The sequence below is a fragment of the Megalobrama amblycephala genome, linkage group LG23 (assembly GCF_018812025.1).
Source record: "Megalobrama amblycephala isolate DHTTF-2021 linkage group LG23, ASM1881202v1, whole genome shotgun sequence".
Lineage (NCBI taxonomy): Eukaryota > Metazoa > Chordata > Actinopteri > Cypriniformes > Xenocyprididae > Megalobrama > Megalobrama amblycephala.
Window position 1 is genome coordinate 21,310,755 of NC_063066.1, and position 62,346 is coordinate 21,373,100.

The following is a 62,346-nucleotide window of genomic DNA, read 5'->3' on the forward strand; positions in this document are numbered from 1 at the left end:
TTTTATTACAATAGTGTCCTCGTTATAATGTTACGTAAATGACAGTCCAGCAGTTATTAATGTTGTGCATTGCTGTTTGGCTGCCAGTGGTGTGGTCCCTTCTGAATGAAGCCAATAATTCTGCCGATCTAACTACTTTGGGATCAAATAAATTTGTAGTTCTGACGACTGTTGAAACGGCTAACAGCACCACATATCCAAGATATATTATAAACTTGTTGTGAACCTTCTGAAAGCGTTTCGTTGGCCTTCCTCTGGTAGTTGTAGCTGCTGTCACCATAGACTTAAACAGGGCGCGCAGCTGTGACCGGTCCCAAATATGGCGGCGATAGAATACAGTGACGTCACATGAAACCCATGTATAGAACATAGTTTTAACGATCAGGAAGTAAGTACTTATTTAAAAGAACATACCTACTATACCTTCTTCCAATTTCAGACAAAGCCATAATTTTTACGATTCCATTTAGTGATTCAAACTGCGCAGATATTAAAGTCACCCTGTAGTCAATAATTGTATCCCTTAAAACTCATCTTTGATCACCAAAATTACATATCTAAACATTTGTTCCTGTGAAAAAAAAATCTTAATGCCTTAAAATAGCTTGAATGTAACTTTACACCCTTGCCTAATTTAATATACACGGATCTATGAATATGATAATTAGCCCCGCCTCCACGCACGAGCTTAGACGAGATCCTCTAGGTCAACTTACTGAGGGAAACGCTGCACAATGGTATCATTTTTTTTTTTCAACGTCGGACACATAACGGTAATTTATATGATTAGCGTTTTGCTTGACTATGTTAGCAAACAGCTAATAATGTGTTGCTAATGTTACACAAACCATGTTCACATTCACGAGCCTTCAACAGTCGGTATCCTTAGAAACGCTTTGAACAACTCAGAACGTCAGTGGAGAAAGGCATATAGTTCATCATAACATCGTATATATATTATAGACCCGCAATATTGCTAAATCTACACAATTTTTCATGTCAACAGAAAAATATTCTGGGATAACCTTCTTTTTGAGACTCCCTTGCCCTACGCTAAAGCCCGCCGGCAATTTGACTCGATTGGTTACAAGGTAGTTTTTGACGTCAGAAACACCAGCGATTTCAAACTGCACTTTTGAGATTGTCTTTGGTTTACTGCAGTTTTAAAGAGAAAATACTCAGCAATGGTGTTGACATATGAATTTGCTCATGGCTTGTCTTAAAGCATGCTAAAAACACCACATAGACAAATAAACAACATTAAAAACTTGATTTTCACTACAGGGGGACTTTAAAATTAAAGCTTCAGAGCTTTACACACTATAGAAATAAATTATTCATATTTAATGTTTTTTAATTTTTATTTATCTCATTAAATAAAAATGGGAGTTGCCTTTTCGGCCATCTCCTAAAAGTTTTAGCTGAAGTATGCTTTAAAAATGTATACAGTAGTTTTTCTTTTCATTGAAAACAGCCCAAAAATTGATGACTCATCTTGCTCTCAGGGGTGTAACCAAAGTTTTGTACAATGTTCTCTAAATTGAGAATGTCTAATATCAAGTAAATAGCAAGTTGTAAATCATGATATCTGGGGCACGTTCAAGCTCAAACTGGTGCACAACGTTTTGCTACGGTTTCCGGGTTGATCGACATGTTTCCTGGAAATGGTGTGCAACAGGTTTGAGATACATTTTCTCTTGTTCGGTGGGTGTGTCAAAAATGTCAGCCCAATCAGCATCAACATGTATATAAACCACATGGTATTAAAGAGACAGCTCGCACAATGGGTCCAAGTAAAGTCATTTACTAATGTGTTCTCTTTTATTCTGAACGGCAAGGGCAGTAACATTGAGCATATTTTGCAGTATTAAACACGTATTTATACCGACTTAATCAGGCTCCGAAAATTCTTCAAAAAGAACACAAAGAATGGCCTTCTCAGCTGCCATAGTTGCAACTCTTGCGTCATCAAAACAGGGTGTTCAACGCACCACCGTTTCCATTTAAAAAAAAACGTTTTTTGGGGCTGAACGCAGCCCTGTTTTCTAACAGGTTTCCTGAACAATCCCTTGGGATTGGTCAGACAAACAGAAAGCTCCGCCCAAAACTCACACCATTGATCGAGCAATTATTGCCGTGTGAGGCTGCTCAAACAAACAGAACAATAGCGCCACAGAGTGTTTACACTTATCAGGGGAATCAGCCTACCAATTACTTACAGTTGACTATATGTTAATGTATTTCTTTGGCTTGGATCAAAACAAGAAGGCTGAAAATACAAAATCTTATCCTATTATACACAGAAATGCCTAAACTTGCCAACCCAATGCCAGAGCGTTGCTATGCAGTTGCTAAAGTGTTCTGAGTGGGTTTGTTTTAGAAGATTTCCTCTGTGAGCAACATGACTTATCATATCAGTAGCCCAGTCATGTTACACCGCGACGTTCAATAACTAGGGTTTGAGATTTGAGCAAAAGTGTTGTTTGCTTTAGTAATACTGCACTGAAATAGATTAACTACAGCAGCACAAGAGGTTTTAGCAGCATGTCCTGATTTTGCAGAGTTAGAAGCGTTTCTGGGTCAACATATTTAGTTGATTCTGGAACAACATTCCTTTCCAAAAATGTAGTCCTAACCATATCCCTACTCCTAAACCTACCCACAAGTTATCCCTAAAATCAGAGGGTGGTTATCAGATGCACCTAACCCTGTTTGTAAGCTAAACTTGACAAACTGTAAACTTGTCCCTCAAATCTTATTGGTTGATTGGAAAGTTGATCCAGGAACATTGGTGAAATCAGGTTCTGCATTTTAGCACAGTAAGATTGGTTTTCATAATAATACACTCATAGACGTGAATGACATCTGGGAATTTTCTGGTTAAAAAAAGCAGTCGGTCCCTGTGGGAACTCACATTAGTCCAACATAAGACACATTTGTCACTGATTTGACCATTAAGAAAAGACACCAGCAGAAATACAGCTGAAAGCCAAAAGGATTTTACCAGGCTCCATAAATCAAGACTGGCATTTACAGGAAAAACCCAATATAAAAGCATCTATTCATCAAATTTGTTAATGTTAACCGCGTCAGGCGAATGTAGTCATCACTTCATCAGAGACCAGACTGAACGGTGATTAGTTTGCATTGACGCAGATGGGATTGGACACCATAAACGAAGTGATCGGTTTCTGCCTAATGAGTGTTATGTACACTCTGTGTACACTGACCCTAACGTGAACCTCTCCTGGACAAAAGCCCTTGATAAATCTGCCAGTGGGCAAGCAAGAGGGATGAGGGGAGCTGATGAGACCAAGAATGTACAAGAAACATAGAAGTATGTATGCATGGAGCATTTTCGCATATGCTCACACCGTCTCAATGAGCAAAGAAGTTACAGGCCAATGCAACTAAAACTTGGTGTATTAGCCAATATTTCACTAGTACACTAAAACAAAACACTTCACTACGATTTCAGACTCTGTAGGTTTTTATTTATTGACTTGTTTGTTCAGTTTAAATAATTGTTGATGCGAAAAAGCCAATATCAATTTTTGTAGTCCAAAAACTTTATCGATTTAGGAGCATTTTGGGTAAAGAGTTCCATAAGGTAAATGAGCTCATGCTTGTCTAAGGACAATAAAACAAATTTAGTATCCAAAAATGTCATTTCTGCTTAGTATTTCAAGTGTGGCTGTCCATTCCTTCAACAGCTCACTTTTTCCTGTCATTTCACCTCCGACAACTTGTCAGTGGGACGCATGACGCCATTCTGTGGGATTAAGTGGCGATGCATTGAAGCCATGTCAAATAAACTGCAAGAAAAACGTGTAGAAAAAAAAAACATTTACATGGGGTCAGAGTGCTGCATAAACAGTCATTCTCTGCTGACTGACTCCCATAAACAGTGGAATCTAGTTTTACGTCTTGTCTGAGGGAAACCATTTTAGACATAATACATGGTCACCTTCTCGTCTGGGGTTGTAGTGTAGACATATGCAGTAGCGGCCCTTGCTGCTAAGTTTCACCCGGAAACGGGCCTACTAACAGAAGGGGCCTCAGCTTGCGCTCGAAAAAGAGCCCCGCCACCCTCAATCACGCCACGCACACACCTGGGTCTGAAATTAACGGGGACTTGGGGCAAAAATGCCACCAAAATGAATAAAAATCCCACAAAAATCTTAGACATGGTGCAAAAAAATCTCTGTACAAGTTCTTGTTTTTAATATTTATAAGCAATACCCCACAAGCAAGAGTGCTGTTTTCCTGAATATCAGCAGCATGTTTGCAAATGTAATACTGGTTTTATACAACAGTTCAATACACAAGTAGTTAATATTATAGGTGACTTAGACAATATTGCCAATATTGTCTGTTTTTGCCAATGAAAATAGTTCCAAACAGTAAAGCCATTGACAACAGTTTCAGTTTCGTTACTGAATGTATCCATATTTTTGAATGAATCGGTCTATGAATGACCCACACGACTCTCATAAAGACAGTGGCTGCATCCGAAATCTCACACTCTCTTGAGTAGGTACTTATTTTGAATAAAAATAAGTTACTTTATGACCACAAAAAAAAGTATGTTCTATATAGTATGAATGTACTGCATTCACTATGCTGTCATGTCACTTCACTGGCTGCATCAGAAAATTTAAAAAAGCTGCCATCAGAGGACGCATTCCTGGAAAGAAGGCATCAAGTCATGTCTGAACCCACTGTTAGCTTCACTTCCCGTCTATTGAGATACCTTCATCTGATCGATTTTTGAAGGCAGCTTTGGCCCTGACCCAAATGGCACCTTAAACCCTCACGGTCTTCCTCTGAGTCCGCACTTTCACAACGTAATTCTGCTTTGACTGCCGGGCTCAGCAGAAGTGCACATCGAGGACACATAGCAGCCGCAAAGGGGGCGCTCACGAGCACCCTTCTTTAAGCTTAAATGACGAATGGGACACCCTACGGTCTTGTGGACTTAACGGACACGCGCACACAGCGACCATTGTAAGTCCACAAGACCGAAAGTGCACATGAAGTGTGCCATTTGGGACAGAGCCATAGATGCATTCTTCGCTGCCTTTATTATCCCACAATCCTGTGCTTTCCATTCGGTGACAGTTCAGCTAGAAAAAGAAAGATGGTGTCTGAAACTTGCGTTTTTTGGTCAGTTTGTCTGTAAATGTAAATTTTTGACCAATGATTTCTACTTCTGATGTCATATCTAGTGAGAAATTACTAATTTAGTAATTAAATATCAGCTTAGCTTCCACTAAAGCTTGATCTATTTTGCTGTAGACCATTAAACTGTTATGCTGCTTCAGACGTCTGTCTGAAATCAGTTTTATGAGGTGCCTTCACATGCAACGTTGCCTGCAGAAGACAGAGAGGCAACAAGTCCGATGCCTAAGTTTTCGGGTAAAGCCTCCGCGATTCACAAATCCTCTCCTGTGGCCTCATGGGATAGTAAAATGTCCATCGTAGGCACACTTCAGAATCTCACTGGAAGAATTAGGTCATCCGGGTACTTTTTCCCTACTCGTTTATGAGTACTGTGAAATCGCCCATACTGTATAGTAGAGAAGTATGCTATTTTTGGATGCAGCCATTCACTTGCTTTGTCCTTGAATGAATCAGCCATTTTGAACAAATCATTTGACTAAATGATTCAATGAGTCATTCATTAAGACAATGATTTGCCGCCACCTGCTGGTGGCTTTAGTATAATTTCATTTTAGCTTAAGGACTGAGAGAGTGACAAATGGAATGGCGTTTTTGTTTCCGGTCATGATTGTAACAGAATGCGTTTATAAATAGACTATTAAGAGTGAAATATGATATAACATTTTTAAATATAACAGAGAAAGTAATTGATTCGACTTATTGCTACTGCCACCTGCTGGTATGGAAAGGCATTTCATCTTATGCAGGCGCAGAACGGACGTGCTACTTGGCCGTTGGCTGTCGAGCGTCGGTTTGGTGTGTCAGGCCAACTTTGGACATGGACGTGCGACGTGCGACGTGAGCCAACCCCGCAGTCTTCTTTCGTCGCCACTAGTTCGTCGGCGTCGACTTAGTGTGTTTCTGCCTTTACACTCAAACACACCTAAAGTGTATTACGGAATAGGACTTTCTACTTAAAGGATTACTTTACTCCAGAATTAAATTTTCCTGTTAATTTACTCACCCCTTTGTTATCCAAGACTGTCTTAAGGCTGAAATTAAGGTTTTTGAGGAAAACATTCCAGGATTTTTCTCCATATAGTGGACTTCAACAGTTACCAAGGGGTTGAAGTTCAAAACTGCAGTTTCAATGCAGCTTCAAAGAACTCTACAGGATCCCAGATGAGGAATAAAGGTCTTGTCTAGCGATTGGTCATTTTCTAAAAAAAAAAAAAATAATAATAATAATGTTTATACTTTTTAACCACAAATGCTCATCTTGCACTGCTCTGCGCCACGCATGACGTAATCACGTTGGAAAGGTCATGCGTGACGCAGACGGAAGTACTGATCCAGTGTCTACAAAGCAAACGTGCAAAGACTAAGTCTGACATCCTTTACAAAAAAAGGTAAAACAACGATGTTGAACGATTTTGAAGTTGGATGAGAAAATTTAGACCGCGGTACTTCTGCCTACGTCACACGTGTAACCTTTCCAATGTGATTACGTAATGCGTGGCGCATCTCAGAGCTAGTGCAAGATAAGCATTTGTGGTTAAAAAGTAAATACTTTTATGTTTTTCTTTCGTTTCGCTAAACAAGACCCTTATTCCTCGGCTGGGATCGTGTAGAGCCCTTTGAAGCTGCACTGAAACTGCAATTTGGACCTTCAACCCGTTGGTAGCCGTTGAAGTCCACTATATGGAGAAAAATCCTGGAATGTTTTCCTCAAAAACCTTAATTTTTTTTCAACTGAAGAATAAAAGACAAACATTGTGGATGACATGGGAGTGAGTAAATTATCATGAAATTTTAATTCTGAAGTGAACTAAACCTTTAACTTCAGCTTAAATTAGAAAGTTAATGAGGAAAAATGGGTCATTTTCAAAGCATTTGACAAAAAATGCACTTCATTGTGGGAAATGGTTTATTGGAGGACGTTATGGAAAAATTAGAAGCAAGCAACACTTTGAAACTATATGGAGTTTGTGTTTATGCATATAAAAGATTGGAGTATTTTAAAATTGAATGGTTGTTTTGGGTCAGTGGACATCAAAAACAAAAAAAAACTTGCAAAATTAAATAAACAGTCTTTAAAGTTTCAACATCACCATGTTGCACAATCCTTATGAGACTTCAGACAAAATGGTGAATCACTGCAATAAAATTTTTCTTTCTATCATTTTTGTTTCCAACACTTTTCTGACATCAGCTGAAGGAAACAACCTTATTATCCAAACATCATAAAACATCCATAAACGTAAAACTCCAGTTCACTCAACTAATGGAAGCCTTTTTTTTTCTACACTGTTTTTCCAAGATAGCCCATTTAGACCAGAGTTTTTTTTTATTTACAAGACATAAAGAATGTTTATTGCCAAACCTTTATGGTTAACCTATACTCCTAAACTTCAGCTTTCAACATAAACAAAGTGAAATGACACAAACAACAGGCGCCAAACACCACATTTAACATTCTACATAACTCAATTATGCACACAAGGGTTTTCCTGCCCTCAGCAGAAGACAACAGGACTTAAGATGTGGCAGAAGGAGTTTCTCTGAGACATTTGGTAACAATTTAAGCTAACAGAGGTAGGGGGTATATGCCCTGAACACCTCATTAACCTGATTGGCAACACATCAGCACCCGGAGACATTAGCTGATAAACAACCATCAGCACACATTCAGAGGGAGCACCCTGCTAAAAATACACTGCAAAATACTTTCCTCCCTTTAATCACCTCAAACCATGCTTTTCTTTTCCCTACAGCCAAAGATGTTGTATGAATACAAAACCGCTAACACCTGAAGAGCAGCAAGTCTGGAAAACTTGTGTTATGAGCTCACACGAACATTTAAACTAAACTTGGCAACATTGTTAGAGTTGAATTTGAGTAAAGGCCCTTTACTCACATCATATTCCCGGTCTTATTGTGCAAAATTTATTTACCAATGCATATTACTCCACGGAAATACACTTGTAGCCTTTATTAAAAAAAATAGCATTGAAATAACTTGCTTCTAAAAGAACTTTCCTATTCCACTGACGTAACTTAGTATGTACAGGTTTGGACACCGTTTCAGCAAACTCGCATTCAAATCTGGGTTTATTCTGGTATGTAACACCCACTTTCCACCATGCAATCAATTCCTGGTGAATAAATTTATGTTTGTAATGTGTGATTAAACAATTTCTTGCTTGAAGCTTTTCACTTGAAACACCAGCGTTCAAAAGTTAAATTTCTTGATTTTGAAAGACATTGCACACCAATGCTGCATTAATTTGATTAAAAATACAGTAAAACGGTACACTGTAAAAAATGACCATGATTTTAATGGTAAAAGACTAAAATTGCTATGGTGAAAAAGTTACAGAAAGTTTCTGTACTATATACAGTGAATAACTGTAATCGATCTAATGGTACATTTAATGTAATTTTACGGTAAAACTGTTTTTTTTTTTTTTGGAAGTGAAAAATAAGTCATTGTATAATTGACAGTGAAAAAACGTAAATTGACATTCCCACAATTCCCTGCATGACACTTCACATTTGATGTATTTTTGTTGAAATAACTTAGTTTTTTTTCTAATCAGTTATGAACATTAGGGTTTTATGTTACATCTAATGTTGTTAAATTAATGTTTATTGCATTTTTAAAATTTCATGTGTTACCATGATGGCGTTTTGTGTTTGTGTGAATGACCGTGTGCACCTTCTAGTATTGTACTTCTCAGCTTGTGATGAGCTTTGATTAGTCATGTGACTCATCACCACTATGTTTGGTGGTTGTCAGTGTATTACAGAAGGTACAAAAGAGATATTACGCTTGAAATATGCTTTTTTACCGTAAATTTAACTTCTTTTTAAAAAAAAACGTAATTATTACAATGTAAAACTTAAAATTATACGGTTTTGAACCGTAAAATAGACAGTAAACTAAGTACCGTAAAACCTAAAAAGTTGCTACCATATTTTTTACGGTAAAGTTCTGGCAACCACAGCTGCCGTTTTTTACCGTAAATTTTACAAGGATTTTTTTTTTTTAAGCGTAATATTGTGAAATATTACGAATTAAAATAACTTTTCTATTATATAGTTTATTGCAGTTTAGCTGAATTTTCAGCATCATTACTCTAGTCTTCAGTGTCACATGATCCTTCAGAAATCATTCTAATATGCTGATTTGCTGCTCAACATTATCAATGTTGAACAGTTTTGAAACTGCTTGATATTTTTGTAAAAAACAAATTCAAGATTCTTTGAAAGTTCAAAAGCATTTATTTGGAACAGAAATATTTTGTAACATTTTAAATGTCTTTACTCTCACTTTTGATCAATGTGATGAGTTCTAGCTGAATAAAAATATTAATTTCTGTAGTGCATGTTAAGAAAAACCAGCTGCGAATGATGTTACACTGACTTCAGAGTTCAGCTTTTCAATTCATGTCAGAAAAGAGCGAGCGACCAAAGGGTTTAATCTTTAGGATTTTATTAAAATACCTTGTGGAATTTACCATCAGGTTACCATCACAAACATGATTGTTTTCTAATAAAAAAAGTAAACAAAAACAAAAGTAAAGCTTAAGAGCCTAGTTACAGGATTTTTTTTTTTTTTGTGTTGTTTTTACTTTTTTTGCAGTCTGGTGATGAGGGGGAGGGGGAAATCAATTCACAACAAAAAGAAGGTAAGAGAAAGGAATAAAAAGTTCACATGTTGTAAAAATACATTTCCCAACTTCAACGTTACACGCAGTTCTATTAAAACATTCATTCTTCTGTTGTTAGGTGTCAGTGCGACAAATACGCAAAAAGAAAGGAGGAGGAAAGAGCGATAGAAAGGAAAAGTATCACTTAGAAAGACACTCACTGTTGAAAGATGGACTGTGTAAGAGAGCTCTGGAGATCTACAACACGATCTTCATTCGGATAGAGGGAGAGTGTAACTGGCGGCTGTAGGATATGTGTGTATAAGAACCCTGAGAGAGAAACTGACTGCTCCAAGTCCATATCATCCGTCCTCTCCAGCCTCCCTTCACGGACTAGATTTAACCACATCGGCGGCTCCTGAAAGGGTCTTTCATAGTGCCCGAGCATTTCGCACCTTAAAGTCAAAGCCATTTGTGTTCTCTAGAAATATGCACCAAGCACACAGAGCAACATATGGCTAAATAAAACAGCTTCCTCTCTCTTGCATGTGTGTTTGTAGGGGGAAGAGGAGAGGTTGGGGGTTTGTGGAGGAAAAACATATATTCACCAAGCCCACCACAATCTACAACATTAAGGCAGCGCGGGGACCACATGACGAGAAACGGGATTCCTGGATGCTGAGGGTGAAAGTATCGAACGAGACTCATCTTGAAATGTTTCAATACAACATGTTGAACACTGAATGACACAAACTAGATCTCATTTCTTGGTTTTAACACATAGCGCACATCTCATATCAAAGATGATGCCGACGGCAAAAGAAACACCACGATAATGCTAGAAGAAACTCGAAAAATTCAAAAACGCTGTAGTACAGAGAAATTTTACAGAGCAGCTATAAAGTGTTGACGAGAATAAAGGGGATCACTTCAGTCTAGGAAAAGCTGCACGTCAATCAAAATTCAACATCAAAACGTGGCCAATGGGGAAGCGAGGGGGAGGGGCCCGATAGGTACGACCATCCTATTATCATGCATTAATCCATGAGGATTGGCAATTGAGGACGACGGCCATCTGGGGACACTTACGATGACATCAGCTATCTAGAACAAACTGTTTTGTAGGCAGCAAATCATCCCCAATCGCACTACTGCCATTTCCAAATATAGTTTCAGACCCCTCTTCTCCGTATATTAGCATACATGTCGACAAAGACGTGAAACTGTGCTCCTTTATACAGAAAATTACAAAAATCACAGATCAAGAACTTTCTAAAGCTAAAGCCTGAGATTCAAACTACATCTAAATGAAACAATAGTATCCTATGCTTGAAGGAGGAAGAAAACAAAAAAAACAAAAAAGCTTTATTTTGTCATTTGCAAAGAACTGAAGTACTGGATAAGCAGTCACACACTGTCACATACATGCAGACGCATACACACCCCCTCAGAAATAGGAACCTATGATCTAAAAAAGCTGTACAAAGCGAGAAAGATTTGAGCATACATTCAATATCTGTTACTGAGGTACTAGAAAGGCCTTTCTCTTCAGACAGAACGCTATCCCGAGACACTCTTCTACCTTCTTTGGAAAGCAACCAGTGACCTAGCTTTTACATTCTTTCCACCTTATCTTCTGTGCTCTAAATGGTGAAACGCAGAGAAAACAAAGGCTGATATCATAGAAGACGCCCATGCAGATGTCAAACGCAGGGTACGACCCGCTTTAAACTGTGGCACAGAGCCGCCACATCACCCATCCTGAGAATCTGGAAGTGTGTAGATGAGTGACAGATGGAGCAGCCCACAACAGGTCTGTCCGAATCTCTGCTAAACCTTCACGAGAGGCTCGCTGTGCAACAATCGGCTGAGCGGGGATGAGTTAATCAGCCCAAACCTGAACCTGAGGGGGAAAGCAAGTCATCACCACCTGCTGGCCATCAACTTTAATGCAGCCTCCAGAGCACATAAGCCCCAGCTCACCTAAACCAGGACTTCCTCCCAAAAAGATGGATGAAGTTCCGTTTGTTTATCAGGCCTGTATGAAAACGTATTACAAAGTGTATTAAGAGTTTAAGTGCCTTGTGGGAAGGAGGAAGGGCAGGCGAGTGCGCTACACAGTGATTTCATGGGAATTGACAGAGGGGGCGAGAGCAGAGATATGAAGGGTGGACAAGCGTGCCTCGCCGCGTCACAAAGAGAAGGCCTAATCGGAAAAGGAGGCACAAGGAGGAAGTACAGCAAGAGATAATTCAGGACAGAGAGAAGATATGGAAAACAAGGCAAATATTCTTCAAATGGCTAAGAATAAAAAAGGTGCCAATATTATCAGCTTAGCGATGGTGGATCTCAGTATGAGTCAAGGGGAGGTCAATGTTGTATGAACATTGTAAAAAGGGTATCTGTGTTTTGTTTTGTCTTTTTGGAGGGGGGTTAAGATGTGTCATACGTTTTGTTAAACCAGCTATGTTACACAGTTTGTCAAATGAATATGGCTTTGTTTGAAACTTGCATTTATGAAGATGGTTGCCTACGAGCAATCTCCCATCATCTAGCTGTTCACAAAGCAGCACAAGGGGTGACACAAAATAAAATGAAGTCAGCCATCACAAGACGATGGAATCTCACATATGCGATTTCAATGACACTGTTATGCAGACCTCAGGCATTACGGATGCTGTAAATCTTGTGACTTTAAGTGGAGCACATGATCAAACCCCCAACGGCTCTGGGGGTGAAGCTCTCTTGTTTTCTGAAAGGCAGAGAGAGAGAGAGAGGGAGAGGGAGAGAGAGAGATTGAGAGTATGGACAATTCTAGAAGATGCCTTTCACATGAAGAGAGAGTGAGAGAGGAACGTGAAACATCTGAGCTCTTCCCATGGACCGAGTTACTCTTAGCCACAGGCTATCACCATTAGCCTTGATCTCTGTTATTGAACACCAGCTGTGAAATAAACACTGATGGCTGCTGAATTTAATCAAAGATGTTAGCCAGCTGTTACTCTGTTTTGATAATCAAACATTTGCTAAGATGGGACAGGTTGAGAAGGTTTTACAAATGTATGCTAGGAGGAGGATGGGCAGGGGACAAAGGAAAGAAAACAAGGTCCATGCGTTTATTTCCACGCTGTTAAAACAGATTAGAAAAGAACAAATGTAAGAAACACTACTCAGAAACAAACTCCAACTAGTCCAGAGTAGATACAAAGCAAAGGAATTGGGATTTCGTAGCTTACAAATAGTGTGTATCAACCCAATTATTGAATCCTTGAGAGAAGTTATTGCTTTCTGCCAAAGTGATCAACGGAGGATACAGCGAGTGGAAACGAGGGGTACGTTTGGGGTAGAGGGTTTCACTCCTGGGTTTGTACATGTGTTCTGTTGGACTGGGGTGACCCAAGGTCACACTGAAAGCAAGGGGTGTCAATCCCCCTGGGTGAGGTGAAAGGGCATCAATCAGGGCAAAGATGGAATGTGCTGGGATGCTATTGGTCGGAAGGGATGTCTCTGTCCGCCTCTGCCTTGGAGGGTTGCCCGGGCGACGGGGTATGAGGCGGGTGTGAGACCGGGGCGATGGCGTGGGCCAGGGGCAGAGATCCAGCCACAATGCCCTCAACTCCTGCCCCGGCTCCAGGCAGCCCACCCGCTGCTACGCCAATCAGCCCTGCAGGGAACCTACAACAGAAACACAGTCAGTGGTCACTCTCTTAAACATGTTGACATACTGTAGGAACACGAATAGCAGTCAGGACAGAGGTGTAGTCACCTATAGGCTGCAGCTCCATTGAGTTCAGAGTGCACGGTGGTGGCCTCCATAGACGGCCACTGAGAGGCTGCCATCAAATACTCCTTATTCACACAGTTCTTCAGACTGTCCGGGATGCGACCTGCATGGACACAAGAGAGCCTGGACAATGAATGAAAGCCTCACATCAAAGACACAGGCTGTGGTTAATCAGTCATTTATACAGCGTCAACACAAGAAAGGGTGATACACTGTCAGGGCTTTATAGGTGATCTTAAGGTGTTAGAACCAGCTAAGAAAATGTCTTTGATTGAATTGGGAGTATTTTAACAAGTTATTTTAACCTCCATTTCCTTATTGACTTCTAAAATTACTCCACAGACATATGATATTGTGACAGGTGATGACGCCAAAAACACCAGCATACAAAAACGGTTACGAAAAACAAGGCCATTTTAACTAGGGATGTGCAAGACAATTTTCAGCTGGTCTGGCCATGAGACCCACATAATATTACACATACATACATACATACAAATTTGTTTTTTAAAAAACAAGCAAATTTAATTCACAAAAATACTGTCTAGTACTGTCCTACTTTACTTAAAGGGTTAGTTCACCCAAAAATGAAAATTCTGTCATTTATTACTCACCCTCATGTCGTTCCACACCCGTAAGACCTTCGTTCATCTTCGGAATACAAACTAATACAAATACAAACTTGCCAACAAGACAACTGACACTTTCAATGCCCAGAAAATCACTGTTTTGAAGATGAACGAAGGTCTTACGGGTGTGGAACGACATGAGGGTGAGTAATTAATGAGAGAATTTTCGTTTTTGGGTGAAATAACCCCTTAACATACACATAAATTATACAAATATGACTAATACTGATGAATAACTAGGCCTATAAAGGGAAGGCTATTAAATAGCAGTCCCAAACTAGTTTGTGTTAATGCAATAAAGTTGGTAAGTTGGCATGAGCCACCAGAAATTTAAAAATATATATATACAAAATAACACCAAGTAAAAAATTTCTATCATTTTGGGGTTACAGAAACAACAGCTTCATTAAAAATCTTTTAAGTCAACTGAAAAATAAAGAATAAAGAAACAGAGTTCAATCACAATTCGATTTTACTAATTTTTAATTTCTAAAGAGGTGAAATTGCAGACACTGAAACTTCTTACTGATTTTAAAAATAAAAAAAAAACATAAAACATTTATGTAGTTAAACTGCCAATAGCGTGGCTGTGTATTTCTTTGATGAGCAGTTGATCATCCGTTTTCTTTTTTTATATTGCCTTGTTATGAGAATGCAAATTTCAGTTGGTTATTGTGTGCTTTAGTGATAGTCTTCATCTGTCCATCGATGCAAAAACCTGCTGCAGCCCAATTACGAGTGCCTGTGTAAGGTTACTTAAAGGTGGAGTAAGTAGTTTTTCAAAAACACTGTTTGGAAGTCAGTCGGCCGACACCAACAACAAACGTGTAACCAATCAGCATTAGGGGGCATATGATGGTCGAGGAGACAGAACAAGCAAGAGGGAGATTTGGGGAAAAAAAAAACAAAAACAAAAAATGCAGAAAGAGAGAATATCACTGAGATGAAGGTTTATGACCGGTCAAGCGCTTTAGGACCCGCGTTAATATTTGAAGCTTTCCAGCGCTGGAGAGAGCTAAGCGGGAAGGCCTGAAAACAGATGCGGAGGCTTCTTTGATTCCGCTTCACATGTGAGTAACACTGGGTTTGAGTGTCATTGATTGTCTGGAGCTGCTGTGCTGTTGGCGACTAACAACGAACACTTTGTATTTACTCTTGTGTACTGTACGTTCATTTTTGTGCTTCCTTGTCATTCGTTCATCATCTGCTCTTTATTTTTCGTGAAGCATTTTGTTGCGCAGCAGCTGTGATAAACAGACATCCACTCTCGCAATGCGTGTGTAACACAGGCCAGCTACTGAGAGTTCTGCAGGTAAACCACTGCGCAGTGAGGACCGCTAGAGAATGAGGTGTTTTGTGTCACTGCTAGTGCACTCGCTATGCCTGCCAGCAGCGATCGGGCCGGGGTTCGAGACCAACTCGGAGCAGGGTGGTTAGGATTGGAGTTTCAGTTTTGGAGGCAGAGCAATGAAGAGAGGGGTTTGTTTGGGTTGATTTCAAAATGTCAACAATGTCCAACAGTGTTTTTGAAAATCGACTTACCCCACCTTTAAATGTTTTGTATTACTCGTTTATTCTATGATAAGTGTTGCAAAGCATGTCAAACACACATAGAAGAAAATAAGTGAAACCTCCTGCAAAGCATTTTATCGAGCAGATATTCACAGCAGGCACAGGCTGATAATGAACACCTGGTGTTTTCTGACCTGTGATGGCTCTGCGCACCTCCCGCGCCGCCTCCTCTCTGGCCTCAATGGAGGCCTGTTCACTGTACCAGGATGTGTGTGGGGTACAGATAAGATTTGGGGCGTCCTTCAGTGGGCCCTGAGAGAAACTGGTAAAGAAAATGGGGTTAGTGTCATATTAGGGGAGAAAAACAAAAACAATAAGGGGGGTTTCACAGGCAAATCGTTGAATATGGAGTATAAAATTATGCGATTATAAAATAATGAAATCAAAGAGGAAACTTGTTTCTCTCACCTGAAGGGCTCTGCCTCATGGACGTCCAGGGCAGCTCCCCGTATTCTGCCCTCTTTCAGAGCCTGGGCCAAAGCTTTCTCATCCACCAGTCCACCACGCGCAGTGTTCACTAGGAAGGCGCCCTGGCGCATCTACACAAAAAAAGCAATGATTTACATGAAAAGAAAGACAACTATGGTGTATTATCACACTTAGATTGCACATCAATCTCTTGCCACAACAGAGGTGTATTCCATAAAGCAGGTTACGCGACATACCCGGGTAAAGACGGATAAGAAAATAGATAACCTCAACTTAGGGTTCCAAAAACTGAGGTAACTTTCAGGGTATGCAAGTAGACATAGCAATTTATTCTCTGAACATAACATAAGTTTACTTCAGAGGTATTCAGTGCATGTGTGCACTATTGATGAGGCTCCATGGGATTTCACACAGTATTATAGTTACATTGTTTTTTTCTTTAATTATAAAGCAGTATTATAGCAAAGCAATGTTTATTTTACTCTATATTTTTTATTTGCATCATCGCAAATTTGCATTCCTAATTATTTTTCAACATAGTGCTTTCATAATGCATTTCTATACAAAAATATACATGATGCATCTTAACTTACAAATATAGAAGCAAAATGACAAACAAAAAACAACAGCCATATCTTTGCTAGCAGACATTGTTTTTAGTTAAATCAGTCTTTCTATAATTTATGCATTTAGCATCAAGAAACAGTATAATTCTAGTTGAAAGTTCAAATAAACTGATTAAAGATAAAAACATAAGATTAAACAATTGCACAATCACCCAGCAGGTGGTGATATGCACAACGACTGTAAAATTGCATTAAACAAAAGAATATGTTTTATGTTGCACTTCTACATAGTGTCCATTTCTATGTTGACTCCTATATTTGACACGCTATCGAGAATTTCTTTGTGTGTTTACCATGAACAGAGTTAAAATGAACTTACTCCCAGGCACATTTTTGGAACTCCTTTTAGGTTCTTTAGTACAAAGAGAATAATGTTTTTGTGTCTGCCACAGATGTGTTGGAAGAGTAACCTTTTCCCATTTATCTTGGGAATAAACTTGTGCAGTTTATTTCTAAAAATTGGGCCAGATTGCCTTCATACCAACTGTGAGCAGTACTGGAGTCCACATAAACATAATCCAGTCCTCCATTTTCAAGAACTGGGTGCGGTCCCATTGCGTAAACCCAAATTCAGAAAACAGCTTTCACAGGAAGCAAATGAATCAAACTGATGTCAAACAGACCCAGGTCCATACCAAAAGCAGTCAGGGAAACTGAACGGCTTCAACAGTGCTGTTTAATGAGAAGAGTGTTAGTGGAGAACTGCATTTGTACCTGTTTGATGGTGAAGTCATTGATGAGGTGGTGGTTGTGTTCATTTAGGCTGCAGTGTAGCGAGACACAGTCCGAGTGGATGAGCAGGTCCTGTAGTGTCGCCATGCGCTGGAGCCCTAGTGATCGCTCCACCCCATCCGGCAGGTACGGGTCATAGAAAATCACTCCAAACCCAAAGGCCTTTGCCCTCAGAGCAACTGCCTGGCCCACACGTCCTAAAAACAGCCATCACAAGAAACTGTTTTAGTCTGAGCTCAGTTGACCACATTACTAATCTCTAATCAGTTAAAACCCGAGATTAGATTGAGGTTCATAAAATTACTCACTCACGATTCATTTTAGGGCAAGATACCACAGGCGAAGAGAGTAAAATAAAAATTAACTAACATACATCAAAATTTCCCCAGTTAACGGTTCACATTAAGAATTGCATTTTTTGTAAAATAAGTTATCTGAAATGTTAAATATGTAAATTAGGGCTGCATGATATATCAAAATTATGGAAATAACGCAAATGTACATAATCGCAATGGCTTATGATAGCTGAATGATTTTAATATATAAAGATTACAAAAAGTCTAAGTTTTAGGTCAATGCAGACTTGTGTATGACATGCTTAAGGTTATTAGGTGCAATAAGCGAAGTACTCACACACACAGGAAGCGGCCTCTCTGACAGCAAGTAATATCAATTTCAGTTATCTTCCGCTGCTTATATGGCCAAATACACACAAAATGGTCAAAATGCCCATCTTGGTGAGTATTCATGTAAACAGTTATGTCTTAAGTGGAGTAAACAGGTGAGAAAGAAAGTGTGCGTGTAACAATATATTGGATCCGTGCATCTCAAAGTGACAGCAGCCTAATAAACAAGCTTCTGTCTGTGTGCTTAATGTTTATCAAATAACAATAGACAGAAAAATCACTCATTGCTCTTGACGGAATAACTTTTGTAGTAAGAATCAGTGTATATTTAATTCATACAGTGAAAACTAAGCAGTAGAGATGCACCAATACTAAATTTCTCAGCCGATTATTCAGAATGACATCTGCCGATAGTTTGATTTTTCTTAAGGAAAAAACCTCCCAAATAATGCTGCAAACTATACAGGGAACCCTCTAATTTGATACACTATAATATTAGAGGTTACAATTAACAACAGGAGGTATTATATTCCACTGCTATTTATTTTGAGATATAATAATTACACTCAAATAAACTAAAAATATTTGTATACAACTCAGTTGCACTTAAGGCAGTTTTCATAATCACTTGTCTTCATGGCAAATTTATTCAAACATCAAACATACATACATATAAATATGTATATATAAACAGTAATTAAGCTCCTCTCTAGTGTTTTTTTTATTTTTACTATAGCTAACTAACAAACTGTGAACATCAGATAACTTTCCTGCGGTTAAGTGACATTGTTTCACAAGCTGTTTTATTGGCATCTTTCCACAGATTGGAACAGATTGAGTGATTACATGAGACAGATTACGGTTGTACTTTATCTTTCAACATACCTGATATTCATGCATGTTTTCCGAGATATAACTTGTATTAAAGTGGAAGAAAAGACTTGCACTATGCACTGCCACTTCAAACTGAGGCGCTACAGTCATCCGTCACAGCACATTTAAAGGGATAGTTCACCCAAAAATGGAAATTCAGTCATCATTTACTCACCCTCAAGTTGTTCCAAACCTGTATGAATTTCTTTCTTCTGCTGAACACAAAAGATGATATTTTGAGGAATGTCGGTAACCAAACAGTTGATGGGGCCCACTTCCACAGTTTTTTTTTTTTTTTTCTTTCTCATACCAAACTTGAGGGCAAGTAAATGATGACAATTTTCATTTTTGGGTGAACTATCCCTTTAAGAGCATCAGAATGCCATTTATTGTTTGAATTATGTGATAAAATGGACAGAATTTGAAAGATGAGACTGTTTCTTTCAGAAGTAAAGCACAAAACTCTTTGCAATTATTGGATGGCACCCTACAAATAATGTTTGGTGTAGGGAAAAACCATGGGCCTGGAATCCCTGGCTTGAACTACTGGAGACTCATAGGTTCAAATAGAGCTGGCTTTTATGTAGCTATTTTTTAACTGTTAATGCATTATTATCACATTAACTTGCCCTAAATTCAACAAGAGAGATTTTCTTTGAGCGGTTGCAGTCTGACGGGTTTTTCTGCACCCTTTTGATTGACAGGATATAACCAGCCGTTATCAGACAGATTTTAAACAACTGACCAATGGCTGATAGTGAAATGGCTTTTATCGGCTGATAACGATTAGTGGCTGATACATCGGTCTACTATGAAGTGTTTAATTTTTTTTCATTCCATTATTCAAATACTGTTGTTAATTAAACCTAATGTAGTTGGGTTTACACTGGTGTTAAAATGAAACATACTTTTTATGTAATGCTACAGTAAAACATTGCTGTTCACATTCAGAAGTTAAACAAGAAGAATCTGAAACGTGTTGGTTATATCATTTTAAGATTTTAAAGTCCCCCTGTAGTCAGTTTTATAAAAAAATTCTTCATGCATTAAAATAGCTTTAATGTAACTCTACACCCTTGTCTCATTTATTATATGCAGATATATGAATATGCTAATTAGCCCCTCCTCCACTCACTTGCACGAGCTCAAGAGATCCACTCTGTGAACTTACTGAGGTAAGCGCTGCACAATGGTATCACTTTTTACAAACGCCAGACACATAGCGGTAATTAATATGATTAACCTTTTGCTTGACTACATTATCAAACAGCTAATAATGTGTTACACAAACCATGTTCCCGTTCGTGAGTCAGACAGCTGTCTTCTAACAATCAATATCCGTAAAAACACTTTGAACACCTTAATGTCAGTGGAGAAAGGCATATAGTTCGTCACAACATACATCATACACCCGCTATATTGCCAAATCTACCCAAATTTTTATATCAACAGAAAAATATATCAGGATATATTCTCTAGACTAGAGACTGTCCTGCTTCAGAGCGGTCATGGTTAATAATATGCTAAAGCCCGCCGGAACGTTGACATGATTGGTTACAAGGTAGTTTGTGACATCAGAAACACAATTTCAAACCACGGGTTTGAGACTGTCTATTTTTCACTGCAGTTTTAAATAGAAAATACTCAGCAAACGTGTTGACTTATGAATCTGCACATGGTTTATCTTAAAGCATATTAAAACACCACATAGACAAACAAGCAACATAAAAAAAATTCATTTTCACCACAGAAGGACTTTAAATATATATATTACACAAAGCATCATCATATCGCATATTGCATTTTTCTTCAATATTGTGCAGCCCTAATGCAAATTAAGCATGATCTAAATTAATATGTACTAATTTGTATGCATTTCCAGAGCAGAAATCTGAGCATTGGATAAATCCCAATTCTTGTTACATTTTATTGATATACTAGAGTTGAAGGTTTTTACAGAAGGGATTTTGGATATCTCTTAACATACAGTCAGAATCAAAAATCTGCATGCTTTTATGAATAAAACATTGTATAAAATTAGGAAACTGATACATGAACAAACCCCTCTGTAATAGAGATGGGAACAATACTGTATAGTTGTAAGTGCTGCTGAAGTGGAGATTTCTGTCTCAGCGTATGAGAAAAACCTAATTTTGAGAAAACCACCTTTAAAGATATTTATTGTAATTGAAATCAACAGACAAAAATAAACAAGAGTATTTTGGATGTTTCCTTTCCACTAGTCTGAAACAACGTTATGAAAAACGAAATAGCCCAAAATTTCAAAACTGACCAGTGCATAGGGCTGTCGCAATAACCGCAATATAGTAATACCACGCTATGACGAGCCAACCGCAGAGGACTGCAAAAACCGCAGCAACCGCGATATTTGCATGTTTTCTATTTTTTTGAAAGATTATGTCCTTCTCGTTTTACACTTCATGCATGTGTACAAAATATTAAAAATTAAAAATGATAGCATAATGTGTACCATGGTGATTTGTACAGAGGTTCCATAGATTTGCAATAAACAAGCCTAAACAGTGAATGTGAGAGAGATCGACTGAGCGTGTGCGATTACCTGCGTCTGTCCTTCAGGTCGAGACATACATTCGTGAAAAAAGGTTGTCGTGTCCAAGGATAGCGAAATCTCTGCCTTAGCATTGACGCATTACTGGTCAGCTGAGCCTTATAGAGTGGCGCTCAAAGTTAAAATGATTTCAGCAGCATGTTTCTTTACATCTCTCTTTGAATTAATCAGCGTTTTTGAACGTGTAGTTGAATTAACTGTTTAAAGACCTAAAAACAGTCCCTTGCCGCCACCTTGTGGCAAAACAATGCAGTTGCACTGACTGACAGCCCATCTAGAATGCGCAGATGAGTAGTTCTGCTTATACTCATGAAATATCAGCAGAAAAAGTCTGGTTTAGTCAGATTCGAGGATCGGAAATAACAATTTTACATATAACAATAGCCCTATGATCTTATTGTCAGGTTTATGTTCTGTTATGTAGACCCTAATTATTTTACATTCTCTTCCGTTTACTTCACTTCCTGTTTCAACGCTCTATTTAGTTTCGTAATTGAATACGACCTCGTTACACAGATTATATATATATATATATATATATATATATATATATATATATATATATATATATATATATATATATATATAAAAATACTGCATGTCGCACTGTTGAGCCACTCAAAAATACCACAAGGGTTACCAGCCTACCAGTGCATGATTTCTTTCTTTTTTTTTTTTGACTGTAGCATCTGGATTGTCTTCTTTAGTGAATTAATATTTAAAGAAATGATATTGTAGTCACCTTAATAGAACTGATTAATTCAAAAAGCCTTGGTTTTCCTGCCAGCCCTGATTTAATCATATCAGGACTCACCCAGTCCGATGATGCCCAATGTTTCCCCTCGAATACGCGCAGCGCCTCCTGCCACCTCCCGAATCTGCTCCACGCTGGAGGCACGGGTACCCTCACGTAGAGCCTGATGCATCCAGGTGACACGACGGTACAGATTCAGAATTAGACACATGGCAGTGTCTGCCGTCTCCTCCACCGATGCGGCTGGCACATTACACACTGCTATACCTGTTTAAAACAGAGAACCAGTTTAAACAGTCAGTCCGACTGAAACTCGTTCAATCAAACATGATCATCTCACAACACGGGAACAAAACTCACCCAGCTCTGCTGCAGCTTTTATATCAACATTGTCAAATCCACTGCCAATCCTCACAATGACCCGAAGACCTTTGAATTTGTCCAGGTCGTCTCGCGAGAGCGTAATGGTGTGGTAGAGCAAAGCACCAACAGCCTCATTTAGGACCTGCAGCAGAACAAATAACCATGAAACTGACTGAATAAAAGCCTTAGATATGGGCACAGCCTGTGACATTACCTTTTCATGGATTTCTTGGGTGGACTGGGCATCACAAAAGGCCACAGTGGCCACATCCTTCAGGATGGGCATCTCCACAGTACAGTCCCGCCCATCCAGCAGTGCCACCAGCGGACGAGGGTGCATGGGCCCATTGAGGATGGGTGGTCGAATACCTGCAGGACACCAAAAAAATCACCTTACTTAATCATTTCTTACATGTAATGGAAACTCAACTTGTTCATCAAATGACCATAATTCTCATCACAAACACCACATGTGTCCTTTATATGAACCTACAAGCAAACATTTTAAAACCATTACAGTAAAGCAGCGCCAAAAAGAACAAAGCTTATGGATACTAGTCATGTTAATAAACAACAGCAGCATCTGCCATCGTTTGCAACATTAACTTCAAGGTTCATTACATCAGATTAGCAGATTAAGCAGCATTAAATAAATTCATCCTGTAAAAACATCCTAAAATGCATTATGAGAGGCAAAACCAAATATTCTGAAGCCTTTCAAGACTATCAGCATTTCTTTTTACCAAACACATGACGGATGATTTACGTCAACAAACGTCCATATCAAATGACATTAAACTATTACAAAGCTAGAAGAGAATTTCATAATATTTTGAACGTTGAAACTATTTTATGATTGTTACTATTATGAGGCAAGACAACAGCTAACAACTCCAGGGTCCAACCCAACCCCCCCAACCTGACAAACGAAAGTGTGAGCAGGGGACAGAGGGAGGGAAGGAGATGAGGAAAGGGGGCAGGGAGTCTTCACATGACTCATAATGACCTACATTCAGCAGACTGGAAGCTAAATTATCTTTGTCTCCATACTGCTAAACCATCACTAACTACTTCAGGTCTAATACATAAAAGATGAAAATCTCTAAATGTAATAGAAGAAAAACAAAAATCAAGAAAAAACAAGCTTATTTTTTGTTGTTAAACAGTTTGCACAATAAAGCCTGAACGGAGCCATACAAATGCATATCAACATTTTTAGATGTTGCATCATAACTTATTTGAAAGAGTTGAAGTGAAAGTTCACACAAAAAATGAAAATTGACATTATTTACAGACCCTCACATCATTCCCAAATCTCTTTCTTCTCTGGTACAGAAAATATAATGTGAAGAATGCTGGTAACCAAACTGTTAATGGTAATAATTAACTTCTATTGTATGGACAAAAAAAACAGATTTTTTTTTTTTTTTTGTGATCCATAGAACAACACCAGTCATACATGTTTGTAGTAATTAGGGTGAGAAAATCTCATTTGTCGGTGAACTAACCCTTGTGTTCAAAATAGTTTAACTTTTGAGAGCCCTGCATTCTAAACCATTACACTCCATCTAGCTGTAGTTTTGCACATCTCTATTTAGAGAAGTGATTTCACTTAAGGTAACTTCATCAAGGTTTAAAAGTTATTTAACAATCAATCAACAGCAAGTACATTCAAAATAACTGTTAATATAAATGGTAAAATATAGGGCTGTCACGATTCCTCGATTGGAGTATTAGATTTGAAAAAAAAAATCCTCAACTGCAATTGTGTCTATTAACTGGAAATGGCGCATTACCTGGACAAAAACCCATGAACCGCATTATTAGAACATTTTCTAAAGCTGCACAATATATTAAAACCATTTAAAAATAAAAATCATACTATAGCATAGCACTAAAGTGAATTCAAAGTGTCAGAACGGCTCCATTCACAGAGTAATTGACCAATTACTTTATTACCAAAATTATCATTAGTGACAGCCCTAGTAAAATACATGTCAAACAGATACGCTTTAAACTTCTTGCAGTGAGTTTTAGTGCGATAATCTCAAGATCTCTGTTGAAACATCTTATAAGCTATTGCACAACTTCCATATTTAGCACATTAATTAGCTTCCTATCTATTAGTTACACTACTTAAGGTCTGAGCTTCCCTTCCATATTTCATCAAGTGTCTAGTGGTCCATTTTGAATGTGTGTAGATTTGAGCATGCCTAGTAAGAACCTGTCACAGATGCACATGCAAGCACTATATTGTAAACACTGTTTTTAGATTGAATTGTGAGGTGCAGACATGCTACAGAACGATGCAGTACAGCATCATTACAAGGCAAAAGGCCAAATTCAAGATGATTTGTCATACAGACTAAAGTGTCATTCAACTTTAGATTCAAACAGCCATATCAGAAAGCAGCACTATATTTACTGCAAGATAGGGACAGTCTTATTTTTGTACACAGTCACAAATGACTGTAAAAAAGGAGCAGTGATGTAATTTTTGTTCATAGTTGAAGACAGCACTTTTTTTAAAATTAGCAGGGTAAAAAGCTGACATCAGACAATGAGGAATTTCTGCCTGTTACAGCCAAACGCAGAACAACTACAGGAAGGACATTTCTGAGCAAACGCAAAAACAAATCCAGCCTGAGAAGAATTTCCGAAACGTACAGTTCTTAGGACGAGACAGGAAAGGATGCAAGAGGAGAACTTAATTGATCTGTATCATCAGATTCCCATCATGCATCAGGATGTTCTGTGTACCACGATCATTAACCTGCATTACATAACGAACAGTGTTTTAAACGGCAAAATTCATTAATCTGACTATTTTAAGAGGAATTAAGAGATGCAGTTCAGGGAATGGGAATGCACTGCCAGAAGTATCGCATAACAAGATGTGAGATTTTGCTTGTCATATAATTATGATCTCATTATCACACTCGTCTAAGAACAGCTGTGGGGGGAAAAGGTGTTAAAAACTGTTCATCCAATAACTCACAAACCCCAAAACCTATTTCTACTGAACGATGCTTGTGTAAAACTGATCCGAACAGCAATGTTCTACGATTTTAAGACCCAACGCCCCCCTTCCATCACTGACAGGTGCTGCTGCACTGGAGGCTGAGATGGGGGTGGGGTAAGACGCCTCTGTGACGTTCACCAACACGCACTCTCATGCTATCACACTCCTGTGCACAGCTAATGATTAAGGAGAGTGCCATAACGAGACCTTAAAGACAAATATTTGCACTCTTTCCCTCCAAATCAATGCTTTGTGGAAACACACACACGCTGCGTGATGGCAGTACAGAGCGTGAGTGGAATAAACATAATACATAAAACAAGAGAGATGCAGAAGAATAAAATGGCTGAGCAGCAAAATTCATAGTCCGCGGTGCTCTCGCAAGGAACAATGCAAACACTTATTGCTGTAGGGTCACTGCGAGAACGGCGCTGAGAGCACAGATGCCGTGCGTTGAGTCTGCGCCAGGATGCATGAGAAAGAGAGAGGGCCGCAATACAAGCATGGCCATGCAAACAATGCCATTCATTCAGTGCTCATTTCTCCTCTGCTTCACCCCCCCTCCCAAACCTTCTCTCGCTCTCCCTCCCTCGCCATTTCACCCCCCACATGGTCCTCACACGCACACACGGTCTCAAGGAGAGGGGGGGAAGGGTGGGTGGATGATAATACAGCTGCACCACACCCTGCCTCCTGCTTGGCCAACACACACACACACTCTTGCTCAAGCTGCAAGGACATGCACTAGAAGCGGCAAAAAGGAAAATTATGCCCGCTGCTGACACCACACCCATATGAATTACTCGCACTGCATCTTCAAGGCAACACACACACATACACATAACATCAAGCAGGTACACGAAGGTCCAAACCTTGCATCATGAAATCCACGCGCCTGTCTTCTCTCCCCTCCTCTCCTTCTATCGCTCTCTCTCCACCCTTTACAATCAGTGTCAGGCTGTTTTTGCCTGGCAGACACCCATCTCCCATGTCATCCACACTGGCCCCTCCCCCACGGTGGCGGTCCAATCACAGGCCTGGACTTTGAGCGCCGGCCAACCAGCACAAACCTCCACGGCATTGACAAGCAGCACTAGAGGCAGTTAGGCAGTTGTTGTTTTTTAAAGAGACAGTCTTGTTCTGCTCACATCTACATGACCTCTCTCTTCCAAAGAAACGCCTCCGTTATCCTCTTCACCCGCCCCCTAGCTCTCTCTTTTGCTGTCACTTGGATAAATATCACTGCCATCTGCAGCTGTAGACATAAAACTGGGCTTAAATATCAGGAAAATTATCAGCGGAGATCATTTAAAAAAAAAAAACAAAAAAAAAACGCACTGCCTGAGCTGATGACGTTAATGATTTTCTTATAGAATGTAATCTGCAAACAAAACTTGTTTTGCATAATAATAAAGTTTAACCCGAGGCAACTGCTGATGAGAGGGAAGCTGCCAGTTACAATCTCTATGTAAATTGCATAATGGCACAAGACACTCTCCCTATTTGAATTAGCATTTAAACTGTCACAATTAGGGGTGTAACGGTACACAAAAATGATGGTTCAGTACGTATCTTAGTTATGATTTCACGGTTTGGTACAGGAGGGGGGAGAAAACTAAAAATGTTTTTTTTTTTTTTTTATAAACTTTTTAACAATTGTGTCTCTGTGTTTAAATAAATTCAAATATATTTAAAATTAAGGATTAAAAAACTAGCTTAGCTAATGCTGTAAACCATATAGGGAGCCCTTACTCACACACTACTATAAAAGGTTACAATTAACAACAGAGGCCAAATTATTAAATTAAGTTGCTATTTGTCTTTAGATATAATAATGCAACACTCAAATAAAAAAAAAAAAACCGTAAATTGCACACAAGGCAGGTTTTGCATTAATTAATCTAATTATAAATTTAGTTTTCTACTCCAATTCTTTTAACCAGTGCTGTCGTAATTTATTTACACATACTTTAAATAATCAAGACATTACTAACAGGTAAATTACATATAATGAATATATGAGCTAATGTAGTGCACATATTTAATGATATGTTCCTTTCTAGAACTCATTTCTCTAGTGAACTAACATGCAAACACTGGTTGAGAGAGTACATGTAAACATTTCAATCTATATGTCTCTTCTTCTGCACATTTTACTGGTAGCACACAGCATTGCATTACCGTGTGCGCCTATTCTAGATTGGAGTGTGGATCACCTATGACTGACTGTATATGTTGTGTGACTGCATGTATCAAACCGTGATGGTTCAGGACGAATACATGTACCATTACACCCCTAGTCACAATTAAGCAATAAAATGATATATGGTTGATATATGATATATGATATATGGCTGTGATATATGGTTAATATTGTCATTGCAAAGAGCACAACGTGAGCTAATATTGGAAATCGAGAACCATTTTTTATTTTGTTCTGGAACAGCCTTTGGTCAATGTGGAATTCTTTAAAATTAATAAAGCATTGTTAACAGCGAAAAGTTATCTGTTATTCACTAGATTTTGAGATGTGATTGTTGCACTCAAAAATAGAAGCAGATGAACATGAGCTTGCAGGGGCGAGTTTAAGCAACGAAGGCCTTGTCCACACTAATATATTTTCGTTAAAAAAATGCATCTTTTTCTCTCCATTTTGGCCTTCCATCGACACTGAGATGCGTTTTTGTCAGATTTTTGAAATCGCTCTCCAAAGTGGATAAATTTGAAAACAGGTGTTTAGTCATGTGACGCACATAGAACCGATAGATATGTATGTTTTATATCGCTATTGTGCCTGTTATGTGCGATTCACTTCCACACGTTGCTAAAATGTCACTTTGCAGACTTTGTCACTTTATCACTTTATCACAGTCCAGCAAAGATGACGGAAAATTTAATTGCAGTTGCGGTCCTGCTGCAAAACATGAAAGCAGTTGCGTTGTAGACTGAACACATAATGGTGACTGAGTGCGACATCAGTGAATGGTGAGATATTTTGCTAAATAAAATGATCCTGCCAGAAGAATTACGTGATAATTTCATTTTGTCTATTCCATCTGTATCATCTCAGTGAGCTTTTATGAGGGTTCACGCACGCGCAGTAAGGTGAATTTAGCATCTTCCAATGTTTCAGTGTTGATGAGAAACTTTTGAAGAACACTAGTGTGGATGAAGAGCATTTTGAAATGAAAACGCTTTCAACGTTTCCAAATGTATCCAGATTAATGTAGACATAGCCTAAATGATTAGAGAAGTCCTGCATACATCTCCAGTCTGTTTGCACAGGAAGATCCATTTATGACACTGTGATCAAAAATTTTAAAAACATATGCATGGAAGAACAGTTTATGATCAATAAGAAAATAGAGTGAAATTTCATTCCATGCCAACTAAGTAAAAATCATATGGCCTGCAAAAAGATTATTTAACAGATAACCTTCATGACATGAACAACAGCAAGGTTCAAATAACAAGGCACGCAAATACAGGTCAAAACCTAAAAAAAAAAAATAATAATAATAAAAAAGATTTTTTTTTAAAAAATCACGGCATGTAGTGTAGCAAGAGGGTTCCCGAATTTTCTTGTCAATCAATTGCAAATGCAGAATTGCAAGAGGGTTCCTGAATTTTCTTGTCAACCAATTGCAAATTGATGCAGAATTGCAAGAGGGTTCCTGAATTGTCTTGTCAACCAATTGCAAATTGATGCAGAATTCCAAGAGGGTTCCCGAATTGTCTTGTCAATCAATTGCAAATTGATGCAGAATTACATGCAGAGTTAATCTAATAGTCATACTTATCTTGAAGCATTGCCATAGATACCGCACATTTTATGGATCCGATCACACAACTTCAACCCATTAAACACTGGGTCCACAAATTAGGATCTATTCAAATTTTAGTGAGCAGGTCTAATATCAACATCATCTACATTTTGTGTGGAGTTCCTCTTCGATGTTGAGCCGAAAACATAAAGGGGACTGCAATATACAGCACACTGACTCATTAATATACAGCCTACTCCTTTTGTGTTCATTACACACCTCCAATTGTGCATCTTTAAGAGATGAGACTATGTTCACTAGGGCTGCCCCCTAATAGACGACTAACCGTTGACAAGAAGAGGCATAGTCGACCAAAATTTGTATGTCGGTAAGTCGAAGAAGAAGAAAAAAACCTCCACAGGAAGTGGCGAAATCACGCAGTCTGTCACGGACATATTGTTAACGGGAAGGAAATCCAAACATTTGCCTATCATTCATCAACCTCAAATATGGCTTATCACTTGAAACAAGTCCACACACTCTAACGTTAACCTAGATAAATGTGCGCTATTTGACACATATCCAAGTGTTTGTGTGGAATCGGAGCGCGCTTACTGCATGACGTGGAGGCGCTGGTGCGATTACTTGCATTTAAAATACTCCGTCATACAGATAAGAATAATTCAACATTCGCAACTGTAAATGGTTTGCTTTTATTTCTGTAGACTCACAACAACAAAACGTTGTGCTTTTGTAAAATAATGAAAACAAACAGGACCCGCTTTCCGCCGTCTCGGTCTCAAGTGGACTTGAGCGCGTCACAAAAATGAACCGAAACTCACCATATACTTGCCTCACAGACATGAGAAATATGGAAAGCTTGAAAGGTCTACTTTTAAATCAACCGATTCAAATTTAAAACAAATATTCTCAGATTATGTAATCCGTATGAAATGTGCATATAGGCACTTCCACTGCTGCGGAGATGACGAATCAGCATCGTCAACTTCATCTCTGCAGCCGAAAACACACAAAACACTAGTTTATCAATAAATCATTGAATTGTTTAGTCTCCTCCTGTTTTTTCATGCCATATTCATGATTATTATGTTTGCCAGTGCGCTGCTGCAAGCTTTATGTGTGCATTCGAGCACTGACTAGGCTATGTTAAAGGCTCATTAATATGATTTATTTGGTTTACTAATATAAATGCATGATTAGTTGTCTAATCGCCTAAATGAATGACTACTAGTCGACTAGAAAAATCTTTAGTCAAGGGCACCCCTAATGTTCGCCAAACCTAAAGAGAACTAGCATTCCCTGGATTTTATGAAAGTGGCAGAAAACGGACAGGAGTTATGTTCATTTAGTAGTAATGTACTATTTAATAAAGTACACACAGGAACTGTTTTTTAGTAGTAGTGCGAGTCTGAGCTGCTCGTGCCGTCCCTGCACAAACAGGAAGGAGAAAAAGATAAGAGAACAGAGCTCAAACTGTCTAACAACTACATTACCAGGCACACAAACATGCCCAACATTTGCCCATCCATCACTCAGTGTTTGTTAGTTCACGTAGTACACTGACACTTTGACAGGGACAGACAAGATTTACACAGACACACATGAATAATAAATAAATACATCACTTCTCTATAAACATTTGGAAAACTTAATATCACTTTTTGAAGCTCAAGACATAAAATGCAATGCTTTTCAGGCCTGTGTATCTGGTGGTGGATGCAAAGATTAAAGTCAATATGAAATCAAAATTGACGCATAATCATCATGGTCTTATTGTGAAGAATTCATTTTACATAATACCAAATAGATAAAAATTCTTTCATCAAAACCTAATAACTTGACATCAAATTTGAACAAAAGGTGTCTGTGGAGAACTGATAACTACACAATAGCTGCTTCTCATAACGCAATCAATTGACCCTTCGCAAAGACCCGCCCCCCTTAGTTACTGTTGCTTTGTCCGACAAGCCATGGCGCTGTCACGCCACACGCAGTGAAAAATACATTGCAGATCAAAGAGGATACTGACAACACGTCGACAGACAAGACAGAGCAGGTTACTTATGATATTAAACAAAATCCCAGCTTTCAAACTGTGTAGTTTTTAAAGAAATTCAAACAACAAAAAAACGTTTTGTGGCTTTTTAATGAGTCGTGACCATGGTCGTGACAGATTGCTGTAGCGCTTCAGCTCAAGAGGCTCGTAAACCGATCATCTCTTCCTACTAGTCCATTTATAGCATCAAATAAACATGAAAGAACATGAGAATGAATGTTGTTTCAAAAACGGAAAGACGTCAATATACACAATTTTTCAAGTTTAACTCCACCGAGGTTAATCTTCTAACTCCTGACTACTTTGTCGGACAAAATGGCAGATTGTGCATTCTGACTGGTTAGATCGCTTGTCAATCAAACTCCTGGCGACGGGTCAATTACAGTCCCATCCTAAATATTGTCCTTAAACATATACACATTATGGACAAAGTGGGTGCAAATGTAATTTTATGTTGAATTTAAGAGATTCGGGTTGTTTAAAGTCAATAGGCTATATCCATCTCATAAGGTTACGTCTTCTCACCTTCACAGATGCGGTCCAGTCTCTGCCGCTTCACTTTGTGTTTGTCCATCAGAGCCATCGACTGGCAGTTCTTCAGTAAGACCAGCTACGGCCACAACACGATGAGGGAGAGAGAGGGCACACCACAGCGTTCAGTCCAGAAACCACCCAGATCCTTAAAATAGCAGCGAATATCAATTTCACAGGTTAAGATTCAGACCAAAAGCACTCCGACTACCTAAACACTCCACTAAAAATAAGCTGAAACAAGCATGTCATGCATTTTATCTGGTGATAAAATACTTTTACTATTCATTTTGGAAAGGTTTCACAGTGAGACTTCAACCACATAAATGACTGATACTTAGAAATAGTGCTGGGAAAATGTCAAATGAAACTACCCACCTGATGATGACAAAGCCAATCAACTACTCCGTTGACGTCACAGTCTTTATAATGGCAGCTGAAGGGGGAGGACATCAAACAAGCATTACTTATGAACAAGGGCAGAGCGTAGAGAACTCATTTAAAATGAAAAATCCTAAGAAAACCTAGTTACTCATATCATCTGAGGCGTTTGAAAGAGGAAAAAACGCCCATTTCTCCACTAAGCATAGCATAGTTGTAGTGCCTCAATGAGGCTACCGTTTTAAACTAGCTTATTTAAGAGCCTCAGTAAACCATTTGATACTTAAAATCTAAACAACCGTAAAACGACCGAATGAATACGTTAAAGTGTTTTCAGAAACAAACTTATTTAGCATGCATGTTTTGAGCGCTCAGTTGATGATAACTTCGTAATTAACTTCAATTTCACTTAGTTATTTCTCTCTCATGACGCTAAATGAACAAACCTCTTACTGTGTAGGCTAGTTCAGAACAGGAAAAACTAAAGAAAACCACGTAAATTAAGCGAAACATCCATAAATCCTGAAAAGCGTCGTGTCGCCGCGTCTCGAGCGCTCTTCGTTCGCGAGACTGCAGAACTCTGCGCGCGGACAGTTGGTGAGCGCGAGACGAACGGCTGCGGTCTCAAACAGTCGCGTTCAACGGAAGAAACGTGCAGTTTCGGTGATTTTAACTTGTGCGTTGTAGTTTTGTCGCTCGCTCGCTTGAAGTTCTCCAGTTAGCGCTGCGCTAGCTAATTAGCACATGCAGCAAGACACAATGCAAATGACCACACAATTAACCTCCAAACGCGTAGAGGAAAACTTAAGAGCTCATTTATGGTTTTTAATCGCTCTTACAACTACATTAATCTCTGATAGAGTTCAATCTCTGACTCTCTTGAACATACACTGACTGAGAAAGGCGCTTAGACTGGTTGCTAACTGAGCTACCAAACATTAAACACACAGTGTGAGAGATACACAGTCATAATAACACACTGCAGTCTTACAGCACACACAATCCAGAGTCTGATGTGAGTAATGTGTCAAAGACAGTCCAGAAGCAGGGTAACGCACCCCACTCACCCGAAAAAGCGTCTCTCGAGGTTGATGTACGGGTCAGTGTGGTCACGGTAGGTGAATCAACTCTTCCCCGCTATCACTCGCCATGAAATCTACACAGAAAAGGAAGTCGAGGCCGCACAGACAACGTGCTGTGGAAAGAGCGAGTATTCAGAGCAGAGACATGAGCGATGTAGAGAAGAGCGCCTTCTACAGGTCAGTCTGTGAGATTGCGGTGTCCATCAAGTGGGATCGATGCACTTCATTTTCGTTTCTTCATACGTCCGGCTTGAGCTTGTTTCCTCCAAGGAATAAAAAATGTAATTGCGACTTTTATCTCACAATTCTGACTTTTTTTTTTTTCTTGCAGTTCTAAAAAAAAAAAATTCAGATTTGTGAGATATAAACTCAGAATTTAAAATTTATAACACAATTCTGAGGAAACAAGCGTAGAATACGCATAGAATAACACTTTTAATAAAACATAAATTCGTCCCCCGCACTTTTTTCGGGCAAGTGTGTTCACATAGAGGCGAATGTAAATATAAATCTTTATTTAAATTTAAAGAGACAAGAAAGTCTATGCATGACCTGATCTGAACATTAAAAGATTAGTTCGCTTTTAAATTAAAATTTCCTGATAGTTTACTCACCCCCATGTCATCCAAGATGTTCATGTCTTTCTTTCTTCAGTCAAAAAGAAATTAAAATATAAACATTCCAGGATTTTCCTCCATATAGGGGACTTCAATGGCCTCCAAACGGTTGAAGGTCAAAATTACAGTTTCATTGCAGCTTCAAAGCATTCTACATGATCCCAGACGAGAGATAAGGGTCTTATATAGAGAAACCATCGCTCATTTTCTAAAAAAAAAAAATAATAATTTTTTTTTTTATACATTTTAACCATAAATGCTCATCTTAATCTAGCTCTCTTCTTTTTCCCTATTAGAATTCCGGCAGTGTAGACACTGCTAAGTGTATTACTGCCCTCCACAGGTCAAAGTTTGAACTAAATTGCCATATACAATATGCTAGTGCAAGTATATATCAATTTAGTTCAAACTCTGACCTGTGGAGGGCAGTAATACACTTGCTGAACACAAAGGAAGATATTTTGAAGAAAGTTTGTAACCAGGCTGCTTTGGGGCACCATTGACTTCCATAGTAGGAAAATGGTCAATGGTGCCCCAGAACTGTTCAGTTTCTCACATTCTTCAAAATATCTTCCTTTGTGTTCAGCAGAACAAAGAAATTTATACAGGTTTAGTAAATTATTAAATTAAAGGTTAGTAAATGATGACAGAATTTTTATTTTTGGTTGAACTATCCCTAAAGGTTCAATATGTAATAATTTTGTCCTCTAGAGGTCGCTAGAGGCCTATTCAAAACAAAAGCGTAGCTTGATGACCCCAAGTTTGAGCGTGGAATCTTGGGACATGTGGTCTTCACCTCAATGGACGGTGCAAATGAATAGGGATTGGAGAAGGGAAGAACTCATGTTTATGGATGCGATTATTAACGTTACTGTAGTGTGAAGCAGAGCAGGACCGAGGCTGCATTCCACTCCAGTTTTAGACACGCACTCGCGAACTTCCCTACACACTTCCCCTCTGGGGAATCCCTGCCGCCATTTTGAAGTGCGTTCCACTTGGTGAAGTGGACGAGGGAAGTTTACATGGACAGACCCTCGCTCCCTCGGTTAAAATCGTTACTTCACATGTACGCTTCAGGCAGCTCCATAACCCACAATGCAACACGATTATGACGTCACCGCATATCGCATTTAATTTACCCTACCACAAACAATTCTATGATATATTAATTCTTTTTTTAAACATTTAAAACACACACATATATACATAGAATGCTGTATTAAACAAATTTGTAAGGGGAAAAAATAAATAATAAATCAGCTCCATTGCGGATTCCAAGTGATCAAGGGCGAAGGACGTTCCAGTTCAGCTAGTGATGACCGTCTGACACCGATGCTCCGACACAAGCTTCGAACTCGGAGCAGCATTTTTCTTGAACTACTGCTTCGGAGCTTGCCATAGACTCTCCGTTTACTTCAGATTTCATTAGATAGAATTTATAGAACATGTACGCAGAGTTTCATAATTACAGAGGTCATAAAATGTAGTTTGAGGGGGGTACGGGGGCATGCTCCCCCGAGAAAATTTAGATTTCCTTGGTGTACATATGTACATTTTTAAGACGTTAAGGCCAACAAATCGGACAACAATAGCTTTAAAACTATGTCAACAAATACATGCATGCACAGTTTTGAGGCAGCTTTAATAGCATGTTTGGCAATTTCATTTTCAAACGACGGTCATTGCTCGTAGTTTCTATTGCGCTTTTTTAAAGCTATAATAAAGTAATTATGCAGCGCGCGCCGGCGCATTTGCGCATGCAATTCTTGAGTGCGCGCCACGAGCACAATAGCCTATAACGGCTGATTGGACAGTCGTGTTATTTTTTCTGAGTTTTACCGACATAGGCTTACATGATCTCATCTGACCTCTTCTAGCAACATTAAATCCAGGAGAGAAGACAATTCTAGAGGAAATGCATGTTTGATTTACATGGAACAAAGTTTGAGCACGCACAGCCGCACTCGCAATATCTGAGCGAGAGCAAATAACGCCACGGAAACTGTCTCAAATTAATAATGACGAGAAGAAAGATGTGTGCGCTGCAGTCAGAGGTTCTTGATTCTCTAACGACTTTTTATTGGTTAAAATGAATGGAGAGTATCTGAGCTCGAGCATCCACCGGATTTCACTGCATTGAGATGCGCGTCCTGGAAACGGGAAGCCTCGGGTGCGGCTTCACATTGCCACTCACCGCATAATAACGAAGTCTCACGCGCAAAGATAATAACAGCAGAGACTACGCGCAACACGTGAAATAATCAAACCAATAAGTCTAAAAACAGCTGTTGCATTTTATCGCGCAGCATATGCATCAGTGTAAATCAACATAAAAAATAAAAATCGCTCAGAAATCTGGGGGGGCCTGCATGTTGAGTGCACTGGGTAACACAGCTCTGCTTATCATATTAGATACATTTGAGTGTGCTGAAATGATGTTATAACGTTACTCTACGTTCGCTCGGCGGCTGCCGTGAGACACTGTTACACACTGCAGTAAGATAGATCGATTTTAGAATATCATTAAATGCTGGATGGCTTGTGTTGATAAATGGCATGCAATTAATTTTAAAACGTATTGTATGATGTAGAAAATTATGTATTACTGTTAATAAAAATAAAGCTGCATCTGATTATGCTATGTTAGCTGTTTGACAAAATAGTGTTTTTCTCTGAGGCACGGTAAAGCATGGTACTCGCAAAAAATCAAGAAAATTAGATTTAAACAATAAGACTAAACGTGTTGAGCTATATAACAATAATTCGTTTTCTGCCAATAAATATCAAAACAGATGTTTCCTTTTCTATTAAAACATGTAATATATTAAAACGTCTTTGGTGTTTTCATGGTTTCTACAAAATAAAACCGGAAACCGAGAGTAACGCGGGTATGACGCAATTGACAGGCGACTCCTCACACGTCCCGGAGCCTTGGTTAAAACTGCAATTTTCTCACGATTTACAATTAGATGGAAACGTTTGGGATATTGCAAGTACTCAAGTGAACACAATTAATAACACTGGCCTAGTGGTTTTTGGATATTTTACTGCAAAAATATTACATATTGCACCTTTATGGAGCGCTCACTCTCGTGTAATATACTGTATGTTTCATTCATACTGGAAGCCGGATGGCGCTCTCTCGCGGAAAGTCCAAAACGGTTTCGTAGAAGTAATTCAGCTGATGAAACGTGAAGACAACAACAAACACGATTGCGACAACATATGTATTATGTGTGTTTTTCAAGCCATCTCAAGGTATTTATTGACAATAAAGTATATGAATTGTGTATCTAATTGACAACCTTTTTAATGTTTTTGAAAGACGTCTCTTATGCTCGCCAAGGCTGCATATAATCAAAAATACAGTACAAATAGTAATATTAATTGTGAAATATTATTACAAATTAAAATAGTTGTTTTGATATGTGAATATATTTTAAAATGTAATTTATTCCTGTGATCAAAGCTGGATTTTCAGCATCATTATTCCAGTCTTCAGTGATCCATCAGAAATCATTCTAATAAGATGATTTGATGCTCAAGAAACATTTCTTATAATTATCAGTGTTAAAATTAGTTGCTGAAAATTGTTGTGGAAACCATGATACATTTAATTTTTTTTTTTTGGATTCTTTGAATAGAAAGTTCAATGAACAGCATTTATTTGCATTACATTAATTTATTAACATTTATTAAATAGAAATATTTTGTAACATTATAAATGTCTTCACTGTCACCTTTGATGAATTGAATGCATCCTTGATAAATAAAAGTATTAATTTATATCTTTTTTAATCTTGCCAGAAATGTTTGAATGATATCATGGTTTCCACAAAAATATGAAGCAGCACAACTTTTTTGTGTTCAACATCATAAATGTTTCTTGAGCGCCAAAACATCATATTAGAATGATTTCTGAAGGATCACGTGACACTGAAGACTGGAGTAATGATGCTAAAAATTCAGCTTTGACCACATATATTGTGCATTTTACAACATATTCACATAGAAACAGCTATTTTAAAGCGGAACTCAGTAAGATTTGCGAAGCTCCCTCTACAGGTTCCTTCAGTGAATCACACTGTCGTAAATACTCCAAGCGCAGCTCTGGACTACAACGACTACAACGCTCACCAGCGCAGTAGTTTTGCAAATACAGTACAAGAAATCTCGATGGAGGTGGGTAATTTTCGAAATTGTCTTATGAAGTCATAATATATACATTGTTTTTGAACTACCGTAAAGCATTTAGTCACTCTCGCGTGAAGGTGAACATGAGGCGAAATTGTGCCGTGTCGGCGCAGCTCAACTTGCAAGTGCTGTTTTCTGGCGTAGACGTGCCAGTGGGGGTTAGTGCTCGCCTCAAACACACCACAAGTCAATTAACCATCGTAAGGACTTAGAAAACTATTTATGAAGGTAAAAAAGTTACTTAGTTCTGCTTTAAATGGTAATAATATTTCACAATATTAATTAAATTCCATGAGGACTTCATGCACAAGTGTTTGTAGTACATAAACAAATCATAAAATTAGCATGAAAAATATATATCGGTTATTGTTCAGCAGTTAAAGGTGCTAAAGAGGATCTTTTAGTCGACTGAGAAACCAAAGACTGTTACTGAAATGAGCGCATGCGTAAGAATTTCGAGGGAACGCCTCCCAAAACTCTTGCACGTTGGCACGTCGTGTTTACCACCAACATTCGCTGTGTCGTGTTAGTGGATTCATTATGTCGGACTCACAGCATGTAACTCATAATCTGCAGTTGTTACTCCTGTCTTCTGACAAAAACATTGCATGTGGCGCCTGTGGAGTGTGGAAAGTTACTGGAGGGCGCAGCCGCGCTCGTCTCTCACAAGGAACATCATGGCAGTGATTGACAAGCCAGAGGGCCAATCCGCACACATCTCTCACAAGGAACGTCACGGCAGTGATTGACAAGCCAGAGGGCCAATCGTTTACGCGATGATCACGTAAACGATTGGCTGATGTTTTTAAGGCCCTACCTCGTGCACAGATGATGTATATTAATATTATTCCTTTCAGTGCACCTAATAAATAGTCTTTTATCAGTTAGTAAAGACAGTTTCAAGTAATATTGCAAAAATGTATAAAACAAAACATCCTCTGTAGCACCTTTAATTTCTTATTAAAAGCAAATTCATTTCAAATTAAAAGCAAGAGATGAGATTAAAAAAAAAAATCTATCCATTAGACAAAGGTTAGAAAAAAACTGGTATTACACCTAACATTTCTGTCCTCCTCACTTCTGAAATGATGGCTACGCCCCTGGAAACAAGTCAGAATTGCGAAATGAAACTCACAATTGTGAATTTATAACTTGGAATTCTGAGGAAAAAGGTCAGAATTGTAAGATGTAAACTCATAATTCTAAATTCTAAGTTTATCTCAAAATTCAGACTTTTTTTTTTTTTTTGCAATTCTGAAAAAGAAAAAAAATGATATAAAATATAAAAAAGAAGTCCAAACTGAATAGAAAAAAGTCATTTGTGAACTCGCAATTACAAATTTATTACTTGGAATTCTGAGGGAAAAAAGTCAGAATTGCGAGACGTAAACTAGCAATTGCAAAATTGTAACTCACAATTCTGAGGAAAAATCAGAATTCTAATTGTGACTTCTCACAATTCTGACTTTTTCCCCTCACAATTGCAAGTCTCAAAATTCAGATTTTTTTTCTTGTAATTCTTAAAAGCAGAATTCCAAGATATAAACTCGCAATTGTGAGGGGGAAAAGTCATGACTGTGAAGTCAAATTTTTTTATTCTGTGGCAGAAACAAACTTCCATAATATGGAGATTGATAGAGACACATGAGGGAGAGAGGGGTAAGGCGTGTCAGTAAGCCGTCTCACCCCCTAAATTTGCATTATTTGTCACATGACCATATATTTAGAAAGGGCCCTCTTATACAGCTGGTTGTGAAATGATTTTTTAAGCAGTTTATATACCATTTATACTGGTAAATTGTGTAAAACCATGTATATTAATTTAACCATGAATTATTAAATGAAGCATTTCCCCACAATGGTAGCTGTGGGGTATGTATTATCAGATGGTTTAAGGTAAGATCTATCAGTGACTAAGCTATTAGTAAGCATTGCATCAAGCAAGAAATACTATTACAAAATGTTAAATAAATTACATAATTACGGACAATCAACAGTCATATACTTCGTATGATCTAGAGGCTTATGTTGAGCAAACTGGGATGTCTTTCACTGAGGTATTTATCAGAGAATTCTGGCCACACGGTAAGATGCTGTGTAAATGTCAGATAGATAGATAGATGAACCTGACTGAGAGGAGAACTACCTGCAGATGTAATGGATGATTCAGTTGTCTTGCATAACACAATGACAGCAGTATACAAGAATAATAATAGAAACACTGGAACTCTGGAGCACCTAAATCACACTTACTGTGCAGAACCAGATCTATGTGGGCAGCAATTTTTCTGCAGCAAAAGGCTACCCCAACCCCTTTTACATCACTGATACTAATATATTTTAGGTGTTTCGGTCAGTTTCTTTGTCTGCTGTCTATACATCTTAGATTGTCACTTCCCCATGCACACAAAAACGTCATAACAGAGATCATTGTTGTGAAAGTGTTTGAGCAACATTTAATACTTATACTTTCATGTTATTATCATCCACCATACGTAAACTCATTATTGTATGCAATAGTATTTTTAGTACTTTACCTTTATGCATTATCATAGTCATCAATATTCATAATTTATATTCACATTTTCATCTGTATCATTATACAATGAAGTTGAAGTTGACCTTTTATCACTCAAAAAACAGTGGAACTGAGAGGATATCATTCACATTTTCATGCCGTGTTCTTTGTTTTATCATCTCTTATAAATTGTTTCAGTCTTGGCACACACACTCTCTCCATTTCCTCTCGCTCTCCCATCTTTATTATTTTGGAAAAGAAATAAAGAGTGATGAATCTATAAGAAGAATAATTTAACATTGCAGAAAAAAACACAACCAATAAATTATTCCTTTAAACCCACATCTAGCATTGCTACAGTTACTTCTCTGTGAGAGACAGCTGTAGTATCCTCTCCAGCTCTTCCTCCTCTTCCCTCCTCTTCCTTTAGGGAACAAAAAGAGGAATGTTATTGGCTGATACAAATGAGGGGAAATTTTTTTTATATTAATTTGAATAGTTACGTTTTTTCTCTATTGAACTCATGAGATGACGTGGTATGTGGAAAATCGCTCGCATTAAGTTGCCACAGTGAAAATATGAAGAACAAAACAACAATAGGTGTTAATGTTTTTGTAGTATAGATTCTCAGAGACTGATATATTGTATATTATGCTGCACGTGAAAAGGGAAAAATAGCCAGATAATTCTAATGTTATAGGGACAACAATGTGTAGTAAATGTTCTTGTTGTATATAGTGCAAAAAAAAAAAAAAATAAAATGGAAGAAAATTTTCTCTAGAATAAAAAAAAGTGGAGTAAATGTGCATGTCATGTTGTATATAGTGCAACAAAACAAAAAACAAAGTTTTCTCATAAAAAATGTGTAGTAAATGTGTTTGTCATGTTATGTTTTTTGTTTTGTTGCGCTAAATACAACAAAAATAAAACGAAACAAAGTTTTCTCTTAGATGAAAAATGTGTAGTAAATGTGCTTGGCTTGTCATGTAATATATAGCACAACAAAATAAAACAAAAACGAAAACAAAACATTTTCTCTTAGATGAAAAATGTGTAATAAATGTGCTTGTCATAATATATACCGCACCAAAACAAAAAAACTAAACATTTTCTCTCACATGAAAAATGTGTAGTAAATGTGCAACATTGATGTATATTGCGCACCAAAACAAAACATTATTTAAAAACTAGGCTTTGTGTCAGGGGTCTATGATGCCTTGAAATCACTAGGTATGGGAACAGAGCTTATGTCTATGGATTCTGTCATTCCTGCTCCTTCATCATTCGTACCTATCTAACTCCTCTTGTTCTCTGCATGAAAGCTCCATCGCGATGCGTAGCTGTTCATCAAAACTGGTAGCTACAGCAAACGCTCCCGGTACCCGAGGCTCGGCCAGTGAGCTGTAACACGGAGGTGAGTTGAGGGCGGGATCAGATGGGGATAACGGCAGTCCAGGATCTGACTCTCCACTCTCCCCTCCAGCCAGTGACAAAGACAGAGATTCCTGAATCGCCCTATCAGAGACAGAGCCACATTTCAAATCAGCTGAACAACTGATATCCACGTCCTCACACTCAATCTACACACTATTGTTGATCCACACACACACACCTCTCAAGCTGAGAGTCCTCCTCATAAAGCGGAGGCTGAGAAACTGGACGAGTGTTAGTGAGAGCCTCCCATATGGTCACCTACAGAAACACATAGGAAAAGAAAGAGAAATGAGGGAGTGGGTGGAAAGCAGTGGAGGGAAAGATGAAAAGCTTATGTCAGCTAATTGTTTAGTATTGACTAATCATGATTAATATGGCTTAATTGTGCAAAGCGTTGATTTCAGCATCTATTTAGATCTGTTCCTGTTGCATTAACAACATGTTTTTTGCAGCATTGAGCACAAACATGTCAGTTGAGCACATCAATGGTTTTGAAAATTAAATGAATAACAACAAACATCGTTAAGTATTTTAATGTTAATTTAATGTTAATTTTAATGTTAATTTTTAATTTTAAGGTGAATCAAAATTAATAATATTTTATTTCAATGTCGCTCTATAATTAAGAATACTATAATTTGTTATGATGGCTGGTTTATGGTAACAAATTGTGAAAAAAAAAAAAAAGTAAAAGAAAAAACATCCAGATAATTCCAATGGAATAGGGAAAAACATTTAAAATAAAATGTCACACCTATGTAAATAAAAAAAAATTTTCTTGGATGATAGTGCAAAAAAAAAAAAAAAATCTCTTGACTGAAAAATGTGTAGTAAATGTGCTTGTTATGCTGTATAAAATGCAACAAAAAAGACAAAAACAAAGCTAAAATAAAATAAAATGTCTGGATTCTGCAATTTACCGTATACACCGATCAGGCATAACATTATGACCACTGACGGGTGACGTGAATAACACTGATTATCTCTTCATCTTATCTCTACCTGTTAGTAGGTGGGATATATTAGGCAGCAAGTGAACATTTTGTTCTCAAAGTTGATGTGTTAGAAGGAGGAAAAATGGGCAAGCATAAGGATTTGAGCTTGTCGAGTTTGACAAGGGCCAAATTGTAATGGCTAGACGACTGGGACAGATCATCTCCAAAACTGCAGCTCTTGTGGGGTTTTCCCGGTCTGCAGTGGTCAGTATCTATCAAAGTGGTCCAAGGAAGTAACAGTGGTGAACCAGCGACAGGGTCATGGGCGGCAAACGTTCACTGATGCACGTGGGGAGAGAAAGCTGGCCTGTGTGGTCCGATCCAACAGGCGAGCTACTGTAGCTCAAATTGCTCAAGAAGTTAATGCTGGTTCTGATAGAAAGGTGTCAGAATACACAGTTTGCATCACAGTTTGTTGCGTATGGGGCTGCATAGCTGTAGACCAGTCAGGGTGCCCTTGCTGACCCCTGTCCAATGCCAAAAGCGGCAACAGTGGGCACGTGAGCATCAGAACTGGACCACCGACCAATGGAAGAAGGTGGCCTGGTCTGATGAATCAAGTTTTCTTTAACATCACGGGAATGGCCAGGTGTGTGTGCATTGCTTACCTGGGGAACACATGGCACCGGGATGCACTATGGGAAGAAGGCAAGCCGGCGAAGGCAGTGTGATGCTTTAGGCAATGTTCTGCTGGAAACCTTAGGTCCTGCCATCCATGTGGATGTTACTTTGACATGTACCACCTACCTAAGCATTGTTGCAGACCATGTACACCCTTTCATGGAAACGGTATACCCTGGTGGCTGTGGCCTCTTTCAGCAGGATAATGCACCCTGCCACAAAGCAAAAATGGTTCAGGAATGGTTTGAGGAGCACAACAATGAGTTTGAGGTGTTGACTTGGCCTCCAAATTCCCCAGATCTCAATCCAATCGAGCATCTGTGGGATGTGCTGAACAACTCCGATCCATGGAGGCCCCGACTCGCAACTTACAGGACTTAAATGATCTGCTGCTAACATCTTGGTGCCAGATACCAAAGCACACCTTCAGGGGTCTAGTGGAGTCCATGTCTCGACAAGTCAGGACTGTTTTGGAAGCAAAATGGGGACCAGCACAATATTAGGAAGGTGGTCATAATGTTATGCCTGATCGGTGTATATTACAATAATGTAATAATTGCAAAGCCGTATCAATTTAAGAGCAACTTGACAGAAATTCACCCAAAAATAACATGTATTGTATATTTGTATACCTGGTCACTTTCTGTTCCCGCGTCCAGCAGGCTCTGCTGTATGGCGAACTGGAGTAAATTATCATCTTCATCTCTCATCGGTTCACTGCGGCCTGGTCCAAGCGTGGTGTATTCTGGGGGAGGCTCAAACACAGACGGGTCTATTTCACACTGCAGTGGAGGAGGTGTCTGACCTGAAAGCAGTGAAGTGAGGGTGAATAACCAGCACACTTACAGCCAGAGGAACTTGAACAGAAGAGATGCATACCAGCCTCTGTGGCTTCTTGTGGAGATAGTACAGTAACAGAACTGACCGGCTCATCACAGCCACAAAGATTGCTGAATGTCACTCGAGCATTCAACACGTGGAAGAGAGGAATTTCTAAGAGTAAGGACATGATTAAAGTCAATTTAAAGTGCCCTGTTATGCTATTTTACAGGTTTCTAATGTTCTTTTGGAGGTCTTCTACAATAGGCTTACATGCATCCAAGGTCAAACACTTAAATTTTCTCATAATATACATCATAGCATCACCTCTTTTCTCACAGTGTCTCTAAACCCTTTTTTTCAGTCTGTTGTGATTGGCCTACTCTGCTCTGATTGGTCAGATGGCCTAGTCTTTTTGCGATTACAGTGTGTGTCGGAAACTAAACGCTCATTACCATATCTGAATTTCAGTTTTGGATCTTCGTCAGCGCTTGATACACTGATACGAGCAGTAATGATGGCATCGGTTTTACCATATTAAATTATACTTTGGAAGTACATGCAAAGTGGATTTGCTTTTGCAGTGCAGAAAATAGCTTTTTCTCAACATCTCGACAAGACAAACCAAACTCTTCCAGGCCTCAGCTACAACTACAGAGTTTGAGGGTCAATGAATACCATAGTTTGGCATTATGCAAATAAATAATTCAAAAAGAAAGTAAGAATGGAATTGCTGACAATAACTCCATTTATCTGCACTTTGATCTTTGAAACTTTCAGACCTTTTACATTCACAAACAGCTGTATTACACACTACATGAAAGGTAATACCTGAAAAAGCATAATAGGGGCACTTTAAATTTGTATTGGCAACAATTTTTGGTGTATTTCTGAGTAAAACAAGATATTTTTGAGAAAATATTTTAAATAAGATCTCAAAGACAAATTTAATGTGCACAGATGAAAAGTTAATAACAGTAAGACAAAGAACGTGTATTAAGAAATCAAATTATAACATGGACAATCAACTGGATGTGTCTCTTCTTCTCACCTATCTTTACAGGAAAGCCAGGTGGTAGGCGTAGGGTGATAAAATCACGCAACTTAGCAAAGTGGGCGTTAGATATAGCCATGAGGTCAATGATGGGCGTCACCTGCTCAGCCAGTGAGAGAGGATGAACTTCACTCAACCAGAGAGTGGCTTTAAACCTGAGAGAGACAGACAAAGGTACAATGTTCTTAATTCATGAACAAACACTGTTCAATCATGGCACTTTGGAGTTGCCATAGAGACAGTACCTCTGCACTTTGCTGGTAAGCTCAATGGGCCGCCCAATATCTCTGCCATTCAGATTAAACTCTGCATCGAAGTACTCCTCCGCTGTGATAGCTGTTGGATTATGGGGACTAGCGCACTGAGAAACCTGACTCTACAATATACAAATGAATCAGTGTCGTCTCATATCAAAACAAAATAAGATATAGACACTAGTGTTCACAAGTTTGGGGTCGGTACAATAAATTTTTTTTTTTTTTAAGTCTCTCATGATAAACAAGGCTGCAATTATTTGATCAAAAAACAGTAAAAACAGCAATAGTATGAATATATATAGTATAATATATTTAAAAATGTAATTTCTGTGATGGTAAAGCTGAATTTTCAAGTGTATCATGATCCTTCATAAATCATTCTAATCTGATGATTTGCTGCTCATGAAACTTTTCTTATTATTATCAATGTTGGAAACAGTTGTGCTGCATTTTTTCAGGATTCTTTGATGAATATAAAGTTCAAAAGAACAGCAATTATTTGAAATACAAATCTTTTGTAACATTATAAATTTACTGTAACTTTTGATCAGTTTATGCATCCTTGCTAAAAAAGTATTAATTTCTTTAAAAAAAATTGTACTAACCCCAAACATTGGAATGTTATTATTATTATTATTATTATTTAATAAGCATGTAACTATTAAATCATTTTTATTTTAATTATTTTGTTAATAATATATTATTAATTTATATTTTTTAAATATATTTTAGGGTTTTTTTTCCTTATAATTGTTACAAAAAAAAAAACTAAATATATTTAAAATATAAATAAAAAATAAAATGATATACAAGAGACCATTGATCACACTCACCCCGGTACTTGAGATGTGCTGCTCAGCAATACCAAGGAACGACTGTAGAGGAGTTCTAGATCCTGAAAGCACAGAGGAGGCTGAAGTGTGTAGAAGGTGGCCATACAAAAGGAAAATACATTTCAAAAATTGTTTTAGACTGTATATTTATTAATTCAATTGATCAATTTTCAGCACCATTTTTCAGTCTGTATGGGTCTATGTACCTTTACTCCTAGACTTGTCCTGATCAGAAAGGTGTTCAGTCCGAGAACGTGTCACTAACTCCACATTAATGGCACTGTAAACCTACAATTATGTAATTATAAAAGCAGTTAGGGAGCTTCATTTAGTCCCAGTGTTTTCAGCAGAACTCAGTTAAAGGTGCAGTAAGCAATTTCAGAGAAACACTTGTTGAAAATTTAATTCAACACCTAAACAAACAATTTTGTGAATATTTGCTAGATGTCTGTGTGCGCGCTGAAAAAAATATGGTGTTTGTATATAGTCCAGGCTGTGTAGACAGGAGAAAAAAAACAAAGCGGAATGGACTGATCCACTGAGCACCGAAACACTCTTGTAACCAATCAGCAGTAGGGGGCGTGTCCAGTCATGGTGAGGGAGGAGAGAAAGTAAGCAAGAGGGAGATTTGAAGAAAGACTGTAGAAACAGAGATGGCTGAGATATTACCAAAGAGGAAAAGGTCAGAGAAATATAATTGGAAGATGAAGAGTTACCTCTTCCCGCTCTCTAACGTCTCTCCAGTGCTGCATAGCTTTTCTAATATTAAAGGGATAGTTCACCCAAAAATGAAAATTTGATGTTTATCTGCTTACCCCCAGGGCATCCAAGATGTAGGTGACTTTTTTTCTTCAGTCGAACGCAAATTATGATTTTTAACTGCAACCGCTGCCCTCTGTCAGTCAAATAATAGCAGTGGATAGGAACTTCAACTATAACAGTAAATAAAACTTGCTTAGACAAATCCAAATTAAACCCTGCGGCTCGTGACGACACATTAATGTCTTAAGACACGAAACGATCGGTTTGTGTGAGAAACCGAACAGTATTTATATCATTTTTTACCTTTAATACACCACTATGTCCAACTCCGTTCAGCTTCCGGTGTGTGAGGTCTGATCGCGCTCTGACAACGGAAGTGTTGTCTCGCGCTCATTGAAGTATATGGGCGAGACATCACTTCCGTCGTCAGAACGCGTTTTTTGACCTCACTAACAGGGAGCTGAACGGAGTTGGACATAGTGGTGTTTTAGAGGTAAAAAATGATATAAATACTGTTCGGTTTCTCACACAAACCGATCGTTTCGTGTCTTAAGACATCAATGTGTCGTCACGAGCCGCAGGGTTTAATTTGGATTTGTCTAAGCAAGTTTTATTTACTGTTATAGTTGAAGTTCCTATCCACTGCTATTATTTGACTGACAGACGGCAGCGGTTGCAGTTAAAAATCATAATTTGCATTCGACTGAAGAAACAAATTCACCTACATCTTGGATGCACTGGGGGTAAGCAGATAAACATCAAATTTTCATTTTTGGGTGAACTATCCCTTTAAAGGCATAGTTCACCCAAATGAAAATTTACCCATTTACCCATAATTTACTCACTCTCAAGCCATCCTAGGTGTCTATGACTATCTTCTTCAGGCGAACACAATCTGAGAAATATTAAAAAATATCCTAAAAAAGGTCTTAACTAAATACTTTATAATAAACTTTATAAACTGTAGGAGTATCGTAAGCTTAGATGCGTCTTGCTGTTCAAACAAATAGGGCTGTGCAACAAAATCAAGCTCCTCTTCTCTTATATCGAAATCCGCCAACATTTTACACTTCTAATTCGTGACCAGTGTTTTGTTTTGCTCCATCCTCTGCGTTTCCACGTTCATCATTGAGTCATGCATTGGGTCAGGGGTTACTCTTCCGACACAAATCGATGTGTACAGCCGTCTGCCGGAAGCTAGTTATTATAGTTAATGAAGTTTTAAATATGGATATTTTTCTTACAAAAATCCAGTGCTTTGCTTCAGAAGGCCAGAAGATAGATTATTTTTATGATGCATGGATGCATTTTTTTCAGCTTCAAAATCACGCCCCCCATTCACTACCATTATCAAGCTTGAAAGAGCCAGGATATATTTTAATATAACTCAGTCATACACCTAGGATGGCTTGAGGGGGAGTAAATCATGGGATAATTTTCATTTGGGTGAACTATGCCTTCAATATTAGAAAAGCTATGCAGCACTGGAGAGACGTTAGAGAGCGGGAAGGCCTGAAAACAGATGCAGAAGTTGCTTTGTCTCTGCTTGATACGTGAGTAATACTGGTTTTTGCTATGTTTCACAGAACTAAGATACGCTGTTGCTGTTACTGCAGGCAATTCATTCATACATGCTTAAGCTGAATGATGCACCAGCTGTTAGTGGTTGCCTGTGCCACATTACCATGTTTGTTATTTCAGGGGTGGAGCAATGAAGGGAGGGGTGTGTCCTTGTTTGGGTGTAGATTTCAAATATCAACAGTGTTTCTCAGAAATTGCTTACTGGATTGCTTACTCATTAAAGTGAAATTAGACCCACCTTTGCTTCATATCCACTCACAACTTCACTCTTCTCTGAGCGCCATCCCCAAATCCCAGACTTATTTCTACAGTCAGGGCAGAACAGAGAATTAAGGTGTGTGTTCCTTACAGACTCAAGAGTAATTCATATCTGTGGGAATTGCTCTTCCTGTACCTCTCAAAGGCAATGTTGCGTGTGTTGAGATGAGTGGACACTATAGGAGAGGTGAGTCTCTGGGCTGTGTTCTCCTGTGAGGGCAGCATGGCGGCGAGCAGCGAGGGGGTGTCGCGTGGAGACAGAGACAGTGGTTCTGTATACACCACCTGCTTCTCGTGGTCCACCTCCATCACCATTGCCCCACTCTCTGCAAAATACACAAGCCACTTCAAACCCCTGAACTCGGCATATGCACCCTGCTTGAGTGTGGGTTGAAGAAAACCTATTAAGCTGTGTTATATTTTCAACTTTCTTCGTGTGTAATATTGCTGTTTGAGCATGGAAAATGTCTGTAAAGTTACAAAGCACAAAGTCTACTTCAAAGGGAGTTAATCTCTGTATCAGTAAGCACTGTTTCTGAACTAGGGCTGCGACAATAAATCAATGCTCGAATTGTAGATTGATTCTGAGATTTTCCAAATGCATCACGATTCACTTTAGAATAGATTCTGAGCTTAGTTTTTAACAGCAGATGGCGCTCTAGGCTAGTTTTTAATCGCATGCTCAAATGCTCACAAAGAGCGCTCGTGCATTCGGCTGAGTCTGAGAATGTCACCTCAGAATGCTTTTGATGCAAGATTAATGTGAACAGCCTTGTAATTCGCTTTAACATTTTCAAACTTTATAAATGATTATTTTATAAAAGGTTCAAGTGGTGTGTGTAAGGAATTGGAAGCAAGCAGACTAAGTCTGTTTCTAAAGTACGCAGTGTCATCTGCTGTTAAAAACTAAGCTCAGAATCAATTCGAGAGAGAATCGCGACACATTCGGAAAATCTCAGAATCGATCCAGATTCATTTCTCGATTCGCGATGCATTAATTTATTGTCTCAGCCCTATTCTGAACTCCCTGAAACACCTCGATTGTAGTCTTGAGTTCTTCCAGGAATGTCACAATAATCCTCATCTAAATAATTCCCACCCAAGGCATACGCAGAATAAAAGGGAAGAGGCCTAGTTGAGTTTTGTTAGTAGTGTGTTGAAACTGGCAGCTATGGTAAGGGGCATGACATTTTTGCAACACACTTGAAGCATTTGACCAATCACAACACACTGGTCCAGCCTACCAATCAGGGGCCGTATTTACAAAACATTTTATCTTACCACTAAGAGTTCTCCTAATAGCAGTAAAAGTTCTTAGCTAAGAGTTCTCTCTTAAAGGTGCCCTAGAATTAAAAATTGAATTTATCTTGGCATAGTTAAATAACAAGAGTTCAGTACATGGAAATGACATACACTGAGTTTCAAACTCCATTGTTTCCTCCTTCTTATTTAAATCTCATTTGTTTAAAAGACCTCAGAAGAACAGGCGAATCTCAACATAACAGCCGGGATCATTAATATGTACGCCCCCAATATTTGCATATGCCAGCCCATGATCGAGGCATTAGACAAGGGCAGCCAGTATTAACGTCTGGATCTGTGCACAGCTGAATCATCAGACTAGGTAAGCAAGCAAGGACAATAGTGAAAAATGGCAGATGGAGCAATAATAACTGACATGATCCATGATAACATGATATTTTTAGTGATATTTGTAAACTGTCTTTCTAAATGTTTCATTAGCATGTTGCTAATGTACTGTTAAATGTGGTTAAAGTTACCATCGTTTCTTACTGTATTCACAGAGACAAGAGCCGTCACTATTTTCATTATTAAACACTTGCAGTCTGTATAATTCATAAACACATCTTCACTCTTTATAAATCTCTCCAACAGTGTAGCATTAGCCGTTAGCCACGGAGCATAGCCTCAAACTCATTCAGAATCAAATGTAAACATCCAAATAAATACCATACTCACATAATCCGATGTATGCATGCAGCATGCAAGACGAACACTTTGTAAAGATCCATTTTGAGAGTTGTATTAGCTGTGTGAACTTTGTTTATGCAATAATAGAGTCGAGAGCTCGGGAGGGGGGCGGAGAGCGCGAGCAATTAAAGGGGCCGCAGCCTGAATCGGTGCATTTCTAATTATGCCCCAAAATAGGCAGTTAAAAAATGAATTAAAAAAAATCTATGGGGTATTTTGAGCTGAAACTTCACAGACACATTCAGGGGACACCTTAGACTTATATTACATCTTGTAAAAAAACGTTCGATGGCACCTTTAAAATGTAGGCTAAGTGTCACTAATTAAACAAGTATTATTTTCTTATTTCTTATTTATTTATTTTCAAAGATTTATTTTTGGTGTTTTTGCCTTTTTATTATGATAGGCCTGAGTAGACAGGAAGCAAAGTGGAAAAGAGAAGGGGGAGGGGATCGGGAAAGGTCCACTAGCCAGAATTCAAACTCGCGTCACCCGAGCTGCCACAATGCTATCGGACATTCAACTTGACTGCAATGTTTTATTCTCCATCATTCAATACATTTTGCCTGTACATAAATTAACCTTTATGTTATGTCATCGCAGATTAAAATCTTTAAATCAAAATATTTATTGCATTTATGAAGAAAAGGCTCAGCACCCAAAGCTCTATCGCCTGTTGCCTCAATGGTGTTCAGTGTCTTTGGGTGGATTGCTTAAGTTAATTGCCGGTGTTGTGCCGAATTTCAACCCCCTGCCAAATTATTACCCCCCTTTTTGAAGTCGCTACCTGATTGCCTAATATTAACCCCACCCATAATCCTAACCCCTCCCCCACGCCTACTCCTAAACTACTCCTAATACTATGGGGGTAATTCGGCACAACACCGGCAACAGCCATTTTAGGATTGTTTTTGATTTGGTCTTAGTGACTTAGGAGTCCTCTTGACTACTCCTAACATTTCACAGATTTAGGAGCTAGTTTTAGTGCTAAAATGCTTTGTGAAATACTCTTAAGCCCGAGAAACACTGCAAGATTTTTGGCTGTCCCAGACGAAAGATTGCCATCGTGAAACTAACGTGGCGATTTCTGTGATCGTAGCTCTTAATCGGTGGTCCTCTGTCATGCAGTGAGAGAGGTTCAAAGATGGCTGTTTTCCTGATCTTGAGACCAAAGATAGCCTACGATAATTTTCTGACAGAAATTCAGCACAATCATCACACAGTGTGTTTGCTGCTACGACCTATGTCTACTGACCAGCTAATAAAAATGCAACATGAAATCATCGCAACACGGAGCTAAAATTTATTTAAATTAATTTTTCCTTCTTTTGCTACTTTCTTTTTTTTTCAGCACACATAAAAACTACATCTGCCAAAGTGTAACTCAACATGGTCTTTTTGTTAACCACTAATGCATGCTGATGACGTTTTATTCTTCTATAGAAACTTGCATCGTAGCCTACGAGTCAAAAGATGTCATCATTGTACAGTCTACATGCTTGTTATACCCAAGTTTAATAGATCCATGTCGCACAATGTTATTTCTAATGATCTTATAGGATTGCTAAAATCGTGCAGTGAATCCCAGGCTTTACAGCAAACATTTAGGAGTCCATTATTTTTAAGAGTTTCTCCTAAATCGGCAAGTTAGGAGCTACTTTTAGCCTTAAGATGTTTTGTGAATACGGCCCCTGAGCATATTGCTCTTTTCAGAAAGAGGGACTTCACAGAGACTAAGATGAGAAACTAAACAGAGCATTACTGACAGACTTGGAAGAGAGGTGTAAAATATGTAGTGTAAAATATGTAAAAATAATGTTTTTATATATATATATATATATATATATGGAGAGTTTGGTTCCAAAACGCAATAACTCCATTTTGATTATTTTGAGTAAAAAGGTGTTTTCTTTACCAAAACATTGGCAAGATGAAAACCACTATTTTCTGTTTCAAACTTTCACATAGCATCTTTTGGATATAAAAACATAAAAAAATTCAAATCTACATTTTGATTTTAAAAAGTTTATTATAAAAACGTATTATTTTTTCCCCAAAATGCAATAAATCCATGACACTTTTTTTTTCAAAATGCAATTAATCCATCAATATAAAAGTTATTTTTCAAATTGAAAATACACAACAAAGTAAGTTGATTCACATGTATGACAGAGTCTAAACTTTGCCAATATTTATCTTATATTCAGCCAATTTACTAAAAATACATTCAGCCGTCGCTCCAATGGTCATCTTGTTAATGTTATGAATTATTTGTCATTACCGATTAAAGAGTATCTGGCGCCACCGCACGGTTAAATAAACACATTTGCCGAGTACATTGGTATTAAAAACGGCTTTTAAAAAAGCCTTTAATGTTTACAGTGTGTGGAATGGTGCGCTGTGATTGGTGGAGAGCGGATATATCGCGTTCTGCAGAAAAAGGAGACTGGCGTTTGTCGCGTTTTGGGAAGAAATGGAGAAAACATGACAGAATAACACGACGGATGTCGCATTTTGCGCAAAATTAATAAATGACTTTTCAATACCGACCAGATACAATACTGATTTTGGCGGAAACTCAATTTTTTTAAAATGGCGTTTATCGCGTTTTGGAACCAAACTCTTCATATATATATATATATATATATATATATATATATATATATATATTAAAAAAAGCATGAAAATCTATTCTAGTAAACCCCAAAAATAAAATCAAGACTTATACATGATAACATGTCCTCTTTAAAGACTCACCTCCACCTTTAAAGATGTAGCTGCGTCGGCCCTTAAGCCAGGTCATGTGCTCAAAGCCCAATAAAGTGGTGTCGACCCGCAAACATGAACCGCTTTTCCATACACGATACACGTCGCTTGGACAAACTTTCGACACTAGAGGAACTGAACAATTGAAACAGAATGACAACTGACTGTCAGAAGCAATTGATCACAGGAGCTGTCCACGTCTGTGGTGCTGAAACGGTTAAAGTTGCAATCTAGGTTGTCAAGGGAGGGACAGAAGTGATCTACAGTGAAAGCAAAGGAGTTTTGGGGTCTTTCAGAACATTCAGAACAACTTACCCCAGCTAGTAAATTCCCATTTCATCTCCACATAGAAATCGCGTGCCTGCAGAGAAAGACAACATGTTGGAATGCTTTCTGAGAGAGGATTCAAAACAATATTGCATCTGATAGTTTTATAAGAAAAAGTCAAATAAATTTTTGCAACGATAAAAGCAATCATTTGTTACATAGTATATTTTGCATTACGTGGGTTGTACTTTATGTATGCGGATGAAGTTGGACATAATATACATGTATATCCAACTTTATATAGAGAGATAGGCTATGATACAGTTTATAATTTGCAAAAATACAATCCTGCAGCTGCAGTTTGCGATAAAGAATGGATTTAATTATAGAAGTTGTATAGTTGTTATTAATTATTAATTTGAGTTGTTATTTTGTTATGTGTTGATACTGAGAATAATGATCTACCCAGTGAATGGACATCAGTCAGGGTGTATGTGTGCACGTGCATCACCTGTCTGAGTTTGCTCAGTAGCTCAGGAATACCAGCCAGTCTCTCTGTGGCTCTTTTGAAGTCTCTGTACTGAAGGACCAGCTGCACCAGCTCAGGGTCTCCAGTGCTCACTGCTTCCTGCAAAACTGCACACATAATTCAACACTGCCATCACCACTGGCCTGCACCCATGAGATATACTAAAGATGTAAATGTTGGGAAAGCTAGGAAAAGCAAAAAGAAAATGAACCACTAAATTATTTAGATTGATACCCTTAATTATTAATATTGACCTCTTTTGTTTTCTGAGGAATAAAAACAAAGATATTCACCAGAATGCCATGACAGCTCTTTTCCATATAATGGAAGTAAATAGGGAATTACGATTGACGTTTATTTTATCATTATAGGCAGCTGCACAGACCCAAAAGAAATGCTGTTCTACAATTCTTTCATTTAAATAAAAAACAACAATAATAATAATAGTTACAATATTGTTTATAATATTTAGAGTTTATAAAAAATGCCTAAAGGGTTATTTCAGCCAAAAATGAAAATAATGTCATTTATTACTCACCCTCATGTCATTCTACACCGTAAGACCTTTGTTCATCTTCAGAACACAAATTAAGACATTGTTGATGAAATCCGATGGCTCAGTGAGGCCTCCAAAGACAGCAATGACATTCAAACTCTCAAGGTCCATTAAGGTACTAAAAACATATTTGAAACAGTTCATGTGAGTTCAGTGGGTCTATCTTAATATTATAAAGCAACGAGAATACTTTTTGTGCGCCAAAAAAACAAAAATAAAGACTTTTCAACAATATCCATATGGGCCGATTTCAAAACACTGCTTCAGAGCTTTACAAATCGAATCAGTGAATCGGAGTGCCAAAGTCATGTGATTTCAGCAGTTTAGCCGTTTGATAGGAGATCCGAATCACTAATTCGAAACAAAAGATTCATAAAGCTCAGAAGCTTCATGAAGCAGTGTTTTGAAATCGGCCCATATAAATATTGCTGAAAAGTCGTTATTTTGTTTTTTTTTTGGCGCACAAAAAATATTCTTGTTGCTTTATAATATTAATATTGAACCACTGTACTCACATGAACTGTTTCAAATATGTTTTTAGCACCTTTATGGACCTTGAGAGCTTCAATGACATTGCTGTCACTGAGCCATCAGATTTCATCAACAATATCTTAACTTGTGTTCTGAAGATGAACGAAGGTCTTACGGGTGTAGAACGACATGAGGGTGAGTAATAAATGACATTATTTTTATTTTTGGGTGAACTAACCCTTTAAAATCCGTTAAATATAGTTTTAAACATATGTTCTCGTGTTTATTATTGTAATATTTATATATATTTTATTATATATTTCATTTTTTCATTTCATTTTCCTTTATTTAACCAGGTTAAAAACTCATTGAGATTTTTACAAATACCAACCACAATACAAAACAACACAATCTGAAATCACAGCAACAATCTACAGAGGGATGAAACCTTAAAATCATTTATGACGGAAGCATGGACAACTCAATTTCAAGAAACAGAAGCATTATAATTAACATCTTTTTTTTTCAAGCTCTGTTCAGACCCGAGGAACATTAAGATTTAACAGGCCATTTGAGCAAAGATTATAGTGTACATCTTTATTGGATAAACTAGGAGACAAATAAGGAGTTAAACCACTTCTGGGTTTGAATAAAACAGTACACAGCAAAATCCCCAGAGTTAAATCAACTATGCTCAGATTACATATGGTACCTCTCTATATAGTGTTAAAGTAACAATGAAGCATAGTTAATGAGATAATTAAGTGATTAATTTATGATTGAGCATTAGTGATGAACACCTGCTGTTAACAAGCAAAATCACTTCCAGCCACAGCCTTAGATGAAATGAACTTAAGATAAAAGACATTAAATCTCTCAATATCTGATTAAACAACTCCACAAACAGCATATTATCTCATAAACTTTAACTCTGCTTCAGTGTTATTTTAACTCTATGTAGAGAGGGACCATATGTTTTCTGAGCAGAGTTGATTTAACTCTGGGGATTTTGCTGTGTACCAATTTAAACTTCTCCGCTTAACCAGAGGTGGTAACTCGGCCTTTTCATAACAAACAATGATGTGTTTGATAACTATAACCATTTATAAAACATAAAGCACTGTTAAAGACAAGTTTAGCATTAAAGCAGATCTCCATAGTTTTCTCACAGTAAAAAAGAAAAAGCTTATTAAAGTATTATAACGTATTATAATTAAAACTTATAAGATAACTATCAAATATAATACCAAATAGTTTTTGTTTGTTTCTCATAGTGTGATTTTCGGTGAATCAAAGCCGTCAATCTGACCCCCCTCAATAAAAAAAGTAACCAGATTTTGAGATTTTTTCTCCATTTATTTTTATTGACGGAAAACTTCTCTTCCATAGGGGAAATTAAAACAGGCTTTGGAAATACATGAGTAAATTGTTCATTTTGGCGTTAAAGTATTTCATGAAATGGTTCATATACCTGTCCATCCCTGTGTGTTGTTGTGTGTGGGATCAGCGTTGTGTCTCAGTAAGACGCGCGTGGACTCCAGGTGCCCGAGACACACTGACAGCTCGAGCGGCGTGCGCCCGCGCGGATCCAGCCGCTCCATGTCATGCTGTAATACACACCATTTAAAGAATAATAAAAGCGGATTAATTGAGGGGAAAGCCCATGATTTAAAATAATAAATAGTTTAATTTACTCCGTGCACCTGCTTTTTCTGAAGCTCTCGGTCCAGTTCTTGGTATTGATTGTTCCACACCAGATAATGTAAAGGAAACGCCTCTTCAGCCATTTCAGTGATGTTGGATTTAAGTTTTCAGTTTTCTGTTTTATTTTACGTAGTTAAATTTTATTTTTTGGTCGCCGAATAGGCTTTTAGAAAAATGTTTGTCGAGCAGCGGCCACCTTTGCATCTAAACAAATAGATACACAAGCGTTTATTTACGGACCGTTCATTTCATTTGATAAGATGTGTCGTCTAATCTGCTCTGTGAATTAATTCCCTCAGGACTCCAGATGTCTCATTTAGACTCTTTACCGGCCTGATTTGTGTGTTATTTGGCTGTAAATCCCCCCGTTTGCTGAAAATATCCACTGACAGTGAAGCAAACAGCTGCTTAGCTAACGAAGCTAAGTCAAAATATCGGCAAGTCTTTATAAAATATCCTCCTCAAGGATAAAATGATTGCAAATTGGCCGGTAAAAATGAGCGGCGTTCCGTTAAATGAGGTAAAATCGAGAGCATGGATGAGTTGGAGGTTTATTTGCAGTAAAGCATCCTCGAGTTAGCAGATAGCTTCCCATCATCCTCATCATCAGGCTAGTGCTGGGAGAGCTCGCTGACACATGATGTTCTCACTATCCTCTGATAGAGAAAATGACTTAGTTCCATTATATTCCTGTCGGGCTGTAATGACCTGGTGGGAAAATGCAGATAAACCAGCGCAGAGAGCAAGCGGAGGCCTAATTTCCACCCATGTCCACATGAAAAACGCGTCGGATGCAGGCTTGGCTGTGCTGATACCCTCCTCATGCGCCTTCAGCGTGGAGGCTGAATGTAACTCATCTGAGATCAGACAGCAGCATGTACAGAATATATAAATTCACCTGAGATCAGATGACATAACATACTGGATTTTAAACCTCTCTGAAATCAGACTGCATCTTGAACACAATCCAGCCAGCATCATGTAGACAGTAATGTAAGCTTGAGATGCTGTCTGATCTCTGATTAATTTACATGAGAGATATTTATCTGAAAACAAATAACATAAGATGGATTTGGCAAATTCATAAACGTTTCTGAGATCAGACAGGTCATGTGCTGAATTTATAGACACATCTGAGGTCAGACAGCAACTTGAGTTGAATTTATAAACTTGTCTGAGATCAGACAGAACCTTGAGCTGAATTTATAAACTCATCCTAGATCAGACAGCACCTTGAGCTGAATTTATAAACTCATCCTAGATCAGACAGCACCTTGAGCTGAATTTATAAACTTGTCTGAGATCAGACAGCACCTTGAGCTGAATTTATAAACTCATCCTAGATCGGACAGCACCTTGAGCTGAATTTATAAACTCATCCTAGATCAGACAGCACCTTGAGCTGAATTTATAAACTTGTCTGAGATCAGACAGCACCTTGAGCTGAATTTATAAACTCATCCTAGATCGGACAGCACCTTGAGCTGAATTTATAAACTCATCCTAGATCAGACAGCACCTTGAGCTGAATTTATAAACTTGTCTGAGATCAGACAGCACCTTGAGCTGAATTTATAAACTCATCCTAGATCGGACAGCACCTTGAGCTGAATTTATAAACTCATCCTAGATCAGACAGCACCTTGAGCTGAATTTATAAACATCCTAGATCAGACAGCACCTTGAGCTGAATTTATAAACATCCTAGATTAGACAGCACCTTGAGCTGAATTTATAAACTCATCCTAGATTAGACAGCACCTTGAGCTGAATTTATAAACTCATCCTAGATCAGACAGCACCTTGAGCTGAATTTATAAACATCCTAGATTAGACAGTACCTTGAGCTGAATTTATAAACTCGTTTGAGATCAGACAGCACCTTGAGCTGAATTTTTAAACATCCTAGATTAGACAGTACCTTGAGCTGAATTTATAAACTCATCCTAGATCAGACAGTACCTTGAGCTGAATTTATAAACTCAGCTGAGGTCAGACAGCACCTTGAGCTGAATTTATAAACTCATCCTAGATCAGACAGTACCTTGAGCTGAATTTATAAACTCGTTTGAGATCAGACAGTACCTTGAGCTGAATTTTTAAACATCCTAGATTAGACAGTACCTTGAGCTGAATTTATAAACTCAGCTGAGGTCAGACAGCACCTTGAGCTGAATTTATAAACTCATCCTAGATCAGACAGTACCTTGAGCTGAATTTATAAACTCAGCTGAGGTCAGACAGCACCTTGAACTGAATTTATAAACTCAGCTGAGGTCAGACAGCACCTTGAGCTGAATTTATAAACTCGTTTGAGATCAGACAGCACCTTGAGCTGAATTTATAAACTCATCCTAGATCGGACAGCACCTTGAGCTGAATTTATAAACTCAGCTGAGGTCAGACAGCACCTTGAACTGAATTTATAAACTCAGCTGAGGTCAGACAGCACCTTGAGCTGAATTTATAAACTCGTTTGAGATCAGACAGCACCTTGAGCTGAATTTATAAACTCATCCTAGATCGGACAGCACCTTGAGCTGAATTTATAAACTCATCCTAGATCAGACAGCACCTTGAGCTGAATTTATAAACATCCTAGATTAGACAGTACCTTGAGCTGAATTTATAAACTCGTTTGAGATCAGACAGCACCTTGAGCTGAATTTTTAAACATCCTAGATTAGACAGTACCTTGAGCTGAATTTATAAACTCATCCTAGATCAGACAGTACCCTGAGCTGAATTTATAAACTCATCCTAGATCAGACAGTACCTTGAGCTGAATTTATAAACTCGTTTGAGATCAGACAGTACCTTGAGCTGAATTTTTAAACATCCTAGATTAGACAGTACCTTGAGCTGAATTTATAAACTCAGCTGAGGTCAGACAGCACCTTGAGCTGAATTTATAAACTCATCCTAGATCAGACAGTACCTTGAGCTGAATTTATAAACTCAGCTGAGGTCAGACAGCACCTTGAACTGAATTTATAAACTCAGCTGAGGTCAGACAGCACCTTGAACTGAATTTATAAACTCAGCTGAGGTCAGACAGCACCTTGAGCTGAATTTATAATCTCATCTGAGGTCAGACAGCACCTTGAGCTGAATTTATAAACTCATCTGAGGTCAGACAGCACCTTGAGCTAAATTTATAAACTCGTTTGAGATCAGACAGCACCTTGAGCTGAATTTATAAACTTGTCTGAGATCAGACAGCACCTTGAGCTGAATTTATAAACTCATCCTAGATCAGACAGCACCTTGAGCTGAATTTATAAACTCATCCTAGATTAGACAGTACCTTGAGCTGAATTTATAAACTCAGCTGAGGTCAGACAGCACCTTGAGCTGAATTTATAATCTCATCTGAGGTCAGACAGCACCTTGAGCTGAATTTATAAACTCATCTGAGGTCAGACAGCACCTTGAGCTAAATTTATAAACTCGTTTGAGATCAGACAGCACCTTGAGCTGAATTTATAAACTTGTCTGAGATCAGACAGCACCTTGAGCTGAATTTATAAACTCATCCTAGATCAGACAGCACCTTGAGCTGAATTTATAAACTCATCTTAGATTAGACAGTACCTTGAGCTGAATTTATAAACTCAGCTGAGGTCAGACAGCACCTTGAACTGAATTTATAAACTCAGCTGAGGTCAGACAGCACCTTGAGCTGAATTTATAAACTCGTTTGAGATCAGACAGCACCTTGAGCTGAATTTATAAACTCATCCTAGATCGGACAGCACCTTGAGCTGAATTTATAAACTCAGCTGAGGTCAGACAGCACCTTGAACTGAATTTATAAACTCAGCTGAGGTCAGACAGCACCTTGAGCTGAATTTATAAACTCGTTTGAGATCAGACAGCACCTTGAGCTGAATTTATAAACTCATCCTAGATCGGACAGCACCTTGAGCTGAATTTATAAACTCATCCTAGATCAGACAGCACCTTGAGCTGAATTTATAAACATCCTAGATTAGACAGTACCTTGAGCTGAATTTATAAACTCGTTTGAGATCAGACAGCACCTTGAGCTGAATTTTTAAACATCCTAGATTAGACAGTACCTTGAGCTGAATTTATAAACTCATCCTAGATCAGACAGTACCCTGAGCTGAATTTATAAACTCATCCTAGATCAGACAGTACCTTGAGCTGAATTTATAAACTCGTTTGAGATCAGACAGTACCTTGAGCTGAATTTTTAAACATCCTAGATTAGACAGTACCTTGAGCTGAATTTATAAACTCAGCTGAGGTCAGACAGCACCTTGAGCTGAATTTATAAACTCATCCTAGATCAGACAGTACCTTGAGCTGAATTTATAAACTCAGCTGAGGTCAGACAGCACCTTGAACTGAATTTATAAACTCAGCTGAGGTCAGACAGCACCTTGAACTGAATTTATAAACTCAGCTGAGGTCAGACAGCACCTTGAGCTGAATTTATAAT

General features: G+C 38.2%; 2 protein-coding genes across 8 annotated transcripts; both read right to left on the reverse strand.

Moving 5' to 3' along the window:
* Positions 1 to 9,641: 9,641 nt before the first annotated feature.
* Positions 9,642 to 33,851, reverse strand: LOC125258649 (C-terminal binding protein 1). Of its 5 annotated transcripts, none has more exons than XM_048175590.1 (11): positions 33,636 to 33,851; positions 32,566 to 32,623; positions 32,182 to 32,335; positions 23,008 to 23,162; positions 22,791 to 22,935; positions 22,491 to 22,697; positions 17,570 to 17,784; positions 16,209 to 16,339; positions 15,935 to 16,062; positions 13,582 to 13,702; positions 9,642 to 13,490 (listed from the first exon to the last, which is right to left on the reverse strand). In XM_048175590.1, exons 3-11 carry the CDS (start codon positions 32,237 to 32,239, stop codon positions 13,301 to 13,303), a joined length of 1,350 nt encoding a protein of 449 aa, XP_048031547.1. In that variant the 5' UTR covers positions 32,240 to 32,335; positions 32,566 to 32,623; positions 33,636 to 33,851; the 3' UTR covers positions 9,642 to 13,300. The 5 variants fall into 5 exon arrangements, with proteins under 5 accessions (XP_048031547.1, XP_048031548.1, XP_048031549.1 ...); XM_048175591.1 differs by having other exon boundaries at positions 33,627 to 33,851; XM_048175592.1 differs by lacking the exon at positions 33,636 to 33,851 and adding an exon at positions 33,560 to 33,578.
* A 7,040-nt stretch (positions 33,852 to 40,891) lies between these two features.
* Positions 40,892 to 58,870, reverse strand: ankrd13d (ankyrin repeat domain 13 family, member D). 3 transcript variants are annotated; one of them, XM_048175662.1, is made up of 16 exons: positions 57,878 to 58,868; positions 57,646 to 57,781; positions 55,130 to 55,254; positions 54,667 to 54,712; positions 54,343 to 54,486; positions 49,730 to 49,919; positions 49,574 to 49,640; positions 47,199 to 47,280; positions 46,993 to 47,072; positions 46,148 to 46,278; positions 45,900 to 46,057; positions 44,909 to 45,022; positions 44,662 to 44,834; positions 42,592 to 42,671; positions 42,270 to 42,494; positions 40,892 to 41,403 (listed from the first exon to the last, which is right to left on the reverse strand). In XM_048175662.1, the coding sequence occupies exons 1-16, from the start codon at positions 57,959 to 57,961 to the stop codon at positions 41,340 to 41,342; spliced, it is 1,899 nt and encodes a 632-aa protein (XP_048031619.1). In that variant the 5' UTR covers positions 57,962 to 58,868; the 3' UTR covers positions 40,892 to 41,339. The 3 variants fall into 3 exon arrangements, with proteins under 3 accessions (XP_048031619.1, XP_048031620.1, XP_048031621.1); XM_048175663.1 differs by having other exon boundaries at positions 46,993 to 47,054; positions 57,878 to 58,867; XM_048175664.1 differs by lacking the exons at positions 40,892 to 41,403; positions 42,270 to 42,494; positions 42,592 to 42,671 and adding an exon at positions 44,384 to 44,494 and having other exon boundaries at positions 57,878 to 58,870.
* Between the last annotated feature and the right edge of the window lie 3,476 nt (positions 58,871 to 62,346).

Bases quoted from the DNA above. Each gene is read 5' to 3' on its own strand.
- LOC125258649 (XM_048175589.1), bottom strand. From the start codon at position 26,805: ATGGGAGATGGGTGTCTGCCAGGCAAAAACAGCCTGACACTGATTGTA. The intron at 16,340-17,569 runs GTACAAATGCAG...TTTTTTGTGTAG, and splicing joins ATGACTTCACCATCAAACAG to ATGCGCCAGGGCGCCTTCCT. The intron at 13,491-13,581 runs GTGACTACACCT...TTTCTGTTGTAG, and splicing joins AATGGAGCTGCAGCCTATAG to GTTCCCTGCAGGGCTGATTG.
- ankrd13d (XM_048175662.1), bottom strand. From the start codon at position 57,961: ATGGCTGAAGAGGCGTTTCCTTTACATTATCTGGTGTGGAACAATCAA. The intron at 47,281-49,573 runs GTGGGTCTAATT...ACATAATTGTAG, and splicing joins TGAGTGGATATGAAGCAAAG to GTTTACAGTGCCATTAATGT. The intron at 46,279-46,992 runs GTGAGTGTGATC...TGTATATTGTAG, and splicing joins AGCACATCTCAAGTACCGGG to AGTCAGGTTTCTCAGTGCGC.